This window comes from Pseudophryne corroboree, chromosome 3, assembly GCF_028390025.1.
Source record: "Pseudophryne corroboree isolate aPseCor3 chromosome 3, aPseCor3.hap2, whole genome shotgun sequence".
In the NCBI taxonomy this organism is placed as follows: Eukaryota; Metazoa; Chordata; class Amphibia; order Anura; family Myobatrachidae; genus Pseudophryne; species Pseudophryne corroboree.
The window spans coordinates 808,468,271-808,540,359 of record NC_086446.1 but is presented as its reverse complement, the minus strand read 5'-3'; the positions used below and the strand labels follow the sequence as shown (position 1 = coordinate 808,540,359).

Genomic DNA, 72,089 nt, shown 5'->3' with positions numbered 1-72,089 from the left:
ATTTCAGTGACAGGGTCTGCCACACGACTGTGACTGATATGACGGGTTGGTTTGGACCCCCCCCAAAAAAGAAGCAATTAATCTCTCCTTGCACAAACTGGCTCTACAGAGGCAAGATGTCCACCTCATCTTCACCCTCCGATATATCACCGTGTACATCCCCCTCCTCACAGATTATCAATTCGTCCCCACTGGAATCCACCATCTCAGCTCCCTGTGTACTTTGTGGGGGCAATTGCTGCTGGTCAATGTCTCCGCGGAGGAATTGATTATAATTCATTTTAATGAACATCATCTTCTCCACATTTTCTGGATGTAACCTCGTACGCCGATTGCTGACAAGGTGAGCGGCGGCACTAAACACTCTTTCGGAGTACACACTTGTGGGAGGGCAACTTAGGTAGAATAAAGCCAGTTTGTGCAAGGGCCTCCAAATTGCCTCTTTTTCCTGCCAGTATAAGTACGGACTGTGTGACGTGCCTACTTGGATGCGGTCACTCATATAATCCTCCACCATTCTATCAATGTTGAGAGAATCATATGCAGTGACAGTAGACGACATGTCCGTAATCGTTGTCAGGTCCTTCAGTCTGGACCAGATGTCAGCATCAGCAGTCGCTCCAGACTGCCCTGCATCACCGCCAGCGGGTGGGCTCGGAATTCTGAGCCTTTTCCTCGCACCCCCAGTTGCGGGAGAATGTGAAGGAGGAGATGTTGACAGGTCGCGTTCCGCTTGACTTGACAATTTTGTCACCAGCAGGTCTTTCAACCCCAGCAGACCTGTGTCTGCCGGAAAGAGAGATCCAAGGTAGGCTTTAAATCTAGGATCGAGCACGGTGGCCAAAATGTAGTGCTCTGATTTCAACAGATTGACCACCCGTGAATCCTTGTTAAGCGAATTAAGGGCTGCATCCACAAGTCCCACATGCCTAGCGGAATCGCTCCCTTTTAGCTCCTTCTTCAATGCCTCCAGCTTCTTCTGCAAAAGCCTGATGAGGGGAATGACCTGACTCAGGCTGGCAGTGTCTGAACTGACTTCACGTGTGGCAAGTTCAAAGGGCATCAGAACCTTGCACAACGTTGAAATCATTCTCCACTGCACTTGAGACAGGTGCATTCCACCTACTATATCGTGCTCAATTGTATAGGCTTGAATGGCCTTTTGCTGCTCCTCCAACCTCTGAAGCATATAGAGGGTTGAATTCCACCTCGTTACCACTTCTTGCTTCAGATGATGGCAGGGCAGGTTCAGTAGTTTTTGGTGGGGCTCCAGTCTTCTGTACGTGGTGCCTGTACGCCGAAAGTGTCCCGCAATTTTTCTGGCCACCGACAGCATCTCTTGCACGCCCCTGTCGTTTTTTAAAAAATTCTGCACCACCAAATTCAAGGTATGTGCAAAACATGGGACGTGCTGGAATTTGCCCATATTTAATGCACACACAATATTGCTGGCGTTGTCCGATGCCACAAATCCACAGGAGAGTCCAATTGGGGTAAGCCATTCCGCGATGATCTTCCTCAGTTGCCGTAAGAGGTTTTCAGCTGTGTGCGTATTCTGGAAAGCGGTGATACAAAGCGTAGCCTGCCTAGGAAAGAGTTGGCGTTTTTGCGAGATGCTGCTACTGGTGCCGCCGCTGCTGTTCTTGCGGCGGGAGTCCATACATCTACCCAGTGGGCTGTCACAGTCATATAGTCCTGACCCTGCCCTGCTCCACTTGTCCACATGTCCGTGGTTAAGTGGACATTGGGTACAACTGCATTTTTTAGGACACTGGTGAGTCTTTTTCTGACGTCCGTGTACATTCTCGGTATCGCCTGCCTAGAGAAGTGGAACCTAGATGGTATTTGGTAACGGGGGCACACTGCCTCAATAAATTGTCTAGTTCCCTGTGAACTAACGGCGGATACCGGACGCACGTCTAACACCAACATAGTTGTCAAGGACTCAGTTATCCGCTTTGCAGTAGGATGACTGCTGTGATATTTCATCTTCCTCGCAAAGGACTGTTGAACAGTCAATTGCTTACTGGAAGTAGTACAAGTGGGCTTACGACTTCCCCTCTGGGATGACCATCGACTCCCAGCGGCAACAACAGCAGCGCCAGCAGCAGTAGGCGTTACACGCAAGGATGCATCGGAGGAATCCCAGGCAGGAGAGGACTCGTCAGAATTGCCAGTGACATGGCCTGCAGGACTATTGGCATTCCTGGGGAAGGAGGAAATTGACACTGAGGGAGTTGGTGGGGTGGTTTGCGTGAGCTTGGTTACAAGAGGAAGGGATTTACTGGTCAGTGGACTGCTTCCGCTGTCACCCAAAGTTTTTGAACTTGTCACTGACTTATTATGAATGCGCTGCAGGTGACGTATAAGGGAGGATGTTCCGAGGTGGTTAACGTCCTTACCCCTACTTATTACAGCTTGACAAAGGGAACACACGGCTTGACACCTGTTGTCCGCATTTCTGGTGAAATACCTCCACACCGAAGAGCTGATTTTTTTGGTATTTTCACCTGGCATGTCAACGGCCATATTCCTCCCACGGACAACAGGTGTCTCCCCGGGTGCCTGACTTAAACAAACCACCTCACCATCAGAATCCTCCTGGTCAATTTCCTCCCCAGCGCCAGCAACACCCATATCCTCCACATCCTGGTGTACTTCAACACTGACATCTTCAATCTGACTATCAGGAACTGGACTGCGGGTGCTCCTTCCAGCACTTGCAGGGGGCGTGCAAATGGTGGAAGGCGCATGCTCTTCACGTCCAGTGTTGGGAAGGTCAGGCATCGCAACCGACACAATTGGACTCTCCTTGTGGATTTGGGATTTCAAAGAACGCACAGTTCTTTGCGGTGCTTTTGTCAGCTTGAGTCTTTTCAGTTTTCTAGCGAGAGGCTGAGTGCTTCCATCCTCATGTGAAGCTGAACCACTAGCCATGAACATAGGCCAGGGCCTCAGCCGTTCCTTGCCACTCCGTGTGGTAAATGGCATATTGGCAAGTTTACGCTTCTCCTCCGACAATTTTATTTTAGGTTTTGGAGTCCTTTTTTTACTGATATTTGGTGTTTTGGTTTTGACATGCTCTGTACTATGCCATTGGGCATCGGCCTTGGCAGACGACGTTGCTGGCATTTCATCGTCTCGGCCATGACTAGTGGCAGCAGCTTCAGCACGAGGTGGAAGTGGATCTTGATCTTTCCCTAATTTTGGAACCTCAACATTTTTGTTCTCCATATTTTAATAGGCACAACTAAAAGGCACCTCAGGTAAACAATGGAGATGGATGGATTGGATACTAGTATACAATTATGGACGGGCTGCCGAGTGCCGACACAGAGGTAGCCACAGCCGTGAACTACCGCACTGTACTGTGTCTGCTGCTAATATATAGACTGGTTGATAAAGAGATAGTATACTCGTAACTAGTATGTATGTATAAAGAAAGAAAAAAAAACCACGGTTAGGTGGTATATACAATTATGGACGGGCTGCCGAGTGCCGACACAGAGGTAGCCACAGCCGTGAACTACCGCACTGTACTGTGTCTGCTGCTAATATATAGACTGGTTGATAAAGAGATAGTATACTCGTAACTAGTATGTATGTATAAAGAAAGAAAGAAAAACCACGGTTAGGTGGTATATACAATTATGGACGGGCTGCCGAGTGCCGACACAGAGGTAGCCACAGCCGTGAACTACCGCACTGTACTGTGTCTGCTGCTAATATATAGACTGGTTGATAAAGAGATAGTATACTCGTAACTAGTATGTATGTATAAAGAAAGAAAAAAAAACCACGGTTAGGTGGTATATACAATTATGGACGGGCTGCCGAGTGCCGACACAGAGGTAGCCACAGCCGTGAACTACCGCACTGTACTGTGTCTGCTGCTAATATATAGACTGGTTGATAAAGAGATAGTATACTCGTAACTAGTATGTATGTATAAAGAAAGAAAAAAAAACCACGGTTAGGTGGTATATACAATTATGGACGGGCTGCCGAGTGCCGACACAGAGGTAGCCACAGCCGTGAACTACCGCACTGTACTGTGTCTGCTGCTAATATATAGACTGGTTGATAAAGAGATAGTATACTCGTAACTAGTATGTATGTATAAAGAAAGAAAAAAAAACCACGGTTAGGTGGTATATACAATTATGGACGGGCTGCCGAGTGCCGACACAGAGGTAGCCACAGCCGTGAACTACCGCACTGTACTGTGTCTGCTGCTAATATATAGACTGGTTGATAAAGAGATAGTATACTCGTAACTAGTATGTATGTATAAAGAAAGAAAAAAAAACCACGGTTAGGTGGTATATACAATTATGGACGGGCTGCCGAGTGCCGACACAGAGGTAGCCACAGCCGTGAACTACCGCACTGTACTGTGTCTGCTGCTAATATATAGACTGGTTGATAAAGAGATAGTATACTCGTAACTAGTATGTATGTATAAAGAAAGAAAAAAAAACCACGGTTAGGTGGTATATACAATTATGGACGGGCTGCCGAGTGCCGACACAGAGGTAGCCACAGCCGTGAACTACCGCACTGTACTGTGTCTGCTGCTAATATATAGACTGGTTGATAAAGAGATAGTATACTCGTAACTAGTATGTATGTATAAAGAAAGAAAAAAAAAACCACGGTTAGGTGGTATATACAATTATGGACGGGCTGCCGAGTGCCGACACAGAGGTAGCCACAGCCGTGAACTACCGCACTGTACTGTGTCTGCTGCTAATATATAGACTGGTTGATAAAGAGATAGTATACTCGTAACTAGTATGTATGTATAAAGAAAGAAAAAAAAACCACGGTTAGGTGGTATATACAATTATGGACGGGCTGCCGAGTGCCGACACAGAGGTAGCCACAGCCGTGAACTACCGCACTGTACTGTGTCTGCTGCTAATATATAGACTGGTTGATAAAGAGATAGTATACTCGTAACTAGTATGTATGCATAAAGAAAGAAAAAAAAACCACGGTTAGGTGGTATATACAATTATGGACGGGCTGCCGAGTGCCGACACAGAGGTAGCCACAGCCGTGAACTACCGCACTGTACTGTGTCTGCTGCTAATATAGACTGGTTGATAAAGAGATAGTATACTCGTAACTAGTATGTATGTATAAAGAAAGAAAAAAAAACCACGGTTAGGTGGTATATACAATTATGGACGGGCTGCCGAGTGCCGACACAGAGGTAGCCACAGCCGTGAACTACCGCACTGTACTGTGTCTGCTGCTAATATAGACTGGTTGATAAAGAGATAGTATACTACTAATATTATATATACTGGTGGTCAGGTCACTGGTCACTAGTCACACTGGCAGTGGCACTCCTGCAGCAAAAGTGTGCACTGTTTTAATATAATATTATGTACTCCTGGCTCCTGCTATAACCTATAACTGGCACTGCAGTAGTGCTCCCCAGTCTCCCCCACAATTATAAGCTGTGTGAGCTGAGCAGTCAGACAGATATATAATATATATAGATGATGCAGCACACTGGCCTGAGCCTGAGCAGTGCACACAGATATGGTATGTGACTGACTGAGTCACTGTGTGTATCGCTTTTTTCAGGCAGAGAACGGATATATTAAATAAACTGCACTGTGTGTCTGGTGGTCACTCACTATATAATATATTATGTACTCCTGGCTCCTGCTATAACCTATAACTGGCACTGCAGTAGTGCTCCCCAGTCTCCCCCACAATTATAAGCTGTGTGAGCTGAGCAGTCAGACAGATAATCAGATATATATAATATTATATATAGATAATAGATGATGCAGCACACTGGCCTGAGCCTGAGCAGTGCACACAGATATGGTATGTGACTGAGTCACTGTGTGCTGTGTATCGCTTTTTTCAGGCAGAGAACTGATTATAAATAAAACTGGTGGTCACTATCAGCAAAACTCTGCACTGTACTGAGTACTCCTAATGCTCCCCAAAATTAGTAAATCAAGTGTCTCTCTAATCTATTCTAAACGGAGAGGACGCCAGCCACGTCCTCTCCCTATCAATCTCAATGCACGTGTGAAAATGGCGGCGACGCGCGGCTCCTTATATAGAATCCGAGTCTCGCGATAGAATCCGAGCCTCGCGAGAATCCGACAGCGTCATGATGACGTTCGGGCGCGCTCGGGTTAACCGAGCAAGGCGGGAAGATCCGAGTCGCTCGGACCCGTGAAAAAAAACATGAAGTTCGTGCGGGTTCGGATTCAGAGAAACCGAACCCGCTCATCTCTAGACAGGATGGCACTTCCAAAAAATTGTCCCCAAACAGCACATGATGCAAAGAAAAAAAGAGGCGCACCAAGGTGGCTGTGTGACTAAGCTAAGCGACACAAGTGGCCGACTCAAACACCTGGCCCATCTAGGAGTGGCACTGCAGTGTCAATCAAGACAGGATGGCACTTCCAAAAAATTGTCCCCAAACAGCACATGATGCAAAGAAAAAAAGAGGCGCACCAAGGTGGCTGTGTGACTAAGCTAAGCGACACAAGTGGCCGACACAAACACCTGGCCCATCTAGGAGTGGCACTGCAGTGTCAATCAAGACAGGATGGCACTTCCAAAAAATTGTCCCCAAACAGCACATAATGCAAAGAAAAAAAGAGGCGCACCAAGGTGGCTGTGTGACTAAGCTAAGCGACACAAGTGGCTGACACAAACACCTGGCCCATCTAGGAGTGGCACTGCAGTGTCAATCAAGACAGGATGGCACTTCCAAAAAATTGTCCCCAAACAGCACATGATGCAAAGAAAAAAAGAGGCGCACCAAGGTGGCTGTATGACTAAGCTAAGCGACACAAGTGGCCGACACAAACACCTGGCCCATCTAGGAGTGGCACTGCAGTGTCAATCAAGACAGGATGGCACTTCCAAAAAATTGTCCCCAAACAGCACATGATGCAAAGAAAAATGAAAGAAAAAAGAGGTGCAAGATGGAATTGTCCTTGGGCCCTCCCACCCACCCTTATGTTGTATAAACAGGACATGCACACTTTAACGAACCCATCATTTCAGCGACAGGGTCTGCCACACGACTGTGACTGAAATGACTGGTTGGTTTGTGCCCCCACCAAAAAAGAAGCAATCAATCTCTCCTTGCACAAACTGGCTCTACAGAGGCAAGATGTCCACCTCATCATCATCCTCCGATTCCTCACCCCTTTCACTGTGTACATCCCCCTCCTCACAGATTATTAATTCGTCCCCACTGGAATCCACCATCTCAGGTCCCCGTGTACTTTCCGGAGGCAATTGCTGCTGGTGAATGTCTCCACGGAGGAATTGATTATAATTCATTTTGATGAACATCATCTTCTCCACATTTTCTGGAAGTAACCTCGTACGCCGATTGCTGACAAGGTGAGCGGCTGCACTAAACACTCTTTCGGAGTATACACTGGAGGGAGGGCAACTTAGGTAGAATAAAGCCAGTTTGTGCAAGGGCCTCCAAATTGCCTCTTTTTCCCGCCAATATACGTACGGACTGTCTGACGTGCCTTCTTGGATGCGGTCACTCATATAATCCTCCACCATTCTTTCCATGGTGAGAGAATCATATGCAGTGACAGTAGACGACATGTCAGTAATCATTGGCAGGTCCTTTAGTCCGGACCAGATGTCAGCACTCGCTCCAGACTGCCCTGCATCACCACCAGCGGGTGGGCTAGGAATTCTTAGCCTTTTCCTCGCACCCCCAGTTGCGGGAGAATGTGAAGGAGGAGATGTTGACGGGTCACGTTCCCCTTGACTTGACAATTTTCTCACCAGCAGGTCTTTGAACCTCTGCAGACTTGTGTCTGCCGGAAAGAGAGATACAACGTAGGTTTTAAATCTAGGATCGAGCACGGTGGCCAAAATGTAGTGCTCTGATTTCAACAGATTGACCACCCGTGAATCCTGGTTAAGCGAATTAAGGGCTCCATCCACAAGTCCCACATGCCTAGCGGAATCGCTCTGTTTTAGCTCCTCCTTCAATGTCTCCAGCTTCTTCTGCAAAAGCCTGATGAGGGGAATGACCTGACTCAGGCTGGCAGTGTCTGAACTGACTTCACGTGTGGCAAGTTCAAAGGGTTGCAGAACCTTGCACAACGTTGAAATCATTCTCCACTGCGCTTGAGTCAGGTGCATTCCCCCTCCTTTGCCTATATCGTGGGCAGATGTATAGGCTTGAATGGCCTTTTGCTGCTCCTCCATCCTCTGAAGCATATAGAGGGTTGAATTCCACCTCGTTACCACCTCTTGCTTCAGATGATGGCAGGGCAGGTTCAGGAATGTTTGGTGGTGCTCCAGTCTTCTGTACGCGGTGCCTGAATGCCGAAAAGTGGCCCGCAATTCTTCAGGCCACCGACAGCATCTCTTGCACGCCCCTGTCGTTTTTTAAATAATTCTGCACCACAAAATTCAATGTATGTGCAAAACATGGGACGTGCTGGAATTTGCCCAGATGTAATGCACGCACAATATTGCTGGCGTTGTCCGATGTCACAAATCCACAGGAGAGTCCAATTGGGGTAAGCCATTCTGCGATGATCTTCCTCAGTTGCCGTAAGAGGTTGTCAGCTGTGTGCCTATTCTGGAAAGCGGTGATACAAAGCGTAGCCTGCCTAGGAACGAGTTGGCGTTTGCGAGATGCTGCTACTGGTGCCGCCGCTGCTGTTCTTGCTGCGGGAGGCAATACATCTACCCAGTGGGCTGTCACAGTCATATAGTCCTGAGTCTGCCCTGCTCCACTTGTCCACATGTCCGTGGTTAAGTGGACATTGGGTACAACTGCATTTTTTAGGACACTGGTGAGTCTTTTTCTGAGGTCTGTGTACATTTTCGGTATCGCCTGCCTAGAGAAATGGAACCTAGATGGTATTTGGTACCGGGGACACAGTAGCTCAATCAAGTCTATAGTTGCCTCTGAATTAACGATGGATACCGGAACCACGTTTCTCACCGCCCAGGCTGCCAAGGCCTGAGTTATCTGCTTTGCAGCAGGATGACTGCTGTGATATTTCATCTTCCTCGCAAAGGACTGTTGGACAGTCAATTGCTTACTGGAAGTAGTACAAGTGGTCTTCCGACTTCCCCTATTGGATGACGATCGACTCCCAGCAGCAACAACAGCAGCGCCAGCAGCAGTAGGCGTTACACTCAAGGATGCATCGGAGGAATCCCAGGCAGGAGAGGACTCGTCAGACTTGACAATGACATGGCCTGCAGGACTATTGGCTTTCCTGGGTAAGGAGGAAATTGACACTGAGGGAGTTGGTGGTGTGGTTTGCAGGAGCTTGGTTACAAGAGGAAGGGATTTAGTGGTCAGTGGACTGCTTCCGCTGTCACCCAAAGTTTTTGAACTTGTCACTGACTTATGATGAATGCGCTGCAGGTGACGTATAAGGGAGGATGTTCCGAGGTGGTTAACGTCCTTACCCCTACTTATTACAGCTTGACAAAGGCAACACACGGCTTGACACCTGTTGTCCGCATTTGTGTTGAAATAATTCCACACACCGAAGAGCTGATTTTTTTTTGTATTTTGACCAGGCATGTCAATGGCCATATTCGTCCCATGGACAACAGGTGTCTCCCCGGGTGCCTGACTTAAACAAACCACCTCACCATCAGAATCCTCCTTGTCAATTTCCTCCCCAGCGCCAGCAACACCCATATCCTCATCCTGGTGTACTTCAACAGTGACATCTTCAATTTGACTATCAGGAACTGGACTGCGGGTGCTCCTTCCAGCACTTGCAGGGGGCGTGCAAATGGTGGAAGGCGCAAGCTCTTCCCGTCCAGTGTTGGGAAGGTCAGGCATCGCAACCGACACAATTGGACTCTCCTTGGGGATTTGTGATTTTGAAGAATGCACAGTTCTTTGCTGTGCTTTTGCCAGCTTAAGTTTTTTCTTTTTTTCTAGCGAGAGGATGAGTGCTTCCATCCTCATATGAAGCTGAACCACTAGCCATGAACATAGGCCAGGGCCTTAGCCGTTCCTTGCCACTCCGTGTCGTAAATGGCATATTGGCAAGTTTACGCTTCTCCTCAGACGCTTTTAATTTTGATTTTTGGGTCATTTTACTGAACTTTTGTGTTTTGGATTTTACATGCTCTCTACTATGACATTGGGCATCGGCCTTGGCAGACGACGTTGATGGCATTTCATCGTCTTGGCCATGACTAGTGGCAGCAGCTTCAGCACGAGGTGGAAGTGGATCTTGATCTTTCCCTTTAACCTCCACATTTTTGTTCTCCATTTTTTAATGTGTGGAATTATATGCCAGGATCAATAGCAATGGCCTACTACTATATTTACTGTGCACAACTAAAAGGCACCACAGGTATAGAATGTAGATGGATAGTATACTTAATGGATGACGAGTGACGACACAGAGGTAGGTACAGCAGTGGCCTACCGTACTGCTATAAGTATATATATAGTATACTGGTGGACACTGTCAGCAAACTGCAAAACTAAAATGCACCACAGGTATAGAATGTAGATGGATAGTATACTTAATGGATGACGAGTGACGACACAGAGGTAGGTACAGCAGTGGCCTACCGTACTGCTATATATAGTATACTGGTGGACACTGTCAGCAAACTGCAAAACTAAAATGCACCACAGGTATAGAATGTAGATGGATAGTATACTTAATGGATGACGAGTGACGACACAGAGGTAGGTACAGCAGTGGCCTACCGTACTGCTATATATAGTATACTGGTGGACACTGTCAGCAAACTGCAAAACTAAAATGCACCACAGGTATAGAATGTAGATGGATAGTATACTTAATGGATGACGAGTGAAGACACAGAGGTAGGTACAGCAGTGGCCTACCGTACTGCTATAGTATATATAGTATACTGGTGGACACTGTGTCAGCAAACTGCAAAACTATCTAAAATGCACCACAGGTATAGAATGTAGATGGATAGTATACTTAATGGATGACGAGTCGACGACACAGAGGTAGGTACAGCAGTGCACTCTGCACTGTACTCCTCCTATATAATATTAATTATACTGGTGGTCCCCAGTCCCCACAATAAAGCAGCACACTGAGCACAGATATGGAGTGTTTTTCAGGCAAACAACGTATACTGGTGGTCACTGTCAGCAAAACTCTGCACTGTACTCCTGCTATATGCTGCTCCCCAGTCCCCACAATTAAGCAGTGTGAGCACTCAGCACAGATATATCATGCAGCACACTGAGCACAGATATGGAGCGTTTTTTTCAGGCAGAGAACGGATAAAAACTGGTGGTCACTTATCAGCAAAACTCTGCACTGTGCTCCTAACAGCTGCTCCCCAATCCTCCCCACAAATAAGAAATAAAGTAAACCAATCAACTTCTACAATAAACAGAGAGGACGCCAGACACGTCCTCTCCCTATCATCTCCAATGCACGAGTGAAAATGGCGGTGACGCGCGGCTGCTTATATAGAATCCGAATCTCGCGAGAATCCGACAGCGGGATGATGACGTTCGGGCGCGCTCGGGTTAGCCGAGCAAGGCGGGAAGGTTCTAACCTGCCTCGGACCCGTGTGAAAAAGGTGAAGTTCGGGGGGTTCGGTTTCGGAGAAACCGAACCCGCTCATCACTAGTAACTAGTACTGTGTGTTACCAGTAAATCAGTAGTAAGACACCCGAGTTACTAGCATAATACACCTACTGTAACAAACAGGAAAAAATAATCATTTTGAACATGGTTGTAATTAAATGACCAGCATGGAATGTGTTTCATAAGTAGCTGTTGGTATATTATGGAAAAGGTCCTCCGTAACCAAACATCTGTGTATTAAAAACATAAAGCGTGAGATTAAATAAATATTTAATATATAAAAATAAAGCACAGAAATTTGGGGATTTACAGCAAGGTAGACAAAGGCAGACAGACATACATACATACATACATACATACAAACATACATACATACATACATACATACATACATACATACATACATACATTAATTATACCCAGTCATCACCATATGGTAGAGAGAGGACATCTAGTGGTGATCACTGTAAGATGGAGATATTATACCCAGTAATCACCATATGGTAGAGAGAGGACATCTAGTGATGATCACCGTATGACAGAGATATTATACCCAGTAATCACCGTATGGTAGAGAGAGGACATCTAGTGGTGATCACCGTATGACAGAGATATTATACCCAGTAATCACCATATGGTAGAGAGAGGACATCTAGTGGTGATCACCGTATGACAGAGATATTATACCCAGTAATCACCGTATGGTAGAGAGAGGACATCTAGTGGTGATCACCGTATGACAGAGATATTATACCCAGTAATCACCGTATGGTAGAGAGAGGACATCTAGTGGTGATCACCGTATGACAGAGATATTATACCCAGTAATCACTGTATGGTGGAGAGAGGACATCTAGTGGTGATCACCGTATGACAGAGATATTATACCCAGTAATCACCATATGGTAGAGAGAGGACATCTAGTGGTGATCACCGTATGACAGAGATATTATACCCAGTAATCACCGTATGGTGGAGAGAGGACATCTAGTGATGATCACCGTATGATGGAGATATTATACCCAGTCATCACCATATGGTGGAGAGAGGACATCTAGTGGTGATCACGGTATGACAGAGATATTATACCCAGTAATCACCGTATGGTGGAGAGAGGACATCTAGTGATGATCATCGTATGATGGAGATATTATACCCAGTCATCACCATATGGTGGAGAGAGGACATCTAGTGGTGATCACCGTATGACAGAGATATTAGACCCAGTAATCACCATATGGTGGAGAGAGGACATCTAGTGATGATCATCGCATGATGAAGATATTATACCCAGTCATCACCATATGGTGGAGAGAGGACATCTAGTGGTGATCACCGTATGATGGAGATATTATACCCAGTCATCACCATATGGTGGAGAGAGGACATCTAGTGATGATCATCGTATGATGAAGATATTATACCCAGTCATCACCATATGGTGGAGAGAGGACATCTAGTGGTGATCACCGTATGACGGAGATATTATACCCAGTCATCACCATATGGTGGAGAGAGGACATCTAGTGGTGATCACCGTATGACGGAGATATTATACCCAGTCATCACCATATGGTGGAGAGAGGACATCTAGTGGTGATCACCGTATGACAGAGATATTATACCCAGTCATCACCATATGGTGGAGAGAGGACATCTAGTGGTGATCACCGTATGACGGAGATATTATACCCAGTCATCACCGTATGGTAGAGAGAGGACATCTAGTGGTGATCACCGTATGATGGAGATATTATACCCAGTCATCACCATATGGTAGAGAGAGGACATCTAGTGGTGATCACCGTATGATGGAGATATTATACCCAGTCATCACCATATGGTGGAGAGAGGACATCTAGTGGTGATCACCGTATGACGGAGATATTATACCCAGTCATCACCATATGGTGGAGAGAGGACATCTAGTGGTGATCACCGTATGACAGAGATATTATACCCAGTCATCACCATATGGTGGAGAGAGGACATCTAGTGGTGATCACCGTATGACGGAGATATTATACCCAGTCATCACCGTATGGTAGAGAGAGGACATCTAGTGGTGATCACCGTATGATGGAGATATTATACCCAGTCATCACCATATGGTAGAGAGAGGACATCTAGTGGTGATCACCGTATGATGGAGATATTATACCCAGTCATCACCATATGGTGGAGAGAGGACATCTAGTGGTGATCACCGTATGATGGAGATATTGGGGGTACTTCTGAGTTGATCGCAGCAGGAACTTTGTTAGCAGTTGGGCAAAACCATGTGCACTGCAGGGGAGGCAGATATAACATGTGCAGAGAGAGTTAGATTTGGGTGGGTTATTTTGATTCTGTGCATGGTAAATACTGGCTGCTTTATTTTTACCCCTGAAATTTAGATTGCAGATTGAACACACCCCGCCCAAATCTAACTCTCTCTGCACATGTTACATCTGCCACACGTGCAGTGCACATGGTTTTGCCCAAATACTAACAAAGTTCCTGCTGCGATCAACTCAGTATTACCTCCATTATACGCAGTCATCACCATATATATGGTGGAGAGAGGACATCTAGTGGTGATCACTGTACGATGGAGATATTATACCCAGTAATCACCGTATGGTGGAGAGAGGACATCTAGTGGTGATCACCGTATGACAGAGATATTATACCCAGTAATCACCGTATGGTGGAGAGAGGACATCTAGTGGTGATCACCGTATGACAGAGATATTATACCCAGTCATCACCATATGGTAGAAAGAGGACATCTAGTGATGATCACCGTATGATGGAGATATTATACCCAGTCATCACCATATGGTAGAGAGAGGACATCTAGTGGTGATCACCGTATGACAGAGATATTATACCCAGTAATCACCGTATGGTGGAGAGAGGACATCTAGTGGTGATCACCGTATGACAGAGATATTATACCCAGTAATCACCGTATGGTGGAGAGAGGACATCTAGTGATGATCACCGTATGATGGAGATATTATACCCAGTAATCACCATATGGTAGAGAGAGGACATCTAGTGGTGATCACCGTATGACAGAGATATTATACCCAGTCATCACCATATGGTGGAGAGAGGACATCTAGTGGTGATCACCGTATGATGGAGATATTATACCCAGTCATCACCATATGGTAGAGAGAGGACATCTAGTGGTGATCACCGTATGACAGAGATATTATACCCAGTAATCACCGTATGGTGGAGAGAGGACATCTAGTGGTGATCACCGTATGATGGAGATATTATACCCAGTCATCACCATATGGTGGAGAGAGGACATCTAGTGGTGATCACCGTATGATGGAGATATTATACCCAGTAATCACCATATGGTGGAGAGAGGACATCTAGTGGTGATCACCGTATGATGGAGATATTGGGGGTACTTCTGAGTTGATCGCAGCAGGAACTTTGTTAGCAGTTGGGCAAAACCATGTGCACTGCAGGGGAGGCGGATATAACATGTGCAGAGAGAGTTAGATTTGGGTGGGTTATTTTGATTCTGTGCATGGTAAATACTGGCTGCTTTATTTTTACCCCTGAAATTTAGATTGCAGATTGAACACACCCCGCCCAAATCTAACTCTCTCTGCACATGTTACATCTGCCACACGTGCAGTGCACATGGTTTTGCCCAAATACTAACAAAGTTCCTGCTGCGATCAACTCAGTATTACCTCCATTATACGCAGTCATCACCATATATATGGTGGACAGAGGACATCTAGTGGTGATCACCTTCCACCGTATGATGGAGATATTATACCCAGTATGGTAGAGAGAGGACATCTAGTGGTGATCACCGTTTGATGGAGATATGGGGGGTCATTCCGAGTTGTTCGCTCGGTAAAAATCTTCGCATCGCAGCGATTTTCCGCTTAATGCGCATGCGCAATGTCCGCACTGCGACTGCGCCAAGTAAATTTGCTATGCAGTTAGGATTTTTACTCACGGCTTTTTCTTCGTTCTGGCGATCGTAATGTGATTGACAGGAAATGGGTGTTACTGGGCGGAAACAGGCCGTTTTATGGGCGTGTGGGAAAAAACGCTATCGTTTCCGGAAAAAACGCAGGAGTGGCCGGAGAAACGGGGGAGTGTCTGGGCGAACGCTGGGTGTGTTTGTGATGTCAAACCAGGAACGACAAGCACTGAACTGATCGCAGAAGCCGAGTAAGTCTGGAGCTACTCAGAAACTGCTACGAGGTGTGTAATCGCAATATTGCGAATACATCGTTCGCAATTTTAAGATGCTAAGATTCACTCCCAGTAGGCGGCGGCTTAGCATGAGCAAATCTGCTAAAATCCGCTTGCGAGCGAACAACTCGGAATGACCCCCATTATACCCAGTTATCACAGTTTGGTAGAGAGAGGACATCTAGTGATGATCACCGTATGACGGAGATATTATACCGGATCCTCACCATATGGTGGAGAGAGGACATCTAGTGGTGATCACCGTTTGATGGAGATATTATACCCAGTTATCACAGTTTGGTAGAGAGAGGACATCTAGTGATGTTCACCGTATGACGGAGATATTATACCGGATCCTCACCATATGGTGGAGAGAGGACATCTAGTGGTGATCACCGTATGATGTAGATATTATACCCAGTTATCACCATATGGTAAAGAGAGGACATCTAGTGGTGATCACCTTAGGATGGAGATATTATACCCAGTAATCACCGTATGGAGGAGAGAGGACATCTAGTGGTGATCACCTTAAGATGGAGATATTATACCCAGTTATCACCATATGGTAGAGAGAGGACATCTAGTGGTAATCACCGTATGATGGAGATATTATACCCAGTCATCACCATATGTTAGAGAGGGGATATCTAGTGGTGATCACTGTATGATGGAGATATTATACCGAGTTATCACCATATGGTGATAACTCCTGAGGACACCTAGTGGTGATCACTGTAAGATGGAGATATTATACCCAGTCATCACCATATGGTAGAGAGAGAACATCTAGTGGTGATCACTGTAAGATGAAGATATTATACCCAGTCATCACCATATGGTAGAGAGAGGACATCTAGTGGTGATCACTGTAAGATGGAGATATTATACCCAGTAATCACCGTATGATAGAGAGAGGACATCTAGTGGTGATGATGGATAGACTAATAGGTACTGTATATTAGGAGGGCAGCATATTGCCTGCCTGTCATTCCCTTATCAGATATTAGAGAACCACACTTAGAACACATGGGGCTGTGGGTCCAACCCTCCTTCTCCTCCATAAGAACATCTTCTTCAGTTCCCCCCTGAAGCTGTCATGTAGCCAGGCATAGAGGAATGAGTTGGTGCATGCAGACATCATTGCGAACCAGTGACACAAGAGCTGTACCAAGTTAAAATATTGTTTGTCAATGAGATCAATATCAATATCTTTCATAATATTGAATATATGCAGAGGCAGCCAACACACCCCAAAAGCCCCAACAACTAGCACCAACAAACGGAAGGTCTTCCTTCGCCTGGCTCTATCCCACTCAGCCTGAATATAAGTAATGTTCCCTGGAACCACTCTGTTCTTCAGCTTGACAGATATCCTGAGGTAGGACAGTGAGATGACAATCAGGGGAAGGGCATAAGTGAGAATCAGAGTGCTATATGCATAGGCAAGGCGTTTCTTCTCCATTCCAAACCAGAACTCCTCACAGATGGATAAATCCAAGTCTGGAAACTCAATGTGGTAGGTGTGAACCAAAGCTGGTGTGGCCATCAGACAACTTAGCAACCAAATACCAGACAAAATGTAGGCACAGATGGGAATGGTGAGTCTTCTCCTCAGAGGGTATACTGTGGCATGGTATCTGTCCACAGCTATTACTGTCAAGGTGAAGACTGAAACATACACAGTGACCGGCTGCATCAAGTAGACAAAATAGCACATGAAGTGGCCAAAAACCCATCCCTGTGGTTCAAATGCATAAGCCAAGGTGAGTGGCACACATGTGGCACACATCAACATATCAGAAAATGCCAGGTTTCCTACAAGGAAGTTGGTGACATTGTGCATCTTCTTGGTTTTGCAGATGACGTAGATGAGGAGGTAATTGCCAATAATGCCTATGCATACCACAAGTGAGTAACAGGGGATAATGAGAGGTTTGAAGGAATGGAGAAGCTGTAATCCCATGAACTGACTGCTGCTGTTACTGCCCATTCCAGAGAAGAGGATCTGAGTGCTGAAGTTCTTCATCATCATCTTCTCTCCAGACAAAGGGCATCAGGTAGAAGCTTAGTGGCCCTGCATCAAAGAGATCATCCCATTATCCCAACTGCAAAATGATCAAAGAGACTGGTCTCACAGTGATCCCTCTCTATCCACTGGTCTCACAGTGATCCCTCTCTATCCACTGGTTTTACAGTGATCCCTCTCTATCCACTGGTCTCACAGTGATCCCTCTCTAGCAGCCACTGGTCTCACAGTGATCCCTCTCTATCCACTGGTCTCACAGTGATCCCTCTCTATCCACTGGTTTTACAGTGATCCCTCTCTATCCACTGGTCTCACAGTGATCCCTCTCTATCCACTGGTTTTACAGTGATCCCTCTCTATCCACTGGTATTACAGTGATCCCTCTCTGTCCACTGGTCTCACAGTGATCCCTCTCTAGCAGCAACTGGTCACAGTGATCCCTCTCTATCCAATGGTATCACAGTGATCAGTCTCTATTCACTGGTCTCGCAGTGATTCCTCTCTATCTACTGGTCTCACAGTGATCCCTCTCTATCCACTGGTCTCACAGTGATCCCTCTCTATCCACTGGTCTCACAGTGATCCCTCTCTATCCACTGGTCTCACAGTTATCCCTCTCTATCCACTGGTCTCACAGTGATCCCTCTCTATCCACTGGTCTCACAGTGATCCCTCTCTATCCACTGGTCTCACAGTGATCCCTCTCTATCCATTGGTCTCACAGTGATCCCTCTCTATCCACTGGTCTCACAGTGATCACTCTCTATCCACTGGTCTCACAGTGATCCCTCTCTATCCACTGGTCTCACAGTGATCCCTCTCTAGCAGCCACTGGTCTCACAGTGATCCCTCTCTATCCACTGGTCTCACAGTGATCCCTCTCTATCCACTGGTCTCACAGTGATCCCTCTCTAGCAGCCACTGGTCTCAGAGTGATCCCTCTCTAGCAGTCACTGGTCTCACGGTGATCCCTCTCTAGCAGCCACTGGTCACAGAGTGATCCCTCTCTAGCAGCCACTGGTCTCAGAGTGATCCCTCTCTAGCAGCCACTGGTCTCACAGTGATCCCTCTCTAGCAGCCACTGGTCACAGAGTGATCCCTCTCTAGCAGCCACTGGTCTCAGAGTGATCCCTCTCTAGCAGCCACCGGTCTCACAGTGATCCCTCTCTAGCAGCCACTGGTCTTACAGTGATCCCTCTCTAGCAGCCACCGGTCTTACAGTGATCCCTCTCCAGCAGACACTGGTCTCACGGTGATCCCTCTCTAGCAGCCACTGGTCACAGTGATCCCTCTCTAGCAGCCACTGGTCTCACAGTGATCCCTCTCCAGCAGTCACTGGTCTCACAGTGATCCCTCTCCAGCAGTCACTGGTCACAGTGATCCCTCTCTAGCAGCCACTGGTCTCACAGTGATCCCTCTCCAGCAGTCACTGGTCACAGTGATCCCTCTCTAGCAGCCACTGGTCACAGTGATCCCTCTCTAGCAGCCACTGGTCTCACAGTGATCCCTCTCCAGCAGTCACTGGTCTCACAGTGATCCCTCTCCAGCAGTCACTGGTCTCACAGTGATCCCTCTCTAGCAGTCACTGGTCTCAGAGTGATCCCTCTCTAGCAGACACCGGTCTCACAGTGATCCCTCTCTAGCAGCCACCAGGCTTACAGTGATCCCTCTCTAGCAGTCACTGGTCTCACGGTGATCCCTCTCTAGCAGCCACTGGTCACAGTGATCCCTCTCCAGCAGCCACTGGTCTCAGAGTGATCCCTCTCTAGCAGCCACTGGTCTCAGAGTGATCCCTCTCTAGCAGCCACTGGTCTCACAGTGATCCCTCTCTAGCAGCCACTGGTCACAGTGATCCCTCTCTAGCCACTGGTCTCACAGTGATCCCTCTCTAGCAGACACTGGTCTCACAGTGATCCCTCTCTATCCACTGGTCTCACAGCGATCCCTCTCTATCCACTGGTTTTACAGTGATCCCTCTCTATCCACTGGTCTCACAGTGATCCCTCTCTATCCACTGGTCTCACAGTGATCCCTCTCTATCCACTGGTCTCACAGTGATCCCTCTCTATCCACTGGTATCACAGTGATCACTCTCTATCCACTGGTCTCACAGTGATTCCTCTCTATCTACTGGTCTCACAGTGATCCCTCTCTATCCACTGGTATCACAGTGATCCCTCTCTATCCACTGGTCTCACAGTGATCCCTCTCTATCCACTGGTCTCACAGTGATCCCTCTCTATCCACCGGTCTCACAGTGATCCCTCTCTAGCAGCCACCGGTCTCACAGTGATCCCTCTCTAGCAGCCACTGGTCTCACAGGGATCCCTCTCTAGCAGCCACTGGTCACAGTGATCACTCTCTAGCAGCCACTGGTCACAGTGATCCCTCTCTAGCAGCCACTGCTCACAGGGATCCCTCTCTAGCAGTCACCGGTCTCACAGTGATCCCTCTCTAGCATCCACTGGTCTCACACTGATCCCTCTCTAGCAGCCACTGGTCACAGTGATCCCTCTCTAGCAGCCACTGCTCACAGGGATCCCTCTCTAGCAGTCACCGGTCTCACAGTGATCCCTCTCTAGCAGCCACCGGTCTCACAGTGATCCCTCTCTAGCAGCCACTGGTCTCACAGTGATCCCTCTCTAGCAGCCACTGGTCTCACACTGATCCCTCTCTAGCAGCCTCTGGTCACAGTGATCCCTCTCTAGCAGCCACTGGTCACAGTGATCCCTCTCTAGCAGCCACTGCTCACAGGGATCCCTCTCTAGCAGTCACCGGTCTCACAGTGATCCCTCTCTAGCAGCCACCGGTCTCACAGTGATCCCTCTCTAGCAGCCACCGGTCTCACAGTGATCCCTCTCTAGCAGCCACCGGTCTCACAGTGATCCCTCTCTAGCAGCCACCGGTCTCACAGTGATCCCTCTCTAGCAGCCACTGGTCTCACAGGGATCCCTCTCTAGCAGTCACCGGTCTCACAGTGATCCCTCTCTAGCAGCCACTGGTCTCACAGTGATCCCTCTCTAGCAGCCTCTGGTCTCACAGTGATCCTTCTCTAGCAGCCACTGGTCACAGTGATCCCTCTTAAGCAGCCACTGGTCACAGTGATCCCTCTCTAGCAGCCACTGGTCTCACAGGGATCCCTCTCTAGCAGTCACTGGTCTCACAGTGACCCCTCTCTAGCAGCCACTGGTCACAGTGATCCCTCTCTAGCAGCCACTGGTCACAGTGATCCCTCTCTAGCAGCCACTGGACTCACAGGGATCCCTCTCTAGCAGTCACCGGTCTCACAGTGACCCCTCTCCATCAACCACTGGTCTCACAGTGATCCCTCTCTAGCAGTCACTGGTCACAGAGATCCCTCTCTAGCAGCCACTGGTCACAGTGATCCCTCTCTAGCAGCCACTGGTCTCACAGGGATCCCTCTCTAGCAGTCACCGGTCTCACAGTGACCCCTCTCTAACAGCCACTGGTCTCACAGTGATCCCTCTCTAGCAGCCTCTGGTCTCACAGTGATCCTTCTCTAGCAGCCACTGGTCACAGTGATCCCTCTCTAGCAGCCACTGGTCACAGTGATCACTCTCTAGCAGCCACTGGTCTCACAGTGATCCCTCTCCATCAACCACTGGTCTCACAGTGATCCCTCTCTAGCAGTCACTGGTCACAGAGATCCCTCTCTAGCAGCCACTGGTCACAGTGATCCCTCTCTATCAGTCACTGGTCACAGTGATCCCTCTCTAGCAGCCACTGGTCTCACAGTGATCCCTCTCTAGCAGTCACTGGTCACAGTGATCCCTCTCTAGCAGCAACTGGTCACAGTGATCACTCTCTAGCAGCCACCGGTCTCACGGTGATCCCTCTCTAGCAGCCACTGGTCTCACAGTGATCCCTCTTTAGCAGCCACTGGTCTCACAGTGATCCCTCTCTAGCAGTCACTGGTCACAGTGATCCCTCTCTAGCAGTCACTGGTCACAGTGATCCCTCTCTAGCAGCCACTGGTCTCACAGTGATCCCTCTCTAGCAGTCACTGGTCACAGTGATTATTCTCTAGCAGCCACCGGTCTCACGGTGATCCCTCTCTAGCAGTCACTGGTCACAGTGATCACTCTCTAGCAGTCACTGGTCACAGTGATCACTCTCTAGCAGTCACTGGTCACAGTGATCACTCTCTAGCAGTCACTGGTCACAGTGATCCCTCTCTAGCAGTCACTGGTCACAGTGATCCCTCTCTAGCAGCCACTAGTCACAGTGATCCCTCTCTAGCAGTCACTGGTCACAGTGATCCCTCTCTAGCAGCCACTGGTCACAGTGATCCCTCTCTAGCAGTCACTGGTCACAGTGATCACTCTCTAGCAGCCACTGGTCACAGTGATCCCTCTCTAGCAGCCACTGGTCACAGTGATCCCTCTCTAGCAGTCACTGGTCACAGTGATCCCTCTCTAGCAGCCACCGGTCTTACAGTGATCCCTCTCTAGCAGTCACTGGTCACAGTGATCACTCTCTAGCAGCCACTGGTCACAGTGATCCCTCTCTAGCAGCCACTGGTCACAGTGATCATTCTCTAGCAGTCACCGGTCTCACAGTGATCCCTCTCTAGCAGTCACTGGTCACAGTGATCCATCTCTAGCAGTCACTGGTCACAGTGATCCCTCTCTAGCAGTCACTGGTCACAGTGATCATTATCTAGCAGCCACTGGTCACAGTGATCACTCTCTAGCAGACACTGGTCACAGTGATCCCTCTCTAGCAGTCACTTGTCACAGTGATCCCTTTCTAGCAGTCACTTGTCACAGTAATCCCTCTCTAGCAGCCACCGGTCTCACAGTGATCCCTCTCTAGCAGCCACTGGTCTCATAGGGATCCCTCTCTAGCAGTCACTGGTCACAGAGATCCCTCTCTAGCAGCCACTGGTCACAGTGATCCCTCTCTAGCAGCCACTGGTCTCACAGGGATCCCTCTCTAGCAGTCACCGGTCTCACAGTGACCCCTCTCTAGCAGCCACTGGTCTCACAGTGATCCCTCTCTAGCAGCCTCTGGTCTCACAGTGATCCCTCTCTAGCAGCCCCTGGTCTCACACTGATCCCTCTCTAGCAGCCACTGGTCACAGTGATCCATCTCTAGCAGTCCCTGGTCACAGTGATCCCTCTCTAGCAGCCACTGGTCACGGTAATCCCTCTCTAGCAGCCACTGGTCTCACAGTGATCCTTCTCTAGCAGTCACTGGTCACAGTGATCCCTCTCTAGCAGCAACTGGTCACAGTGATCACTCTCTAGCAGCCACCGGTCTCACGGTGATCCCTCTCTAGCAGCCACTGGTCTCACAGTGATCCCTCTTTAGCAGCCACTGGTCTCACAGTGATCCCTCTCTAGCAGTCACTGGTCACAGTGATCACTCTCTAGCAGTCACTGGTCACAGTGATCCCTCTCTAGCAGTCACTGGTCACAGGGATCCCTCTCTAGCAGTCACCGGTCTCACAGTGACCCCTCTCTAGCAGCCACTGGTCTCACAGTGATCCTTCTCTAGCAGCCACTGGTCACAGTGATCCCTCTCTAGCAGCCACTGGTCACAGTGATCACTCTCTAGCAGCCACTGGTCTCACAGTGATCCCTCTCCATCAACCACTGGTCTCACAGTGATCCCTCTCTAGCAGTCACTGGTCACAGAGATCCCTCTCTAGCAGCCACTGGTCACAGTGATCCCTCTCTAGCAGCCACTGGTCACAGTGATCCCTCTCTAGCAGCCACTGGTCACAGTGATCACTCTCTAGCAGCCACTGGTCACAGTGATCCCTCTCTAGCAGTCACTGGTCACAGTGATCCCTCTCTAGCAGTCACTGGTCACAGTGATCCCTCTCTAGCAGCCACTGGTCACACAGTGATCCCTCTCTAGCAGCCCCTGGTCTCACAGTGATCCTTCTCTAGCAGCCACTGGTCACAGTGATCCCTCTCTAGCAGCCACAGGTCTCACAGTGATCCCTCTCTAGCAGCCCCTGGTCTCACACTGATCCCTCTCTAGCAGCCACTGGTCACAGTGATCCATCTCTAGCAGTCACTGGTCACAGTGATCCCTCTCTAGCAGCCACTGGTCACGGTGATCCCTCTCTAGCAGCCACTGGTCTCACAGTGATCACTCTCTAGCAGCCACTGGTCACAGTGATCCCTCTCTAGCAGCCACTGGTCACACACTGATCCCTCTCTAGCAGCCACTGGTCACAGTGATCACTCTCTAGCAGTCACTGGTCACAGTGATCCCTCTCTAGCAGTCACTGGTCACAGTGATCACTTTCTAGCAGTCACTGGTCACAGTGATCACTCTCTAGCAGCCACTGGTCTCACAGTGATCCCTCTCCATCAACCACTGGTCTCACAGTGATCCCTCTCTAGCAGTCACTGGTCACAGAGATCCCTCTCTAGCAGCCACTGGTCACAGTGATCCCTCTCTAGCAGCCACTGGTCACAGTGATCCCTCTCTAGCAGCCACTGGTCACAGTGATCACTCTCTAGCAGCCACTGGTCTCACAGTGATCCCTCTCCATCAACCACTGGTCTCACAGTGATCCCTCTCTAGCAGTCACTGGTCACAGAGATCCCTCTCTAGCAGCCACTGGTCACAGTGATCCCTCTCTAGCAGTCACTGGTCACAGTGATCCCTCTCTAGCAGCCACTGGTCTCACAGTGATCCCTCTCTAGCAGTCACTGGTCACAGTGATCCCTCTCTAGCAGCAACTGGTCACAGTGATCACTCTCTAGCAGCCACCGGTCTCACGGTGATCCCTCTCTAGCAGCCACCGGTCTCACAGTGATCCCTCTCTAGCAGTCACTGGTCACAGTGATCACTCTCTAGCAGTCACTGGTCACAGTGATCACTCTCTAGCAGTCACTGGTCACAGTGATCACTCTCTAGCAGTCACTGGTCACAGTGATCCCTCTCTAGCAGTCACTGGTCGCAGTGATCCCTCTCCAGCAGCCACTGGTCACAGTGATCCCTCTCTAGCAGTCACTGGTCACAGTGATCCCTCTCTAGCAGCCACTGGTCACAGTGATCCCTCTCTAGCAGTCACTGGTCACAGTGATCACTCTCTAGCAGCCACAGGTCACAGTGATCCCTCTCTAGCAGCCACTGGTCACAGTGATCCCTCTCTAGCAGTCACTGGTCACAGTGATCCCTCTCTAGCAGCCACTGGTCACAGTGATCCCTCTCTAGCAGTCACTGGTCACAGTGATCCCTCTCTAGCAGCCACTGGTCACAGTGATCCCTCTCTAGCAGCCACTGGTCACAGTGATCATTCTAATGCAAGTCACCGGTCTCACAGTGATCCATCTCTAGCAGTCACTGGTCACAGTGATCACTCTCTAGCAGCCACTGGTCACAGTGATCCCTCTCTAGCAGTCACTGGTCACAGTGATGCCTCTCTAGCAGCCACTGGTCTCACAGTGATCCCTCTCTAGCAGTCACTTGTCACAGTGATCCCTCTCTAGCAGTCACTGGTCACAGTGATCACTCTCTAGCAGTCACTGGTCACAGTGATCACTCTCTAGCAGCCACTGGTCCAGTGATCACTCTCTAGCAGTCACTGGTCACAGTGATCACACTCTAGCAGCCACTGGTCACAGTGATCCCTCTCTAGCAGCCACTGGTCACAGTGATCCCTCTCTAGCAGCCACAGGTCTCACAGTGATCCCTCTCTAGCAGCCCCTGGTCTCACACTGATCCCTCTCTAGCAGCCACTGGTCACAGTGATCCATCTCTAGCAGTCACTGGTCACAGTGATCCCTCTCTAGCAGCCACTGGTCACGGTGATCCCTCTCTAGCAGCCACTGGTCTCACAGTGATCACTCTCTAGCAGCCACTGGTCACAGTGATGCCTCTCTAGCAGCCACTGGTCACAGTGATCCCTCTCTAGCAGTCACTTGTCACAGTGATCCCTCTCTAGCAGTCACTGGTCACAGTGATCACTCTCTAGCAGTCACTGGTCACAGTGATCACTCTCTAGCAGCCACTGGTCCAGTGATCACTCTCTAGCAGTCACTGGTCACAGTGATCACACTCTAGCAGCCACTGGTCACAGTGATCCCTCTCTAGCAGTCACTGGTCACAGTGATCCCTCTCTAGCAGCCACTGGTCACACAGTGATCCCTCTCTAGCAGCCCCTGGTCTCACAGTGATCCTTCTCTAGCAGCCACTGGTCACAGTGATCCCTCTCTAGCAGCCACAGGTCTCACAGTGATCCCTCTCTAGCAGCCCCTGGTCTCACACTGATCCCTCTCTAGCAGCCACTGGTCACAGTGATCCATCTCTAGCAGTCACTGGTCACAGTGATCCCTCTCTAGCAGCCACTGGTCACGGTGATCCCTCTCTAGCAGCCACTGGTCTCACAGTGATCACTCTCTAGCAGCCACTGGTCACAGTGATCCCTCTCTAGCAGCCACTGGTCACACACTGATCCCTCTCTAGCAGCCACTGGTCACAGTGATCACTCTCTAGCAGTCACTGGTCACAGTGATCCCTCTCTAGCAGTCACTGGTCACAGTGATCACTTTCTAGCAGTCACTGGTCACAGTGATCACTCTCTAGCAGTCACTGGTCACAGTGATCCCTCTCTAGCAGTCACTGGTCACAGTGATCCCTCTCTAGCAGTCACTGGTCACAGTGATCCCTCTCTAGCAGCCACTGGTCACAGTGATCCCTCTCTAGCAGCCACTGGCCTCACAGCGATCCCTCTCTAGCAGTCACTGGTCACAGTGATCACTCTCTAGCAGCCACTGGTCTCACAGTGATCCCTCTCTAGCAGCCAGTGGTCACAGTGATCACTCTCTAGCAGCCACTGGTCACAGTGATCCCTCTCTAGCAGCCACTGGTCACAGTGATCACTCTCTAGCAGCCACTGTTCTCACAGTGATCCCTCTCTAGCAGCCACTGGTCACAGTGATCACTCTCTAGCAGCCACTGGTCACAGTGATCCCTCTCTAGCAGTCACTGGTCACAGTGATCCCTCTCTAGCAGCAACAGGTCACAGTGATCCCTCTCTAGCAGCCACCGGTCTGACAGTGATCCCTCTCTAGCAGCCACTGGTCACAGTGATCCCTCTCTAGCATTCACTGGTCACAGTGATCACTCTCTAGCAGCCACTGGTCACAGTGATCCCTCTCTAGCAGCCACTGGTCACAGTGATCCCTCTCTAGCAGCCACTGGTCACAATGATCCCTCTCTAGCAGCCACTGGTCACAGTGATCCCTCTCTAGCAGCCACCGGTCTCACAGGGATCCCTCTCTAGTAGTCACCGGTCTCACAGTGATCCCTCTCTAGCAGTCACTGGTCTCACAGTGATCCCTCTCTACCAGTCACCGGTCTCACAGTGATCCCTCTCTAGCAGCCACTGGTCACAGTGATCCCTCTCTAGCAGCCACTGGTCTCACGGTGATCCCTCTCTAGCAGCCACTGGTCACAGTGATCCCTCTCTAGCAGCCACTGGTCACAGTGATCCCTCTCTAGCAGCCACTGGTCACAGTGATCCCTCTCTAGCAGCCACTGGTCTCACAGTGATCACTCTCTAGCAGCCACTGGTCACAGTGATCACTCTCTAGCAGTCACTGGTCACAGTGATCACTCTCTAGCAGCCACTGGTCACAGTGATACCTGTCTAGCAGCCACTGGTCACAGAGATCCCTCTCTAGCAGCCACTGGTCACAGTGATCCCTCTCTAGCAGCCACTGGTCACAGTGATCCCTCTTTCGCAGCCACTGGTCACAGTGATCCCTCTCTAGCAGCCACTGTTCACAGTGATCCCTCTCTAGCAGTCACTGGTCACAGTGATCCCTCTCTAGCAGCCCCTGGTCTCACAGTGATCCCTCTCTAGCAGTCACTGGTCACAGTGATCACTCTCTAGCAGTCACTGGTCACAGTGATCCCTCTCTAGCAGCCACTGGTCACAGTGATCCCTCTCTAGCAGCCACTGGTGTCACAGTGATCCCTCTCTAGCAGCTACTGGTCTCACAGTGATCCCTCTCTAGCAGCTACTGGTCTCACAGTGATCCCTCTCTAGCAGTCACTGGTCACAGTGATCCCTCTCTAGCAGTCACTGGTCACAGTGATCCCTCTCTAGCAGTAACTGGTCACAGCGATCCCTCTCTAGCAGCCACTGGTCGCAGTGATCCCTCTCTAGCAGTCACTGGTCACAGCGATCCCTCTCTAGCAGCCACTGGTCACAGTGATCCCTCTCTAGCAGTCACTGGTCACAGCGATCCCTCTCTAGCAGCCACTGGTCACAGTGATCCCTCTCTAGCAGCCACTGGTCACAGTGATCACTCTCTAGCAGCCACTGGTCACAGTGATCCCTCTCTAGCAGTCACTGGTCACAGTGATCCCTCTCTAGCAGTCACTGGTCACAGTGATCACTCTCTAGCAGCCACTGGTCTCACAGTGATCACTCTCTAGCAGCCACTGGTCTCACAGTGATCCCTCTCTAGCAACCACTGGTCTCACAGTGATCCCTCTCTAGCAGCCACTGGTCTCACAGTGATCCCTCTCTAGCAGCCTCTGGTCTCACAGTGATCCCTCTCTAGCAGCCACTGGTCTCACGTGATCCCTCTCTGGCAGCCACTGGTCTCATGGTGATCCCTCTCTAGCAGCCACTGGTCTCACGGTGATCCCTCTCTAGCAGCCACTGGTCTCACAGTGATCCCTCTCTAGCAGCCACTGGTCTCACAGTGATCCCTCTCTAGCAGCCACTGGTCACAGTGATCCCTCTCTAGCAGCCACTGGTCACAGTGATCCCTCTCTAGCAGCCACTGGTCACAGTGATCCCTCTCTAGCAGCCTCTGGTCTCACAGTGAACCCTCTCTAGCAGCCACTGGTCTCATGGTGATCCCTCTCTAGCAGCCACTGGTCTCACGGTGATCCCTCTCTAGCAGCCACTGGTCTCACGGTGATCCCTCTCTAGCAGCCACTGGTCTCACGGTGATCCCTCTCTAGCAGCCACTGGTCTCACAGCGATCCCTCTCTAGCAGCCACTGGTCTCACAGTGATCCCTCTCTAGCAGCCACTGGTCTCACAGTGATCCCTCTCTAGCAGCCACTGGTCACAGTGATCCCTCTCTAGCAGCCACTGGTCACAGTGATCCCTCTCTAGCAGCCTCTGGTCTCACAGTGAACCCTCTCTAGCAGCCACTGGTCTCATGGTGATCCCTCTCTAGCAGCCACTGGTCTCACGGTGATCCCTCTCTAGCAGCCACTGGTCTCACGGTGATCCCTCTCTAGCAGCCACTGGTCACAGTGATCCCTCTCTAGCAGCCACCGGTCTGACAGTGATCCCTCTCTAGCAGTCACTGGTCACAGTGATCCCTCTCTAGCAGCCACTGGTCACAGTGATCCCTCTCTAGCAGTCACTGGTCACAGTGATCCCTCTCTAGCAGTCACTGGTCACAGTGATCACTCTCTAGCAGCCACTGGTCACAGTGATCCCTCTCTAGCAGCCACTGGTCACAGTGATCCCTCTCTAGCAGCCACTGGTCACAGTGATCCCTCTCTAGCAGCCTCTGGTCTCACAGTGATCCCTCTCTAGCAGCCACTGGTCACAGTGATCCCTCTCTAGCAGCCTCTGGTCTCACAGTGATCCCTCTCTAGCAGCCACTGGTCTCACAGTGATCCCTCTCTAGCAGCCACTGGTCACAGTGATCACTCTCTAGCAGCCACTGGTCACAGTGATCCCTCTCTAGCAGTCACTGGTCACAGTGATCCCTTTCTAGCAGCCACTGGTCTCACAGTGATCCCTCTCTAGCAGCCACCGGTCTCACAGGGATCCCTCTCTAGCAGCCTCTGGTCTCACAGTGAACCCTCTCTAGCAGCCACTGGTCTCATGGTGATCCCTCTCTAGCAGCCACTGGTTTCACGGTGATCCCTCTCTAGCAGCCACTGGTCTCACGGTGATCCCTCTCTAGCAGCCACTGGTCTCACGGTGATCCCTCTCTAGCAGCCACTGGTCACAGTGATCCCTCTCTAGCAGCCACCGGTCTGACAGTGATCCCTCTCTAGCAGCCACTGGTCACAGTGATCCCTCTCTAGCAGCCACTGGTCACAGTGATCCCTCTCTAGCAGTCACTGGTCACAGTGATCCCTCTCTAGCAGTCACTGGTCACAGTGATCACTCTCTAGCAGCCACTGGTCACAGTGATCCCTCTCTAGCAGCCACCGGTCTGACAGTGATCCCTCTCTAGCAGCCACTGGTCACAGTGATCACTCTCTAGCAGCCACTGGTCACAGTGATCCCTCTCTAGCAGTCACTGGTCACAGTGATCCCTCTCTAGCAGCAACAGGTCACAGTGATCCCTCTCTAGCAGCCACCGGTCTGACAGTGATCCCTCTCTAGCAGTCACTGGTCACAGTGATCCCTCTCTAGCATTCACTGGTCACAGTGATCACTCTCTAGCAGCCACTGGTCACAGTGATCCCTCTCTAGCAGCCACTGGTCACAGTGATCCCTCTCTAGCAGCCACTGGTCACAATGATCCCTCTCTAGCAGCCACTGGTCACAGTGATCCCTCTCTAGCAGCCACCGGTCTCACAGGGATCCCTCTCTAGTAGTCACCGGTCTCACAGTGATCCCTCTCTAGCAGTCACTGGTCTCACAGTGATCCCTCTCTACCAGTCACCGGTCTCACAGTGATCCCTCTCTAGCAGCCACTGGTCACAGTGATCCCTCTCTAGCAGCCACTGGTCTCACGGTGATCCCTCTCTAGCAGCCACTGGTCACAGTGATCCCTCTCTAGCAGCCACTGGTCACAGTGATCCCTCTCTAGCAGCCACTGGTCACAGTGATCCCTCTCTAGCAGCCACTGGTCTCACAGTGATCACTCTCTAGCAGCCACTGGTCACAGTGATCACTCTCTAGCGTCACTGGTCACAGTGATCACTCTCTAGCAGCCACTGGTCACAGTGATACCTGTCTAGCAGCCACTGGTCACAGAGATCCCTCTCTAGCAGCCACTGGTCACAGTGATCCCTCTCTAGCAGCCACTGGTCACAGTGATCCCTCTTTCGCAGCCACTGGTCACAGTGATCCCTCTCTAGCAGCCACTGTTCACAGTGATCCCTCTCTAGCAGTCACTGGTCACAGTGATCCCTCTCTAGCAGCCCCTGGTCTCACAGTGATCCCTCTCTAGCAGTCACTGGTCACAGTGATCACTCTCTAGCAGTCACTGGTCACAGTGATCCCTCTCTAGCAGCCACTGGTCACAGTGATCCCTCTCTAGCAGCCACTGGTGTCACAGTGATCCCTCTCTAGCAGCTACTGGTCTCACAGTGATCCCTCTCTAGCAGCTACTGGTCTCACAGTGATCCCTCTCTAGCAGTCACTGGTCACAGTGATCCCTCTCTAGCAGTCACTGGTCACAGTGATCCCTCTCTAGCAGTAACTGGTCACAGCGATCCCTCTCTAGCAGCCACTGGTCACAGTGATCCCTCTCTAGCAGTCACTGGTCACAGCGATCCCTCTCTAGCAGCCACTGGTCACAGTGATCCCTCTCTAGCAGTCACTGGTCACAGCGATCCCTCTCTAGCAGCCACTGGTCACAGTGATCCCTCTCTAGCAGCCACTGGTCACAGTGATCACTCTCTAGCAGCCACTGGTCACAGTGATCCCTCTCTAGCAGTCACTGGTCACAGTGATCCCTCTCTAGCAGTCACTGGTCACAGTGATCACTCTCTAGCAGCCACTGGTCTCACAGTGATCACTCTCTAGCAGCCACTGGTCTCACAGTGATCCCTCTCTAGCAACCACTGGTCTCACAGTGATCCCTCTCTAGCAGCCACTGGTCTCACAGTGATCCCTCTCTAGCAGCCTCTGGTCTCACAGTGATCCCTCTCTAGCAGCCACTGGTCTCACGTGATCCCTCTCTGGCAGCCACTGGTCTCATGGTGATCCCTCTCTAGCAGCCACTGGTCTCACGGTGATCCCTCTCTAGCAGCCACTGGTCTCACAGTGATCCCTCTCTAGCAGCCACTGGTCTCACAGTGATCCCTCTCTAGCAGCCACTGGTCACAGTGATCCCTCTCTAGCAGCCACTGGTCACAGTGATCCCTCTCTAGCAGCCACTGGTCACAGTGATCCCTCTCTAGCAGCCTCTGGTCTCACAGTGAACCCTCTCTAGCAGCCACTGGTCTCATGGTGATCCCTCTCTAGCAGCCACTGGTCTCACGGTGATCCCTCTCTAGCAGCCACTGGTCTCACGGTGATCCTTCTCTAGCAGCCACTGGTCTCACGGTGATCCCTCTCTAGCAGCCACTGGTCTCACAGCGATCCCTCTCTAGCAGCCACTGGTCTCACAGTGATCCCTCTCTAGCAGCCACTGGTCTCACAGTGATCCCTCTCTAGCAGCCACTGGTCACAGTGATCCCTCTCTAGCAGCCACTGGTCACAGTGATCCCTCTCTAGCAGCCTCTGGTCTCACAGTGAACCCTCTCTAGCAGCCACTGGTCTCATGGTGATCCCTCTCTAGCAGCCACTGGTCTCACGGTGATCCCTCTCTAGCAGCCACTGGTCTCACGGTGATCCCTCTCTAGCAGCCACTGGTCACAGTGATCCCTCTCTAGCAGCCACCGGTCTGACAGTGATCCCTCTCTAGCAGTCACTGGTCACAGTGATCCCTCTCTAGCAGCCACTGGTCACAGTGATCCCTCTCTAGCAGTCACTGGTCACAGTGATCCCTCTCTAGCAGTCACTGGTCACAGTGATCACTCTCTAGCAGCCACTGGTCACAGTGATCCCTCTCTAGCAGCCACTGGTCACAGTGATCCCTCTCTAGCAGCCACTGGTCACAGTGATCCCTCTCTAGCAGCCTCTGGTCTCACAGTGATCCCTCTCTAGCAGCCACTGGTCACAGTGATCCCTCTCTAGCAGCCTCTGGTCTCACAGTGATCCCTCTCTAGCAGCCACTGGTCTCACAGTGATCCCTCTCTAGCAGCCACTGGTCACAGTGATCACTCTCTAGCAGCCACTGGTCACAGTGATCCCTCTCTAGCAGTCACTGGTCACAGTGATCCCTTTCTAGCAGCCACTGGTCTCACAGTGATCCCTCTCTAGCAGCCACCGGTCTCACAGGGATCCCTCTCTATCAGCCTCTGGTCTCACAGTGAACCCTCTCTAGCAGCCACTGGTCTCATGGTGATCCCTCTCTAGCAGCCACTGGTTTCACGGTGATCCCTCTCTAGCAGCCACTGGTCTCACGGTGATCCCTCTCTAGCAGCCACTGGTCTCACGGTGATCCCTCTCTAGCAGCCACTGGTCACAGTGATCCCTCTCTAGCAGCCACCGGTCTGACAGTGATCCCTCTCTAGCAGCCACTGGTCACAGTGATCCCTCTCTAGCAGCCACTGGTCACAGTGATCCCTCTCTAGCAGTCACTGGTCACAGTGATCCCTCTCTAGCAGTCACTGGTCACAGTGATCACTCTCTAGCAGCCACTGGTCACAGTGATCCCTCTCTAGCAGCCACTGGTCACAGTGATCACTCTCTAGCAGCCACTGGTCACAGTGATCCCTCTCTAGCAGCCTCTGGTCTCACAGTGATCCCTCTCTAGCAGCCACTGGTCTCACAGTGATCCCTCTCTAGCAGCCACTGGTCACAGTGATCACTCTCTAGCAGCCACTGGTCACAGTGATCCCTCTCTAGCAGTCACTGGTCACAGTGATCCCTTTCTAGCAGCCACTGGTCTCACAGTGCTCCCTCTCTAGCAGCCACTGGTCTCACAGTGATCCCTCTCTAGCAGCCACCGGTCTCACAGGGATCCCTCTCTAGCAGTTACCGGTCTCACAGTGATCCCTCTCCATCAACCACTGGTCTCACGGTGATCCCTCTCTAGCAGCCACTGGTCTCACGGTAATCCCTCTCTAGCACGGTGAGCACAAGGGGGTAAATACATGCATTACTGCATGCAGGGTAAATACTGGCTGCTGTTGCATGCAGCCCACACATGCTGGACAACTTTATTTTAACACCACAATGTAGATCTGAGCTTGGACCCCCCACACCACCCCTGGCGCAGCATGGCTCTACACAAAGTTACTGGATATTTTTCTTTGCTCACAGCTCAGAGTCCACTCCACCTTATACTGTCTAATATAGTGCAGCACTCTATAAAGGCATAACACAAGCAGCACTCTAGAGAGATATCTGTTATAGAACCACCCCTGCAACTAGACAGATACTGTGTAATATAACAGCAGTCTGTGACTGCACTCAGACTGTCTAATACAGAACTCCCCCTGAGTACAAGCTGCCTAAAATAAGGTAACACTCTAGAAAGACATCCCTGAGACTACACACAAACTGTTCAACATAATACAGCATTCTGAAAGAGACATCCCTGTTATTGACACAGACTGTCTAATAAAGGACAGCATGCTACACAGACACACCTGTGACTAGACAGAGACTGTATAATATAATAAAGCAATTGAGAGAGTCAGCATGAATACAAACTGCCTGTTATAACATAGCCCTGTAAAGAGACACCCTGGCTACCACCGGACAGAGCATTCTATAGAGACATCCCTGTGACTGGGTAGAGAGATTGGTACTTACTGTGTGGAGACTTTAGATTCTGCAGAGAGTGACAGACCTCACTGTACTGTAAGAGAGCAGGAAGGAGGAGAGCCGGGATTTATATATATAATTATATGTGTATGTATGAATGTGCTGGGGGTGAGTGCAGGGGAGATAACCTGCTACAGAGGGACAGTCTGCAGGGGACATAACCTGCTACAGAGGGACAGTCTGCAGGGGAGATAACCTGCTACAGAGGGACAGGCTGCAGGGGAGATAACCTGCTACAGAGGGACAGTCTGCAGGGGACATTACCTGCTACAGAGAGACAGTCTGCAGGGGACATAACCTGCTACAGAGGGACAGTCTGCAGAGGAGATAACTTGCTACAGGGAGACAGTCTGCAGGGGAGATAGGCTGCAGGGGACATAACCTGCTACAGGGAGACAGTCTGCAGGGGAGATAACCTGCCACAGAGAGACAGTCTGCAGGGGAGATAACCTGCTACAGAGAGACAGTCTGCAGGGGAGATAACCTGCCACAGAGAGACAGTCTGCAGGGGAGATAACCTGCCACAGAGAGACAGTCTGCAGGGGAGATAACCTGCTACAGGGAGACAGTCTGCAGGGGACATAACCTGCCACAGAGAGACAGTCTGCAGGGGAGATAACCTGCTACAGAGAGACAGTCTGCAGGGGACATAACCTGCTACAGAGGGACAGTCTGCAGGGGACATAACCTGCTACAGGGAGACTGTCTGCAGGGGAGATAACCTGCTACAGAGAGACAGTCTGCAGGGGACATAACCTGCTACAGAGGGACAGTCTGCAGGGGAGATAACCTGCTACAGAGAGACAGTCTGCAGGGGAGATAACCTGCTACAGAGGGATAGTCTGCAGGGGAGATAACCTGCTACAGGGAGACAGTCTGCAGGGGAGATAACCTGCTACAGAGAGACAGTCTGCAGGGGAGATAACCTGCTACAGAGAGACAGTCTGCAGGGGAGATAACCTGCTACAGAGGGATAGTCTGCAGGGGAGATAACCTGCTACAGGGAGACAGTCTGCAGGGGAGATAACCTGCTACAGAGAGACAGTCTGCAGGGGAGATAACCTGCTACAGAGAGACAGTCTGCAGGGGAGATAACCTGCTACAGGGAGACAGTCTGCAGGGGAGATAACCTGCTACAGAGAGACAGTCTGCAGGGTACATAACCTGCTACAGAGGGACAGTCTGCAGGGGACATAACCTGCTACAGGGAGACAGTCTGCAGGGGAGATAACCTGCTACAGAGAGACAGTCTGCAGGGGTCATAACCTGCTACAGAGGGACAGTCTGCAGGGGACATAACCTGCTACAGGGAGACAGTCTGCAGGGGACATAACCTGCTACAGAGAGACAGTCTGCAGGGAGATAACCTGCTACAGAGGGACAGTCTGCAGGGGACATAACCTGCTACAGAGAGACAGTCTGCAGGGGAGATATCCTGCTACAGAGAGACAGTCTGCAGGGGAGATAACCTACTACAGAGGGACAGTCTGCAGGGGACATAACCTGCTACAGGGAGACAGTCTGCAGGGGAGATAACCTGCTACAGAGAGACAGTCTGCAGGGGACATAACCTGCCACAGAGAGACAGTCTGCAGGGGAGATAACCTGCTACAGAGAGACAGTCTGCAGGGGACATAACCTGCTACAGAGGGACAGTCTGCAGGGGAGATAACCTGCTACAGAGAGACAATCTGCAGGGGAGATAACCTGCTACAGAGGGATAGTCTGCAGGGGAGATAACCTGCTACAGGGAGACAGTCTGCAGGGGAGATAACCTGCTACAGAGAGACAGTCTGTAGGGGAGATAACCTGCTACAGAGAGACAGTCTGCAGGGGAGATAACCTGCTACAGAGGGATAGTCTGCAGGGGAGATAACCTGCTACAGGGAGACAGTCTGCAGGGGAGATAACCTGCTACTGAGAGACAGTCTGCAGGGGAGATAACCTGCTACAGAGAGACAGTCTGCAGGGGAGATAACCTGCTACAGAGAGACAGTCTGCAGGGGAGATAACCTGCTACAGGGAGACAGTCTGCAGGGGAGATAACCTGCTACAGAGAGACAGTCTGCAGGGGACATAACCTGCTACAGAGGGACAGTCTGCAGGGGACATAACCTGCTACAGAGAGACAGTCTGCAGGGAGATAACCTGCCACAGAGAGACAGTCTGCAGGGGAGATAACCTGCTACAGAGAGACAGTCTGCAGGGGAGATAACCTGCTACAGAGGGATAGTCTGCAGGGGAGATAACCTGCTACAGGGAGACAGTCTGCAGGGGAGATAACCTGCTACAGAGGGACAGTCTGCAGGGGACATAACCTGCTACAGAGAGACAGTCTGCAGGGAGATAACCTGCCACAGAGAGACAGTCTGCAGGGGAGATAACCTGCTACAGAGAGACAGTCTGCAGGGAGATAACCTGCTACAGAGGGACAGTCTGCAGGGGACATAACCTGCTACAGAGAGACAGTCTGCAGGGGAGATAACCTGCTACAGAGAGACAGTCTGCAGGGGAGATAACCTACTACAGAGGGACAGTCTGCAGGGGACATAACCTGCTACAGGGAGACAGTCTGCAGGGGAGATAACCTGCTACAGAGAGACAGTCTGCAGGGGACATAACCTGCTAAAGGGAGACAGTCTGCAGGGGAGATAACCTGCTACAGAGAGACAGGCAGCAGGGGACATAACCTGCTACAGGGAGACAGTCTGCAGGGGACATAACCTGCTACAGGGAGACAGGCTGCAGGGGACATAACCTGCTACAGAGAGACAGTCTGCAGAGGAGATAACCTGCTACAGAGAGACAGTCTGCAGGGGAGATAACCTGCTACAGAGAGACAGTCTGCAGGGGAGATAACCTGCTACAGAGGGACAGTCTGCAGAGGACATAACCTGCTACAGAGAGACAGTCGGCAGGGGAGATAACCTGCTACAGAGGGACAGTCTGCATTGGAGATAACCTGCTACAGAGGGACAGGCTGCAGGGGAGATAACCTGCTACAGGGAGACAGGCTGCAGGGGACATAACCTGCCACAGAGAGACAGTCTGCAGGGGACATAACCTGCTACAGGGAGACAGTCTGCAGGGGAGATAACCTGCTACAGAGAGACAGTCTGCAGGGGACATAACCTGCTACAGGGAGACAGTCTGCAGGGGACATAACCTGCTATAGAGAGACAGTCTGCAGGGGACATAACCTGCTACAGGGAGACAGGCTGCAGGGGACATAACCTGCTACAGAGAGACAGTCTGCAGGGGAGATAACCTGCTAGAGAGAGAGAGAGAGTCTGGAGGGGAGATAACCTGCTACAGAGAGACAGTCTGGAGGGGAGATAACCTGCTACAGAGAGACAGTCTGGAGGGGAGATAACCTGCTACAGAGAGACAGTCTGGAGGGGAGATAACCTGCTACAGAGAGACAGTCTGCAGGGGAGATGACCTGCTACAGAGAGACAGTCTGCAGGGGAGATAACCTGCTACAGAGAGACAGTCTGGAGCATAGTCGGGGGGGAGGGGGTGGGGGGGGGTGCACTAACAACATTAGCCCAGGCTTACCTACTTTGCTGCCTCCTCCTGCGGGAGAAGGCAGCGTTGTAGGTGAATGGGGGCGTGGCCGGCAGCAGTACGGGTGGTTTGGGGGCGTGGCCGGCAGCAGGATGGGAGGTCCGGGGGCGTTGCATCAGGGTCGCGTCATCGTGACTCCACCCCCCGCTGTGCTGTGCTGAGAAATGAGGCGTTGCATAGCGGGAGGCGGAGCTACGATGACGCGATTCAGCGCGAATCGCGTCATCGGCCCCCCTCGGCCCGCCTACTTGTTCACTGCTGCGGGCGGCCGAGGGGGAAAGCGGGAGGCTTGCCCACCTTTCAGGGGGGCCGGGAGGGTCACCCGATTTTCACTAGCCCTCTCTTTTGTGCAGCAGCGGAACCAGGCATTCAGAATGTGAGCAGGACAGTATGCAGTACATGCAGAGATTCATGTGGTAATGGCAGAGGAGAGATAAGATGGGGAGGGGGGGGGGATGGGGTGGTAAGTGACCAGGGGATGCCAGCTTCATCATCTCCTCCTCTCTACCTGGGTGTCAGGGTCCTGTGTAACCTCTAATGAGAGAGAGGCACATTGCCCATAGCAACCTATCAGATTCCAGGTATTATCTTCTAGAAGGTGTTAGATAAATCAGAAGTAGAATGTGATTGGTTGCTATGGGCAACATCCCATCTTAAATACAGCTCCCTTAGTAAACTTACCCCAGAGAGTCCTCCTGAGTCCTGTCCCAGGGTGTAAGTAGTACATAGGCTGCAGCTATTGTTTTCTTGCAAGATATACTGTATTGTAGATGTATTTGTCTATGTGTGATTTGTCTTTGTTTCACTACAGAATACGTTATAAAGTATTTTTTCTCTCAGGTGGAGCTATAAACAGTACCCAGACATTATTACACAATTAGTTTACATCTAGTATACACTATTGGTTTAAATTTAATGTACACAATCCATACCTCCCAACATGACCCATTCCAGGGGGGTCATAATGCTCTCTACCTGGACTTCCTTCTTAATTTATGTTCCCAATCAGGTCCATTTATTTTTCATCCCATCATCAAGCGTACCAGATGAGGCAGCCATGTTGGGCGCACTACGGAGGTTACAATGTGGGAGGTGAGCCATACAAGGGCACAATACATATACACATGTGTAGTATGATATACCCTGCACAGAAAGATCCACATGAAGATCCTGTCTGCGGAGGAACCATCCAAGGCCACCATGTGGGTCGCACTGTGTAGGTCACCGCTGGAAGAGGAGGTACACATGACAGGAATAGCACACCGTGGGGCGGAAGTACACTAGAAGAAAACAACATGGTAAAGGCTCATTCTCAGGTAACCAACAGAAGAAGGAAATTGAGACAGCGTATTATTATGATTATAGTATATATGAATGTCCTGGTCTCAGGGGAGCAGTGCGGGTGGGTGTGAGAATGTGGGGGAGCAGTGCGGGTGGCTGTGAGAATGTGGGGGAGCAGTGCGGGTGGGTGTGAGAATGTGGGGGAGCAGTGCGGGTGGGTGTGAGAATGTGGGGGAGCAGTGCGGTGGGTGTGAGAATGTGGGGAGCAGTGCGGGTGGGTGTGAGAATGTGGGGGAGCACACTAATGTCCAATACAAATGACCAGTGTTGTGGGGGGGGGGGTGACAGTAGTCATGCACACAGTCAGGGTGGGGGGCGGTGGGGGTGACAGTAGTCATGCACACAGTCAGGGAGGGGGGGGGGGGTGACAGTAGTCATGCAGACAGTCAGGGCGGGGGGGGGACACAGTAGTCATGCACACAGTCAGGGCGGGTGGGGTGACAGTAGTGATGCACACAGTCTGGGCGGGGGGGTGGTGACAGTAGTCATGCACACAGTCAGGACGGGGGGGTGTGACAGTTGTCATGCACACAGTCAGGGCGGGGAGGGGGGGTGACAGTAGTCATGCACACAGTCAGGACGGGGGGGTGTGACAGTTGTCATGCACACAGTCAGGGCGGGGGGGGGGGGGTGTGACAGTAGTCATGCACACAGTCAGGGCGGGGGGACACACAGTAGTCATGCACACAGTCGGGGGGGGGGGGTGACAGTAGTCATGCACACAGTCAGGGCGGGGGGGGGGGGGGTGACAGTAGTCATGCACACAGTCAGGGCAGGGGGGTGGTGACAGTAGTCATGCACACAGTCAGGGCGGGGGGGGGTGACAGTAGTCATGCACACAGTCAGGGCGGGGAGGGGGGGTGACCGTAGTCATGCACACAGTCAGGGTGGGGGGGGGGTGACAGTAGTCATGCACACAGTCAGGGCGGGGGGGTGGTGACAGTAGTCATGCACACAGTCAGGGCGGGGAGTTGGTGACAGTAGTCATGCACACAGTCAGGGTGGGGGGGACACAGTAGTCATGCACACAGTCAGGGCGGGGGGTGGTGACAGTAGTCATGCACACAGTCAGGGCGGGGGTGGTGGTGACAGTAGTCATGCACACAGTCAGGGTGGGGGGGGGGGACACAGTAGTCATGCACACAGTCAGGGCGGGGAGTTGGTGACAGTAGTCAATGCACACAGTCAGGGTGGGGGGGACACAGTAGTCATGCACACAGTCAGGGCGGGGAGAGGGGGTGACAGTAGTCATGCACACAGTCAGGGCGGGGGGTGACAGTAGTCATGCACACTGTCAGGGCGGGGGGGTGGATGGTGACAGTAGTCATGCACACAGTCAGGGCGGGGGGGGGGGGTGACAGTAGTCATGCACACAGTCAGGGTGGGGGGGTGACAGTAGTCATGCACACAGTCAGGGCGGGGGGGGGTGACAGTAGTCATGCACACAGTCAGGGCGGGGGGGGGGGGTGACAGTAGTCATGCACACAGTCAGGGCGGGGGTGGTGACAGTAGTCATGCACCCAGTCAGGGCGGGGGGGGGGGGGGTGACAGTAGTCATGCACACAGTCACACACAGTCAGGGCGGGGGTGGTGACAGTAGTCATGCACACAGTCAGGGCGGGGGAGGGGGGCAGTGTTCATGCACACAGTCAGGGCGGGGGGGGGGGGGTGACAGTAGTCATGCACACAGTCACACACAGTCAGGGCGGGGGTGGCAGTAGTCATGCACACAGTCAGGGCGGGGGAGGGGGGGCAGTGTTCATGCACACAGTCAGGGCGGGGGGGGGAGGGTGACACTAGTCATGCACACAGTCAGGGCGGGGGGGGTGACAGTAGTCATGCACACAGTTAGGGCGGGGTGGTGGTGACAGTAGTCATGCACACAGTCCGGGCGGGGGGGGGGGGGGGTGGCAGTAGTCATGCACACAGTCAGGGCGGGGGGAGGGGGGGCAGTGTTCATGCACACAGTCAGGGCGGGGGGGGTGGTGACAGTAGTCATGCACACAGTCAGGGTGGGGTGGTGGTGACAGTAGTCATGCACACAGTCAGGGCGGGGGGGGGGGTGACAGTTGTCATGCACACAGTCAGGGCGGGGAGGGGGGGTGACATTAGTCATGCACACAGTCAGGGCGGGGGGGTGGCAGTAGTCATGCACACAGTCAGGGCGGGGGAGGGGGGGCAGTGTTCATGCACACAGTCAGGGCGGGGGGGGGGGGTGACAGTAGTCATGCACACAGTTAGGGCGGGGGGGTGGTGACAGTAGTCATGCACACAGTCAGGGTGGGGGGGGGACACAGTAGTCATGCACACAGTCAGGGCGGGGGGGGGGGGTGACAGTAGTCATGCACACAGTCAGGGCGGGGGGGGGGTGACAGTTGTCATGCACACAATCAGGGCGGGGGGGGGGGGTGACAGTTGTCATGCACACAGTCAGGGCGGGGGGGGGTTACAGTTGTCATGCACACAATCAGGGCGGGGGGGGGGTGACAGTTGTCATGCACACAGTCAGAGCGGGGAGGGGGGGTGACAGTAGTCATGCACACAGTCAGGGCGGGGGGGTGGCAGTAGTCATGCACACAGTCAGGGCGGGGGGGTGGCAGTGGTCATGCACACAGTCGGGGCGGGGGAGGGGGGGCGGTGTTCATGCACACAGTCAGGGCGGGGGGGGGGGGTGACAGTAGTCATGCACACAGTCAGGGCGGGGGGGTGACAGTAGTCATGCACACAGGGCGGGGTGGTGGTGACAGTAGTCATGCACACAGTAAGGGCGGGGGAGCAGAGGCAGAACTCTGGGAGGCAACGGAGTCAGCTGCCGCCGGGCTCCTGCTTTGAAGGGGGGCACCTCTCCTCCTGTTCTGTGTGTTCAGCAACATTAATCAATTAAGTTAATTGACAACAGCCGGTAACTCTTCTGTAGCCAACTTCCCCACTAGCCACTACACCTTACAAATCACACCCTCTTTATTATAGATATACTGGAACCAGACACCTTACTGATGAAGCTATTTGCTCCTATAAAGGAAGCATGAGAATTCTAACTATTTGAGGTTATTTCTCTGACGATTACAAGTAACTTCATATAGTTAGAATTCTCATACTTCCTATGAAACAGCAGATATCTCCATCAGTAAGGTGCATGCTTCCAGTGTAATGGGTTGTGGGTTCTAATCCTGGATATGACACTTGCAAATTAATTGTCAGAGAAATAATCAGCATTGGGAGGGACTGAGCAGATCTATGTAGTGTGTGGCTGGACCCCTACATAGATATGCCTAGTTGCAATGGTTTTGTAGTAGCTTCATATAGTTAGACTCTGCAGGCTTACTATGCAGGAGCAAATTATATACATGGGAGGGGGGGGGGGGGGGGCACCAATATTTTTCTTGCCTCCGGGCAACTGAGACAAACTTACGCCACTGCGGGGGAGGGTGGGGAAGTGTTCATCCACACAGTCAGGGCGGGGTAGTGGTGACAGTAGTCATGCACATAGTCAGGGCGGGGGGGGGGGGGGATGGGTGACAGTAGTCATGCACACAGTCAGGGCGGGGAGGACAGTAGTCATGCACACAGTCAGGGCGGGGAGGGGGGTGACAGTAGTCATGCACACAGTCAGGGCGGGGGGGGTGACGGTCATGCACACAGTCAGGGCGGGGGGGTGACAGTAGTCATGCACACAGTCAGGGCGGGGGGGTGACGGTCATGCACACAGTCAGGGCGGGGGGGTGACAGTAGTCATGCACACAGTCAGGGCGGGGGGGGTGACAGTAGTCATGCACATAGTCAGGGCGGGGGGGGGGGATGGGTGACAGTAGTCATGCACACAGTCCGGGTGGAGGGGACGGAAGGACACAGTTGTTTATTATTCCCATGAATGGGTGGGTAGGGGCCCCAGTGCTGTGCTTTGCCCAGGGGCCTTCTATGCTGGTTGCATGCAGGATAAATACTGGCATGTATATAGTATATAGCCCACACATGCTGGCCGGCTTTATTCCAAAGCTAGTGTGTGGGCATTCTCAATAGTCTGTCCTCATTTCCCATTGGTTTATCCTGATTACCTCATCCTCCTTGTGGGCAGGCATATGCAAATTCAGCGTGGTGCGGCAGAAAGAAGCGTAGTGTGTAGAGCGGATATCGGAACCTTGTGGTGGCAGAAAATCGCCCGCTTCTCAGTTTGACCAGTAATGTTGCAAAGTGCCGGCAGCCATGAGTCGGCAGTATTGTGAGGTGTGACGTAATGGCGGTGTGTCAATCACTCAGACTCACAGAGTGTCTTCTGCTGGCCGAGCGCCATTCAACAACCAGTGACCTTGTGGTGTTGATCACGGCGAGTACTCACGGTGCTGGACGCAGGTCACAGAGGAATTCACAGAACAGTCTAACATAGAGACTCAATAATAGGGATCACTATCGCTGGGTTATCCATTGATGGTCACCATCGATGGTACTATTGATGGATAACCTCGATGGTGTGAAACCATGTGCAAGGCAAACCAGTGATCGTTTCACACAATGGTCACGCCTGCTTTAGTGTGCAATGAGCTGCGACCCAATCAGAGCCCAGGGGCGGGGCTTCATAGGTGTCAGGGGGCCGATCTAGGCTCTGTGACACGACACCTGGAAGGAAGGATAAAAAAGAAAAGTCGGTAGCTCTGTAACATCGATGATGGGACACAATCGGGTTCTCCCCCATCGATGGTAAAAGCAGTTACCATTGGTCATAGAACATCAATGATTTGAAATCATCGATGGCCATCACTACCCAGTAATGCTGTATCTCTCTCCCCCCATGCCGACAGTGCGGGGATTATATAACCTATAGGACGACATACTGCTGCGTCTATCTATGTCCTTCCTTTAATAAGCACACAATGACATGAGCTTGTGCTGTAATACTAAGAATGAGAGTAGATACAGGGCCTGCGTATTGTCTGCCGCTCACAGAACACTCACGTGGTACATTCTGTACAAGGTCATACTGCTGTATAGCTCAGTCGTGTCTTCTATGCTAGTATTTATTATTATTTATTCCATAACATTCAATCATTTAACCCCTCACAGCAAAGCCGGATTAAGGGGGGGGGGGGGAGGGGGGCTCCGGGGTTAAGTACCCCGGGCCCCCCTGTCTGACAGGGCCCCCCGTCACGCGCCACAGATCGGATCTGTAATCCGATCCACGGCACCCCACTGCGCTCCCCTCCCCACTATGAGCCCAGCAGCAGCCGCCGCTCACACAGCCGCCGGCGCCGCTGAGCGCTTCCTGGGCTGCTTGCCAAGCGACGGCTCAGCTGCCCAATAATGTGTCACGCTGCAGCCTGCTTCTTAGCGACTGGCTGAGCACGCAGGCTGGAGGAAAGAAGGAAGCTCCCTGCCAGCGCGTGTGTACTGGCCGGGTGAAGAGACAGGCTTCAGTCCTGTCTGCAAGGTCAAGATGGGCTGTTCAGTTCTTTACTTTTTTAATTATGTAGTAAATTTAAACGTAGGCTCTGGGTTGTGGGTGTGTGTATATGTGTATGTATGTGTGTATATATATATATATATATATATATATATATATAAATATATATAATATACACACACCCACACACCAGACTCTCCCGGCACTCCCGGACTCAGCACTTGGTGAAAGATAAAGTGCTTTATTTCGACGTTTCGGGATACTTCCCCCCATCATCAGGACAAGTGGGTCCTGATGACAGTTGGGGGGATTACCTCAAAACGTTGCAGTACAGTAAACAAAAACTGTATTGAACAAGTCACATACAACCGACGTTTCGAGGCTCGCAGACCTTTTTTTCCCCTTATTCACACCTTGAAAAATGGTCTGCGAGCCTGGAAACGTCGGTTGTATGTGACTTGTTCAATACAGTTGCCGCTGTTTATTCTGTAATATATATATATGAGCAGGGAGGGGATCCCAGCATTCGAAATACAAGACACCGGAACTACGACACTGCTCGGATCCCTGACCGCTGGAATCCCCAAACGAGTGTTTGCCAGGCCCACGGTAAGGTAACATGCGGGGGGAAGATTAGGTTTAGGCTGAAGTGGGAGTATTAGGATTAAACTGCGGTGTGTATATATATATATGTAAAATAGCTAATTTATCCAAACTACCCGATACTCCCCTAGTTCAAACAATACATTGTGTGTGTATATATATATATATATATATATATATATATATATATGTATGTGTAACCCTACCCTCAATACCCTGAACTAGAGCTGTCTATGTATTCTATTAAGGGATGGTTACCTAATATCAGTGCCTCCACCCAAGCTAATTATTTTAGGCTTGCCCGGGTAAGCCCTTTCCGCTTTTAGTAATGAATTTGCAAATCAATATGTCTATAAATGTATATGCGTGCACATTCTATACAGTATTATACCTGTTCTTCTGTTTGTTTTCCAGGATCTCCGGATGGAAATTTCAAGTACATTACATATGGTAAGTATAAGTAAAAGTATTTATTCTTTCTCATAAAGGTTTAGAAGAAATTTAAAAAACAAAACACATTTCACCAACATAGTAAAATACATCACTTTTCCAATCCTGTCTCACTAATACCCTCCCTTTTCTTTAACCTATACAGGTTATTTGCATGCAATACAAAAAATCTCCTTTGTTAAACAACACCGTTAGGTGTTTGAGTGACCCGGGTACTCTTTATAAGATAGTGCACTATCAACCCGATAAAACTCATAGAAGAAACAATAAATGATTCTAAATACTTAACATCACACTTTAGTAATAATATTCCTCTTTCCTTTCTGTTATTTTTCAGTCTGTGGGAGAAAAGGTATGTATCTATACAGAAGGCTACTGTAACACTTGCTGTCCAATAAGTTGTAATATATTGCCACTTATGTTTCTCTTTTATCAGTTAGGTGAAAAGTATCCTTTCCTCAGATGTAACTTACATCAGCTTTTCCTTTCTTTGCACAATAAAAGTATTGGAATTTCTTTTACTTAGATGTTGTGTTCCTTTAATACACTACATTCTGTATAGCCTTATTGTTGTTATATGGAAATGCCATAGTCCTTAGTGCAGGCTAATTTAGTTGATTCCTCTATAGTGATAACTAAATTTATATTGCTGTTAGTATATGTTGTAACCAGTCGGTTAAATGCACCTACACTTTTGCTTCATGCTGTTGCAGTAACAAATCACCTTCTCTCCTCCCCTTATTAGCTGACAGTTCTTTCAGATTTCTTCCAGAATATATATATATATAGAGTATAATATATATATATATATAGGGCACCATTAGATTAGAATGCTATAAGTTAATGCTTGGTCCCAAACAATATGCTAGGAAAAGTGTCGGTTATACACTTGATGTTCCCAAGCTATAGTATATGATGTTATTTCTTTGGGTCATGCTGACCTCTCTGCCCTTTGAGGTAATATTAACAACTGCAGGAGGTTACTTAATTTCTTTCCACACCTTTAGTAATAAAATGTCTCTCACTGTTAGTAATGCAAAATATAGTTCATTCCAGGCACATTATGCATATAAATTTTATCCGCTTAAGGTGGTGCTAAGACTGTCTATGGCTGGCATTCCTGTGCTAAGTTTAACTGTGAAGGATATGCTTTGGCTTAAGTGTAAAGTAGGTGCAAAAGGATTTGTGGGTCACTCACGCTTCAGTTGTGCTTTGGCCGTGCTGAGCGCTCCCCCGACTCCTCCTCCTTTTCAATGGAACAGCATACGGTGGGCGGAGCTCACTCTATTCATTACACAGACACTGACGCTGCTCACTCCCCAGCAACCAGAGTAGCTTCACTGGTTGCTATGAGCCGTCATGTCCGTCAGTGCCAGCCCTCCTCTTCCTTCATCAGCCGCAGGGACACTGATACACTTGCCGCCTCCCGGGTCCCGCCGGCGTCGCTGCAGCGATCCTCCGCACTCCTCCGCTGGCACCAGCGCCCGACCCTCTCCGCTAGTCAGCCCCGGCCTCACAGCACACGGAAACCCGCCGGCGTCCTCAGCAACTCCGGCAATACAGTGAGTACTTTTAGATAGCACTCACGCTGCCGCCCATCAGCGCCTCTCCATCTGCCCTGCTCCGGTCACATCACCTGGACTCCGCTGGCAGCTGTAACAATCTACAGCTCTGTCAGCCTGCACAGGAGATCCAGGTGTGTACTCTCGCAAGGGGAACCGCAGTCTGCCTCACCGCCGGCGGGGAGCTCTATTTATTCCCCCCAGACCTCTGGCTCGTGCGGCCTCCTTCCCGCCGGAGCCGCGCGCTGTCCCCTAGCCGCCGCCAATCAATATCTATTTCTCCCCCAGCTCGCGATCCACCTTGTATCCCCGCTCGTGGGCCTGCTTTTCCCGCCCTGCAGGGTATTACTCCCGCAGCGCGCGGACCATATAAGGACTCCATCTGCCACTCTTTGCTGCCCTGCAGGCTATTGCTGGCCCACAATGTCCCTCACTATCCCACAAAACACACAGTAACTACTAGGTCAAGTATCATTATATGACAGGCTATAATGTTAAACTCATACACTATATAATTTAAATAAATATATATATATATCACAAATATTCAACCTTCTTCTTCTTTTTTTTTGTAAAAGTTCATCTATATACACATTTACACACGCATAAATGAATATATATATATATATATATATATATACACACATCAGACATATACATTTCTTATATTTACAGCATAATATTCATATTACACTCTCCCCCTGGTGATCCATTTTAAATCATTTAAAGCAATTGGATCACCATTTCTAATTTGACTAACTCCAGGTTTGTATGGGTAAGTACCCATAGTAAGGCCACACATCTACCATATTGGGATGTATTATTCTGGGTATAATGCTAGGTTTTCCTAATTCATCATAGGTAAGCATCGATGGGGGCCGGCATACCCTTCTTGATCTATCCCATACCTGCTCCTCCTCTATTTCACTATAAGGATATGAAAACCTATCAGAGTCATCTGATACCCTTGGACTTTCAATATTACAATAGTCCAGATTTCCTTCCCAGGGATAGTTATCATTAGACTTTTGGATATTACCTTCCACATGTTCTAGGGGACCCTCTGTAACATGGTCATCAGTAAATTTGCCAACACCCAAACATTCATCCTTATAATAATACCCTTGTATCTCTGTTTCATCATCTAGGTCATTTATCATACTCAATTCATTATGTTTTGCATCTCTACTTTTTGTTCTTTCAGTAGTTGTGCTGGTAGTATCGTTTACTTCAAGCCCTTCTAACCGAACTTCTTTCCCTATAGGTAATAGATGTTGCCTATGATATGTCAGTATCCTGTTTTCTCCTGACTCAGGCTTGATCTTATATACAGGTAAGTTTGAAAATTTCTCAACTATCACAAAAGGATCTTCCCTCCACCTATTTGAAATTTTAAACTTTCTAGGTGTCCCTAGGTATCTCAGTAAAACTCGATCCCCTGGAACTAACTCATGGTCACGTATTCTCCTGTCATATCTGGTCTTATTTTTTAATCCCAATTTCCTTGCTGCACATTCAGCAATATCATAAGCCTCCTGTAATTCCTCCCGCAATTTCTTTATGTATTTTAAGTGGGAGATAGCAGGTTTGTCACTAGTGGATATCCCCATACATACATCTATGGGAAGCCTGGCTTCACGACCAAACATTAAATAGTAGGGGGAATACCCTGTGGCTTCATTCTGCGTACAATTATATGCATGTACTAAACGGTCAGTATGTCTTTTCCAGTACCTTTTATCAAGGGGATTTAATGTTCCCAACATATCCAATAAGGTTCTGTTGAACCTCTCAGGTTGAGGGTCACCTTGAGGATGATAGGGAGTTGTCCTAGATTTAGTTATTCCACAGGTTACACAAAGCTCCTTTATTAGTTTACTTTCAAATTCTCTGCCTTGGTCAGAGTGAAGTCTGTTTGGAAAACCATAGTGGATAAAAAATTTGGTCCATAATGTGTTTGCCACTGTTGATGCCTTTTGATTTGGTGTAACATACGCCTGGGCGTATCTGGTGAAATGATCAGTTATCACCAATATGTGACATTTCTTTCCTGGTTCTACTTCTAGTGTCAAAAAATCCATGCATATCAAATCCATAGGCCCACTACTTTTAAAATTTACCAAAGGGGCAATTTGTTTAATTACAGTTTTCCGAACTATACAATTTCCACAGTTCCTACAATAGGCCTCTACTTCTTCCCTCATTCCAGGCCAATAAAACTATTGATATTAGCTTAAAGGTTTTGTCATACCCTAAATGGCCATGGTCATTGTGCAAAGCTTTCATTACTGTACTCCTATGCTTTTTAGGCAGTACTAACTGTTTCCTTTCACCTCCTTCAGATTTCATAGTTACACGATATAATAACCCATCTGTTAGGAATAACTTGTTCCTCTGTCGCTCCAATAACTTAGCTTCTTTGGTAACTAGTGGGGGCCTAGAACTCCAACTCTGTTTCATTTTGTTTATTACATCTCTTATGTCTGGATCTTGATTTTGATCATCCTGTATCTGGCCTCTCCGGAGTCTAGGCAACCCTTCTAACTCTAAATTACTCAGCCAACAATATGATAATGGGATAGCTTCAGAAGTGGCTCCTAGAGGACTCAACATTTCTCCTGGCATCATTTCCCCAATTTGTATTTGATGACATATCCCTTTTACATCTCCCATAGGCACTTCAATCCATTCTTCTTCAACGTCACTACTACCCTGGTTGGGGATCCTAGACAACGAGTCAGCATCAATATTATTTATTCCAGGTCTATATTTTAGAGAGAAGTTATACAAGGCCAATGCTGCAAGCCACCTGTGTCCAGTAGCATCGAGTTTTGCTGTTGTTTGTATATAAGTTAAGGGGTTATTGTCGGTGTGTACCTCAAAAGGTACACCATACAAATAGTCATGGAATTTTTCTACCACACACCACTTTAAAGCCAAAAATTCCAACTTATGGGTAGGATAGTTCTTTTCACTAATGGATAAGCCCCGGCTAGTAAAAGACACAGGTTTCAGTTCACCTTGGTGCTTCTGATATAATACCCCTCCTATTCCTTCTAGTGAAGCATCTGTGTGGAGAACATATGGAAGGGTTGGATCAGCATATGCCAGGACTGGAGCACCCGTCAGTTTTTCTTTTAGAGCTTGAAAAGCCATTTCACATTTAGGATCCCATCTGTTTCCAAATGGTTCACTTGGTTTGAACCATTGGTTGGATATTGTTTTAGTAGTTTTCTTTTTATTATTTGGGGGATACCCTTTAGTCAAATCAGTAAGAGGCTTTGAAATTTTAGAATAGTTCGGGACAAAACGGCGGTAATAACCACAGAACCCTAAAAAAGATCTAAGTTCTTTCAATTTAGTTGGACGGGGCCAATTCCTCACTGCATCAACTTTGGCAGGGTCAGTTGACACTCCTTCCCTACTTACAATGTGTCCCAAATATTTCACAGAGGACCTACATAGCTGGCATTTATCGATGGATAGCTTCAATCCTCCCTCTATTAATCTATCCAACACTTTTAATAGACGGGAGTTATGTTCGGCTAGGGAATTTCCGAAAACAATAATATCATCTAGATAGACAATAACTTCTCTGTAATTCATGTCCCCTATAACTTTCTCCATAGTCCTTTGAAAAGTAGCAGGAGCTCCCTTTATACCTTGCGGCATTTTTAAGAATTCGAAGAATCCCAATGGGCAGATAAAGGCTGTTTTTTCTCTGTCTTCTGGGCACATAGGAATCTGATAAAACCCATTTCTTAGATCAAGTACTGAAAACCACCTGCTCCCTTGTAAACAATCTAATGCCTCGTCAATCTTAGGAACTGTGTACTGGTCTGGTACAGTTCGAGAATTTAGTGTCCTATAATCTACACACATACGTATTTTTCCATTTTTTTTTTTTGCTATCACAATTGGAGAGGCATATGGGCTGCGGGACTCAATAATGATTTGGTTCTCCAGTAATCCCTTCAGGTGTAACCGAACGTCCTCAAAATCCGCAGGTGCTATCCTACGAGAACGTTCTCTAAAAGGACTTATATCATTTAACTTTATGCCATGCTCTACTCCTTTTGCTTCTCCTAAGTCCCATTCTCCTGTTGAGAACGCTTGTTTTCTATATTCTAATTCCTTAATTAGAGAAACCTTGTCTTCTTTTACCATGTCACTTTCCTGAAAACAAACATCAAATTCATTCCCACTTTCACTGAGATTGGTTCCTGGTTGTACCAGCAAGGTATGTCCTACACCCATAACTCGTCTATCTTCATCCCGGCACCAATTTGATAGTACATGGTATAACTGAGTGTTAGTCCCCACAATCACAGGGGGCCCATTTCTTTCTCCCTGAATTTTAGGACATATGAGAGCAATAAAGGGTACTTCTAAAGGCTCTTCAGGTGTTTTCCCATCAAATTCAAGGGTTACTTGTACATAACCCAAATAGGGGTACTTTTCAACACTTAATCCCCAGATGACTAGCCCACTAAGTGGTTGTATGGGTACATTTGATATATGATCATTATACCATGTTTCAAAAATTATAGATACTTGGGACCCACTGTCTAAAAGTACTTTACAGTTAACTCCATTAATAGATGCAGAAACTATGGGGGCAGGCCCCAATAGACCCTCTGGCACCGTCCCGTTCCACCATGAATTCCCCATTGCACAGTTGCTGACTTCTAGGGGGACTGTGAGGGGTTCACAGCCCTCCCCTGTTCGTTTCCCTGCCCCGTAGAATTTCCTCTATGTGCGTTATAATTTGTTACCGAAGTTCTTGAAGATGATCCATCATTATTTGCATTACATTCAAACGCTCTGTGTCCCATTCTACCACATCTAAAACATCCTCTTCCTCTATTATTGTAAGAGTTTCCTCTTCCCATGCCTCGATCAGATGAATTGTTATTACTCTTCTGAGAAGAGTTTCCTGAGTTTCTACTACTTTGAGAGGCTATAAATTGCTCTATTTTCTTATTTTGCTCTTCTATCGTTTTAACTACCTTATCTTCAAAAGGATTTACTTCTATAGAGGGTTGAACGACCTTAACCTTTTTTATTGTTTTTTCTCTCATTTCGATTAATACTTCTTCCTGCTTTACTTCTTTTAACAATTCGTTAAAAGTAGGAGTAGGTTCCCTTGTTCCCGAACATCTAATTTTCTGGGCCACAGAATCAGTGGTCATTGCTCCCCTCAATAACTGCTTCATTCTACTTCTATCTACTTCATCCCGGGTAATTCCACCCTTTTCTACTATCTTGTATAAAAGTTTGTCCAATCTTATTAAGTAAGCACTTAACTTTTCTCCAGGTTCCTGGAACGTATGATGCAACCTAGATGTTAAATCCCCTACATCTTCTAAGGTACCATAGGCATAATCTAACGCCTCAAAATATGTCTCAAGAGTAGCTTGCGGATTACTTCGTCTAGCTGCCTGTATTATTCCCATGGCAGGCCCCCTTAAGCTTTCAACCACTCTTTGCCTTTTTATTTGATCAGGGCATTGCCATTCCTCAGCTTGCTGAACAGCAGCTTCTTTCCAGGACTCGTACATTTCTTCACCTAGTGGTACAGGTACTATCCCCGAAAATATTCGTAATCTTCTATAGCTCCCTTCATAGTGCCAGCGTTCTAACTGGGTAACCACTCTATCTACCATTGTCTCAAACTGTGACCCATCTACATTTGCACCATTCCCTTGTGTATTACTATTTGCATTTTCCCTTTCAGGGGTGTCCACAGAAGTGGATATGTGTGCATTACTGGCTTCCTCATCTTTTCTCTTAGGCCAGATAATATACCACCGCCTCCCAACTTCCTCATTTGCCATTATCATCATTGGGATCATACATGGATCTAACTCCTTTTCAGCTTCTATTAATATAGCTATTTCTTCTCTCCATTTATCCACAATCTTAGGTCTCTTAACCCCATATAATTTGTCTATAATTGTTCTAATGACTTCTTCATCTGAAAATTCAGAGAAATTTCCTCCTATTGCTATACATTTTTTAGGATTTTTCTCTTTTTGCATACACCAAGTGTATATATCCTCTTCTGTTAAATTCTCCATTCTTACTGAACTCATATCTCAGCAGTGCCTCCAAATGTAACCCTACCCTCAATACCCTGAACTAGAGCTGTCTATGTATTCTATTAAGGGATGGTTACCTAATATCAGTGCCTCCACCCAAGCTAATTATTTTAGGCTTGCCCGGGTAAGCCCTTTCCGCTTTTAGTAATGAATTTGCAAATCAATATGTCTATAAATGTATATGCGTGCACATTCTATACAGTATTATACCTGTTCTTCTGTTTGTTTTCCAGGATCTCCGGATGGAAATTTCAAGTACATTACATATGGTAAGTATAAGTAAAAGTATTTATTCTTTCTCATAAAGGTTTAGAAGAAATTTAAAAAACAAAACACATTTCACCAACATAGTAAAATACATCACTTTTCCAATCCTGTCTCACTAATACCCTCCCTTTTCTTTAACCTATACAGGTTATTTGCATGCAATACAAAAAATCTCCTTTGTTAAACAACACCGTTAGGTGTTTGAGTGACCCGGGTACTCTTTATAAGATAGTGCACTATCAACCCGATAAAACTCATAGAAGAAACAATAAATGATTCTAAATACTTAACATCACACTTTAGTAATAATATTCCTCTTTCCTTTCTGTTATTTTTCAGTCTGTGGGAGAAAAGGTATGTATCTATACAGAAGGCTACTGTAACACTTGCTGTCCAATAAGTTGTAATATATTGCCACTTATGTTTCTCTTTTATCAGTTAGGTGAAAAGTATCCTTTCCTCAGATGTAACTTACATCAGCTTTTCCTTTCTTTGCACAATAAAAGTATTGGAATTTCTTTTACTTAGATGTTGTGTTCCTTTAATACACTACATTCTGTATAGCCTTATTGTTGTTATATGGAAATGCCATAGTCCTTAGTGCAGGCTAATTTAGTTGATTCCTCTATAGTGATAACTAAATTTATATTGCTGTTAGTATATGTTGTAACCAGTCGGTTAAATGCACCTACACTTTTGCTTCATGCTGTTGCAGTAACAAATCACCTTCTCTCCTCCCCTTATTAGCTGACAGTTCTTTCAGATTTCTTCCAGAATATATATATATAGAGTATAATATATATATATATAGGGCACCATTAGATTAGAATGCTATAAGTTAATGCTTGGTCCCAAACAATATGCTAGGAAAAGTGTCGGTTATACACTTGATGTTCCCAAGCTATAGTATATGATGTTATTTCTTTGGGTCATGCTGACCTCTCTGCCCTTTGAGGTAATATTAACAACTGCAGGAGGTTACTTAATTTCTTTCCACACCTTTAGTAATAAAATGTCTCTCACTGTTAGTAATGCAAAATATAGTTCATTCCAGGCACATTATGCATATAAATTTTATCCGCTTAAGGTGGTGCTAAGACTGTCTATGGCTGGCATTCCTGTGCTAAGTTTAACTGTGAAGGATATGCTTTGGCTTAAGTGTAAAGTAGGTGCAAAAGGATTTGTGGGTCACTCACGCTTCAGTTGTGCTTTGGCCGTGCTGAGCGCTCCCCCGACTCCTCCTCCTTTTCAATGGAACAGCATACGGTGGGCGGAGCTCACTCTATTCATTACACAGACACTGACGCTGCTCACTCCCCAGCAACCAGAGTAGCTTCACTGGTTGCTATGAGCCGTCATGTCCGTCAGTGCCAGCCCTCCTCTTCCTTCATCAGCCGCAGGGACACTGATACACTTGCCGCCTCCCGGGTCCCGCCGGCGTCGCTGCAGCGATCCTCCGCACTCCTCCGCTGGCACCAGCGCCCGACCCTCTCCGCTAGTCAGCCCCGGCCTCACAGCACACGGAAACCCGCCGGCGTCCTCAGCAACTCCGGCAATACAGTGAGTACTTTTAGATAGCACTCACGCTGCCGCCCATCAGCGCCTCTCCATCTGCCCTGCTCCGGTCACATCACCTGGACTCCGCTGGCAGCTGTGACAATCTACAGCTCTGTCAGCCTGCACAGGAGATCCAGGTGTGTACTCTCGCAAGGGGAACCGCAGTCTGCCTCACCGCCGGCGGGGAGCTCTATTTATTCCCCCCAGACCTCTGGCTCGTGCGGCCTCCTTCCCGCCGGAGCCGCGCGCTGTCCCCTAGCCGCCGCCAATCAATATCTATTTCTCCCCCAGCTCGCGATCCACCTTGTATCCCCGCTCGTGGGCCTGCTTTTCCCGCCCTGCAGGGTATTACTCCCGCAGCGCGCGGACCATATAAGGACTCCATCTGCCACTCTTTGCTGCCCTGCAGGCTATTGCTGGCCCACAATGTCCCTCACTATCCCACAAAACACACAGTAACTACTAGGTCAAGTATCATTATATGACAGGCTATAATGTTAAACTCATACACTATATAATTTAAATAAATATATATATATATCACAAATATTCAACCTTCTTCTTCTTTTTTTTTGTAAAAGTTCATCTATATACACATTTACACACGCATAAATGAATATATATATATATATATATATATATATACACACATCAGACATATACATTTCTTATATTTACAGCATAATATTCATATTACATATGTATAATTTTTGACCTTAGGGCCCCCCTGTCTTAAGAACCCTGGGCCCCCCAATGCCTTAATCCAGCTCTGTCCCACAGACCCTCATATACATGTTGCAGCAAACATGCCATTATCCGGTCTGTTCAGTTATACCCCGCTCCATCCTACATACATGCACACCCCTGCAGACTGCGCTCCCCTCTGTAGCTAGAATGGGGGAAGGAAAGAGGGTTCCAGTTATACCCCGCTCCATCCTACATACATGCACACCCCTGCAGACTGCGCTCCCCTCTGTAGCTGGATTGGGGGAAGGAAAGAGGGTTCCAGTTATACCCTGCTCCATTCTACATACATGCACACCCCTGCAGACTGCGCTCCCCTCTGTAGCTGGAATGGGGGAAGGAAAGAGGGTTCCAGTTATACCCCGCTCCATCCTACAAACATGCACACCCCTGCAGACTGCGCACCCCTCTGTAGCTGGAATGGGGGAAGGAAAGAGGGTTCCAGTTATACCCCGCTCCATCCTACAAACATGCACACCCCTACAGACTGCGCTCCCCTCTGTAGCTGGAATGGGGGAAGGAAAGAGGGTTCTAGTTATACCCCGCTCCATCCTACATACATGCACACCCCTGCAGACTGCACACCCCTCTGTAGCTGGAATGGGGGAAGGAAAGAGGGTGCCAGTTATACTCCGCTCCATCCTACATACATGCACACCCCTGCAGACCCCTCTGTAGCTGGAATGGGGGAAGGAAAGAGGGTTCCAGTTATACCCCGCTCCATCCTACATACATGCACACCCCTGCAGACTGCGCACCCCTCTGTAGCTGAAACGAGGGAAGGAAAGAGGGTTCCAGTTATACTCCGCTCCATCCTACATACATGCACACCCCTGCAGACTGCACACCCCTCTGTAGCTGGAATGGGGGAAGGAAAGAGGGTTCCAGTTATACCCCGCTCCATCCTACATACATGCACACCCCTGCAGACTGCGCTCCCCTCTGTAGCTGGAATGGGGGAAGAAGAAAAGAGGGTTCCAGTTATACCCCGCACCATCCTACATACATGCACACCCCTGCAGACTGCACACCCCTCTGTAGCTGGAATGGGGGAAGGAAAGAGGGTTCCAGTTATACCCCGCTCCATCCTACATACATGCACACCCCTGCAGACTGCGCTCCCCTCTGTAGCTGGAATGGGGGAAGGAAAGAGGGTTCCAGTTATACCCCGCTCCATCCTACATACATGCACACCCCTGCAGACTGCGCTCCCCTCTGTAGCTGGAATGGGGGAAGGAAAGAGGGTTCCAGTTATACCCCGCTCCATCCTACATACATGCAAACCCCTGCAGACTGCGCTCCCCTCTGTAGCTGGAATGGGGGAAGGAAAGAGGGTTCCAGTTATACCCCGCTCCATCCTACATACATGCACACCCCTGCAGACTGCGCTCCCCTCTGTAGCTGGAATGGGGGAAGGAAAGAGGGTTCCAGTTATACCCCGCTCCATCTTACATACATGCACACCCCTGCAGACTGCGCTCCCCTCTGTAGCTGGAATCGGGAAAGGAAAGAGGGTTCCAGTTATACCCCGCTCCATCCTACATACATGCACACCCCTGCAGACTGCGCTCCCCTCTGTAGCTGGAATGGGGGAAGGAAAGAGGGTTCCAGTTATACCCCGCTCCATTCTACATACATGCACACCCCTGCAGACTGCACACCCCTCTGTAGCTGGAAAGAGGGAAGGAAAGAGGGCTCCAGTTATACCCCACTCCATTCTACATACATGCATGCACACCCCTGCAGACTGCGCTCCCCTCTGTAGTTGGAATGGGGGAAGGAAAGAGGGTTCCAGTTATACCCCACTCCATCCTACATACATGCACACCCCTGCAGACTGCGCTCCCCTCTGTAGCTGGAATGGGGGAAGGAAACAGGGTTCCAGTTATACCCCACTCCATCCTACATACATACAAATCCCTGCAGACTGCGCACCCCTCTGTAGCTGGAATGGGAAAAGGAAAGAGGGTTCCAGTTTACCCTGCTCCATCCTACATACATGCACACCCCTGGAGACTGCGCTCCCCTCTGTAGCTGGAATGGGGGAAGGAAAGAGGGTTCCAGCTATACCCCACTTCATTCTACATACATGCACACCCCTGCAGACTGCACACCCCTCTGTAGCTGGAATGAGGGAAGGAAAGAGGGTTCCAGTTATACCCCGCTCCATCCTACATACATGCATGCACACCCCTGCAGACTGCGTTCCCCTCTGTAGCTGGAATGGGGGAAGGAAAGAGGGTTCCAGTTATACCCCGTTCCATCCTACATACATGCACACCCCTGCAGACTGCGCTCCCCTCCGTAGCTGGAATGGGGGAAGGAAAGAGGGTTCCAGTTACACCCTGCTCTATCCTACATACATGCACACCCCTGCAGACTGCGCACCCCTCTGTAGCTGGAATGGGGGAAGGAAAGAGGGTTCCAGTTATACCCCACTCCATTCTACATACATGCACACCCCTGCAGACTGCACATCCCTCTGTAGCTGGAATGAGGGAAGGAAAGAGGGTTCCAGTTATACCCCGCTCCATCCTACATACATGTATGCACACCCCTGCAGACTGCGCTCCCCTCTGTAGCTGGAATGGGGGAAGGAAAGAGGGTTTCAGTTATAACCCGCTCCATCCTACATACATGCACACCCCTGCAGACTGCGCTCCCCTCTGTAGCTGGAATGGGGGAAGGAAAGAGGGTTCCAGTTATACCCTGCTCCATCCTACACATGCACACCCCTGCAGACTGCGCACCCCTCTGTAGCTGGAATGGGGGAAGGAAAGAGGGTTCCAGTTATACCCCGCTCCATTCTACATACATGCACACCCCTGCAGACTGCACACCCCTCTGTAGCTGGAATGAGGGAAGGAAAGAGGGTTCCAGTTATACCCCGCTCCATCCTACATACATGCACACCCCTGCAGACTGCGCTCCCCTCTGTAGCTGGAATGAGGGAAGGAAAGAGGGTTCCAGTTATACCCCGCTCCATTCTACATACATGCACACCCCTGCAGACTTCGCACCCCTCTGTAGCTGGAATGGGTGAAGGAAAGAGGGTTCCAGTTATACCCCGCTCCATCCTACATACATGCACACTCCTGCAGACTGCACATCCCTCTGTAGCTGGAATGAGGGAAGGAAAGACGGTTCCAGTTATACCCCGCTCCATCCTACATACATGCACACCCCTGCAGACTGCACATCCCTCTGTAGCTGGAATGAGGGAAGGAAAGACGGTTCCAGTTATACCCCGCTCCATCCTATATACATGCACACCCCTGCAGACTGCGCACCCCTCTGTAGCTGGAATGGGGGAAGGAAAGAGGGTTCCAGTTATACCCCACTCCATTCTACATACATGCACACCCCTGCAGACTGCGCACCCCTCTGTAGCTGGAATGGGGGAAGGAAAGAGGGTTCCAGTTATACCCCACTCCATTCTACATACATGCATACCCCTGCAGACTGCGCTCCCCTCTGTAGCTGGAATGGGGGAAGGAAAGAGGGTTCCAGTTATACCCCGCTCCATCCTACATACATGCACACCCCTGCAGACTGCGCACCCCTCTGTAGCTGAAACGAGGGAAGGAAAGAGGGTTCCAGTTATACTCCGCTCCATCCTACATACATGCACACCCCTGCAGACTGCACACCCCTCTGTAGCTGGAATGGGGGAAGGAAAGAGGGTTCCAGTTATACCCCGCTCCATCCTACATACATGCACACCCCTGCAGACTGCGCTCCCCTCTGTAGCTGGAATGGGGGAAGAAGAAAAGAGGGTTCCAGTTATACCCCGCACCATCCTACATACATGCACACCCCTGCAGACTGCACACCCCTCTGTAGCTGGAATGGGGGAAGGAAAGAGGGTTCCAGTTATACCCCGCTCCATCCTACATACATGCACACCCCTGCAGACTGCGCTCCCCTCTGTAGCTGGAATGGGGGAAGGAAAGAGGGTTCCAGTTATACCCCGCTCCATCCTACATACATGCAAACCCCTGCAGACTGCGCTCCCCTCTGTAGCTGGAATGGGGGAAGGAAAGAGGGTTCCAGTTATACCCCGCTCCATCCTACATACATGCACACCCCTGCAGACTGCGCTCCCCTCTGTAGCTGGAATGGGGGAAGGAAAGAGGGTTCCAGTTATACCCCGCTCCATCCTACATACATGCAAACCCCTGCAGACTGCGCTCCCCTCTGTAGCTGGAATGGGGGAAGGAAAGAGGGTTCCAGTTATACCCCGCTCCATCCTACATACATGCACACCCCTGCAGACTGCGCTCCCCTCTGTAGCTGGAATGGGGGAAGGAAAGAGGGTTCCAGTTATACCCCGCTCCATCTTACATACATGCACACCCCTGCAGACTGCGCTCCCCTCTGTAGCTGGAATCGGGAAAGGAAAGAGGGTTCCAGTTATACCCCGCTCCATCCTACATACATGCACACCCCTGCAGACTGCGCTCCCCTCTGTAGCTGGAATGGGGGAAGGAAAGAGGGTTCCAGTTATACCCCGCTCCATCCTACATACATGCAAACCCCTGCAGACTGCGCTCCCCTCTGTAGCTGGAATGGGGGAAGGAAAGAGGGTTCCAGTTATACCCCGCTCCATCCTACATACATGCACACCCCTGCAGACTGCGCTCCCCTCTGTAGCTGGAATGGGGGAAGGAAAGAGGGTTCCAGTTATACCCCGCTCCATCTTACATACATGCACACCCCTGCAGACTGCGCTCCCCTCTGTAGCTGGAATCGGGAAAGGAAAGAGGGTTCCAGTTATACCCCGCTCCATCCTACATACATGCACACCCCTGCAGACTGCGCTCCCCTCTGTAGCTGGAATGGGGGAAGGAAAGAGGGTTCCAGTTATACCCCGCTCCATTCTACATACATGCACACCCCTGCAGACTGCACACCCCTCTGTAGCTGGAAAGAGGGAAGGAAAGAGGGCTCCAGTTATACCCCACTCCATTCTACATACATGCATGCACACCCCTGCAGACTGCGCTCCCCTCTGTAGTTGGAATGGGGGAAGGAAAGAGGGTTCCAGTTATACCCCACTCCATCCTACATACATGCACACCCCTGCAGACTGCGCTCCCCTCTGTAGCTGGAATGGGGGAAGGAAACAGGGTTCCAGTTATACCCCACTCCATCCTACATACATACAAATCCCTGCAGACTGCGCACCCCTCTGTAGCTGGAATGGGAAAAGGAAAGAGGGTTCCAGTTTACCCTGCTCCATCCTACATACATGCACACCCCTGGAGACTGCGCTCCCCTCTGTAGCTGGAATGGGGGAAGGAAAGAGGGTTCCAGCTATACCCCACTTCATTCTACATACATGCACACCCCTGCAGACTGCACACCCCTCTGTAGCTGGAATGAGGGAAGGAAAGAGGGTTCCAGTTATACCCCGCTCCATCCTACATACATGCATGCACACCCCTGCAGACTGCGTTCCCCTCTGTAGCTGGAATGGGGGAAGGAAAGAGGGTTCCAGTTATACCCCGTTCCATCCTACATACATGCACACCCCTGCAGACTGCGCTCCCCTCCGTAGCTGGAATGGGGGAAGGAAAGAGGGTTCCAGTTACACCCTGCTCTATCCTACATACATGCACACCCCTGCAGACTGCGCACCCCTCTGTAGCTGGAATGGGGGAAGGAAAGAGGGTTCCAGTTATACCCCACTCCATTCTACATACATGCACACCCCTGCAGACTGCACATCCCTCTGTAGCTGGAATGAGGGAAGGAAAGAGGGTTCCAGTTATACCCCGCTCCATCCTACATACATGTATGCACACCCCTGCAGACTGCGCTCCCCTCTGTAGCTGGAATGGGGGAAGGAAAGAGGGTTTCAGTTATAACCCGCTCCATCCTACATACATGCACACCCCTGCAGACTGCGCTCCCCTCTGTAGCTGGAATGGGGGAAGGAAAGAGGGTTCCAGTTATACCCTGCTCCATCCTACACATGCACACCCCTGCAGACTGCGCACCCCTCTGTAGCTGGAATGGGGGAAGGAAAGAGGGTTCCAGTTATACCCCGCTCCATTCTACATACATGCACACCCCTGCAGACTGCACACCCCTCTGTAGCTGGAATGAGGGAAGGAAAGAGGGTTCCAGTTATACCCCGCTCCATCCTACATACATGCACACCCCTGCAGACTGCGCTCCCCTCTGTAGCTGGAATGAGGGAAGGAAAGAGGGTTCCAGTTATACCCCGCTCCATTCTACATACATGCACACCCCTGCAGACTTCGCACCCCTCTGTAGCTGGAATGGGTGAAGGAAAGAGGGTTCCAGTTATACCCCGCTCCATCCTACATACATGCACACTCCTGCAGACTGCACATCCCTCTGTAGCTGGAATGAGGGAAGGAAAGACGGTTCCAGTTATACCCCGCTCCATCCTACATACATGCACACCCCTGCAGACTGCACATCCCTCTGTAGCTGGAATGAGGGAAGGAAAGACGGTTCCAGTTATACCCCGCTCCATCCTATATACATGCACACCCCTGCAGACTGCGCACCCCTCTGTAGCTGGAATGGGGGAAGGAAAGAGGGTTCCAGTTATACCCCACTCCATTCTACATACATGCACACCCCTGCAGACTGCGCACCCCTCTGTAGCTGGAATGGGGGAAGGAAAGAGGGTTCCAGTTATACCCCACTCCATTCTACATACATGCATACCCCTGCAGACTGCGCTCCCCTCTGTAGCTGGAATGGGGGAAGGAAAGAGGGTTCCAGTTATACCTCGCTCCATTTTACATACATGCACACCCCTGCAGACTGCGCTCCCCTCTGTAGCTGGAATGGGGGAAGGAAACTGGGTTCCAGTTATACCCTGATCCATCCTACATACATGCACACCCCTGCAGACTGCGCTCCCCTCTGTAGCTGGAATGGGGGAAGGAAAGAGGGTTCCAGTTATACCCTGCTCCATCCTACATACATGCACACCCCTGCAGACTGCGCACCCCTCTGTAGCTGGAATGGGGGAAGGAAAGAGGGTTCCAGTTATACCCCACTCCATTCTACATACATGCACACCCCTGCAGACTGCACACCCCTCTGCAGCTGGAATGAGGGAAGGAAAGAGGGTTCCAGTTATACCCCGCTCCATCCTACATACATGCACACCCCTGCAGACTGCGCTCACCTCTGTAGCTGGAATGGGGTAAGAAAAGAGTGTTCCAGTTATACCCCACTCCATTCTACATACATGCATACCCCTGCAGACTGCGCTCCCCTCTGTAGCTGGAATGGGGGAAGGAAAGAGGGTTCCAGTTATACCTCGCTCCATCCTACATACATGGACACCCCTGCAGACTGCGCTCCCCTCTGTAGCTGGAATGGGGGAAGGAAACTGGGTTCCAGTTATACCCTGCTCCATCCTACATACATGCACACCCCTGCAGACTGCGCACCCCTCTGTAGCTGGAATGGGGGAAGGAAAGAGGGTTCCAGTTATACCCCGCTCCATTCTACATACATGCACACCCCTGCAGACTGCACATCCCTCTGTAGCTGGAATGAGGGAAGGAAAGAGGGTTCCAGTTATACCCCGCTCCATCCTACATACATGCACTCCCCTGCAGACTGCGCACCCCTCTGTAGCTGGAATGAGGGAAGGAAAGAGGGTTTCAGTTATACCCCGCTCCATCCTACATACATGCATGCACACCCCTGCAGACTGCGCTCCTCTCTGTAGCTGGAATGGGGGAAGGAAACAGGGTTCCAGTTATACCCTGCTCCATCCTACATACATGCACACCCCTGCAGACTGCGCTCCCCTCTGTAGCTGGAATGGGGGAAGGAAACAGGGTTCCAGTTATACCCTGCTCCATCCTACATACATGCACACCCCTGCAGACTGCGCACCCCTCTGTAGCTGGAATGAGGGAAGAAAAGAGGGTTCCAGTTATACCCCACTCCATTCTACATACATGCACACCCCTGCAGACTGCACACCCCTCTGTAGCTGGAATGAGGGAAGGAAAGAGGGTTCCAGTTATACCCCGCTCCATCCTACATACATGCATGCACACCCCTGCAGACTGCGCTCCCCTCTGTAGCTGGAATGGGGGTAGGAAAGAGGGTTCCAGTTATACCCCGCTCCATCCTACATACATGCACACCCCTGCAGACTGCGCTCCCCTCTGTAGCTGGAATGGGGGAAGGAAAGAGGGTTCCAGTTATACCCTGCTCCATCCTACATACATGCACACCCCTGCAGACTGCGCACCCCTCTGTAGCTGGAATGGGGGAAGGAAAGAGGGTTCCAGTTATACCCCACTCCATTCTACATACATGCACACCCCTGCAGACTGCACACCCCTCTGTAGCTGGAATGAGGGAAGGAAAGAGGGTTCCAGTTATACCCCGCTCCAACCTACATAGATGCACACCCCTGCAGACTGCGCACCCCTCTGTAGCTGGAATGAGGGAAGGAAAGAGGGTTCCAGTTATACCCCGCTCCATCCTACATACATGCATGCACACCCCTGCAGACTGCGCTCCTCTCTGTAGCTGGAATGGGGGAAGGAAACAGGGTTCCAGTTATACCCTGCTCCATCCTACATACATGCACACCCCTGCAGACTGCGCTCCCCTCTGTAGCTGGAATGGGGGAAGGAAACAGGGTTCCAGTTATACCCTGCTCCATCCTACATACATGCACACCCCTGCAGACTGCGCACCCCTCTGTAGCTGGAATGAGGGTTCCAGTTATACCCCACTCCATTCTACATACATGCACACCCCTGCAGACTGCACACCCCTCTGTAGCTGGAATGAGGGAAGGAAAGAGGGTTCCAGTTATACCCCGCTCCATCCTACATACATGCATGCACACCCCTGCAGACTGCGCTCCCCTCTGTAGCTGGAATGGGGGTAGGAAAGAGGGTTCCAGTTATACCCCGCTCCATCCTACATACATGCACACCCCTGCAGACTGCGCTCCCCTCTGTAGCTGGAATGGGGGAAGGAAAGAGGGTTCCAGTTATACCCTGCTCCATCCTACATACATGCACACCCCTGCAGACTGCGCACCCCTCTGTAGCTGGAATGGGGGAAGGAAAGAGGGTTCCAGTTATACCCCACTCCATTCTACATACATGCACACCCCTGCAGACTGCACACCCCTCTGTAGCTGGAATGAGGGAAGGAAAGAGGGTTCCAGTTATACCCCGCTCCATCCTACATAGATGCACACCCCTGCAGACTGCGCTCCCCTCTGTAGCTGGAATGAGGGAAGGAAAGAGGGTTCCAGTTATACCCCGCTCCCTCCTACATACATGCACACCCCTGCAGACTGCACACCCCTCTGTAGCTGGAATGAGGGAAGGAAAGAGGGTTCCAGTTATACCCCGCTCCATCCTACATACATGCACACCCCTGCAGACTGCGCACCCCTCTGTAGCTGGAATGGGGGAAGGAAAGAGGGTTCCAGTTATACCCCGCTCCATCCTACATACATGCACACCCCTGCAGACTGCGCTCCCCTCTGTAGCTGGAATGGGGGAAGGAAAGAGGGTTCCAGTTATACCCCGCTCCATTCTACATACATGCACACCCCTGCAGACTGCACATCCCTCTGTAGCTGGAATGAGGGAAGGAAAGAGGGTTCCAGTTATACTCCGCTCCATCCTACATACATGCACACCCCTGCAGACTGCGCACCCCTCTGTAGCTGGAATGGGGGAAGGAAAGAGGGTTCCAGTTATACCCCGCTCCATCCTACATACATGCACACCCCTGCAGACTGCGCTCCCCTCTGTAGCTGGAATGGGGGAAGGAAAGAGGGTTCCAGTTATACCCTGCTCCATCCTACATACATGCACACCCCTGCAGACTGCGCACCCCTCTGTAGCTGGAATGGGGGAAGGAAAGAGGGTTCCAGTTATACCCCACTCCATTCTACATACATGCACACCCCTGCAGACTGCGCTTTCCTCTGTAGCTGGAATGGGGGAAGGAAAGAGGGTTCCAGTTATACCCCACTCCATTCTACATACATGCACACCCCTGCAGACTGCGCTTTCCTCTGTAGCTGGAATGGGGGAAGGAAAGAGGGTTCCAGTTATACCCCGCTCCATCCTACATACATGCACACCCCTGCAGACTGCGCTCCCCTCTGTAGCTGGAATGGGGGGGAAGGAAAGAGGGTTCCAGTTATACCCCGCTCCCTCCTACATACATGCACACCCCTGCAGACTGCGCTCCCCTCTGTAGCTGGAATGGGGGAAGGAAAGAGGGTTCCAGTTATACCCCGCTCCATCCTACATACATGCACACCCCTGCAGACTGCGCTCCCCTCTGTAGCTGGAATGGGGGAAGGAAAGAGGGTTCCAGTTATACCCCGCTCCATCCTACATACATGCACACCCCTGCAGACTGCGCTCCCCTCTGTAGCTGGAATGGGGGAAGGAAAGAGGGTTCCAGTTATACCCCGCTCCATCCTACATACATGCACACCCCTGCAGACTGCGCTCCCCTCTGTAGCTGGAATGGGGGAAGGAAAGAGGGTTCCAGTTATACCCCGCTCCATCCTACATACATGCACACCCCTGCAGACTGCGCTCCCCTCTGTAGCTGGAATGGGGGGGAAGAAAAGAGGGTTCCAGTTATACCCCCCTACATACATGCACATCCCTGCAGACTGAGCTCCCCTCTGTAGCTGGAATGGGGGAAGGAAAGAGGGTTCCAGTTATAATTACACAATGTGTCTGCAGCAGCACACAATAGTACCCCCAATTCTAATAATGCAACACAGTAGCACAATCTAATCACATTACACCACACACAGGGCCTCATCCCGACGTACAGGATAGCAGCAGTCAAGGGGCCGACGCCAGAATCCTGGACGTAAGTATACTGGGCGGTTAGGGCTAGGCTGCGGGGAAGGAGGGATAGGGTTAGGCTCTGGGGAGAGGAGGGTCTGGGCTAGGCTGCGGGGAGTGGAGGGTTAGGGCTGGGGTGCAGGGGGAGGGGGGTTAATGCTAGGCTGCAGGGGGAGGGGGTTTAGGGCTTGGCTGCGAGGAGAGGAGGGTTAGGGCTAAGGTGCAGGGGGAGGGGGGATAGGGCTAGGCTGCAGGAAGATGAGGGTTAAGGCTAGGCTGCGAGGAGAGGAGGGTTAGGGCAAGGGTGCAGGGGGAAGGGGGTTAGGGCTAGGCTGCAGGGGGAGGGGGGTTAGGGCTAGGCTGCAGGAGGAGGAGGGTTAGGGCAAGGCTGCAGAGGGAGGGTGGTTAGGGCTAGGCTGCAGGGGAGGAGGGTTAGGGCTAGGGTGCAGGGGGTTAGGGCTAGACTGCAGGGGGAGGGGGGTTAGGGCTAAGCTGCGGGGAAGGAGGGTTAGGCTGCAGGGTGAGGAGGGTTAGGGCTAGGCTGCGAGGAGAGGAGGGTTAGGGCTAGGCTGCATGGGGAGGAGGGTTAGGGTTAGGCTGCAGGGGGAGGGGGGTTAGGGCTAGGCTGCAGGGGAGGAGGGTTAGGGTTAGGCTGCAGGGGGAGGGGGGTTAGGGCTAGGCTGCAGGGGAGGAGGGTTAGGGCTAGGTTGCAGGGAGGGAGGCTTAGGCTGCAGGGTAAGGAGGGTTAGGGCTAGGCTGTGGGGAGGAGGGTTAGGGCTAGGCTGCAGGGAGGGAGGGATAGGGTTAGGCTGCAGGGAGGGTTAGGGTTAGGCTGTGGGGAGGGTTAGGGCTAGGCTGCGGGGAGGGAAGGTTAGGCTGCAGGGGGAGGGGGGTTAGGGCTAGGATGCTGAGAGGGAGGGTTAGGGCTAGGCTGCGGGGAGGGAGGGTTAGGCTGCAGGGGGAGGAGGGTTAGGGCTAGGCTGTGGGGAGGAGGGTTATTGCTAGGCTGCAGGGAGGAGGAGGGTCAGGGCTAGGCTGCAGGGGGAGGGGGGTTAGGGCTAGGCTGTGGGGAAAGGAAGGTTAGGGCTAGGCTGCAGGGGGAGGAGGGTTAGGGCTAGGCTGCGGGGAGGAGGAGGGTCAGGGCTAGGCTGTGGGGAGGAGGGTTATTGCTAGGCTGCAGGGGGAGGAGGGTTAGGGCTAGGCTGTGGGGAGGAGGGTCAGGGCTAGGCTGCAGGGGGAGGGGGGTTAGGGCTAGGCTGTGGGGAGGAGGGTTATTGCTAGGCTGCAGGGGGAGGAGGGTTAGGGCTAGGCTGTGGGGAGGAGGGTCAGGGCTAGGCTGCAGGGGGAGGAGGGTTAGGGCTAGGCTGTGGGGAGGAGGGTTATTGCTAGGCTGCAGGGGGAGGAGGGTTAGGGCTAGGCTGTGGGGAGGAGGGTCAGGGCTAGGCTGCAGGGGGAGGGGGGTTAGGGCTAGGCTGTGGGGAAAGGAAGGTTAGGGCTAGGCTGCAGGGGGAGGAGGGTTAGGGCTAGGCTGCGGGGAGGAGGAGGGTCAGGGCTAGGCTGCAGGGGGAATGGGGTTAGGGCTAGGCTGCCTTGGAGGGAGGGTTAGGCTGTGGGGAGGGAGGGATAGGGTTAGGCTGTGGGGAGGGAGGGTTAGGGCTAGGCTGCGGGGAGGGAGGGCTAGGCTGCAGGGGGAGGAGGGTTAGTGCTAGGCTGCGGGGAGGAGGGTTAGGGCTAGGCTGTGGGGAGGAGGAGGGTCAGGGCTAGGCTGCAGAGGGAATGAGGTTAGGGCTAGGCTGTGGGGAGGGAGGGTTAGGGCTAGGCTGCGGGGAGGAGGGTTAGGGCTAGGCTGCGGGGAGGAGGAGGGTCAGGGCTAGGCTGCAGGGGGAATGGGGTTAGGGCTAGGCTGCCTTGGAGGGAGGGTTAGGCTGTGGGGAGGGAGGGATAGGGTTAGGCTGTGGGGAGGGAGGGTTAGGGCTAGGCTGCGGGGAGGGAGGGCTAGGCTGCAGGGGGAGGAGGGTTAGTGCTAGGCTGCGGGGAGGAGGGTTAGGGCTAGGCTGTGGGGAGGAGGAGGGTCAGGGCTAGGCTGCAGAGGGAATGAGGTTAGGGCTAGGCTGTGGGGAGGGAGGGTTAGGGCTAGGCTGCGGGGAGGAGGGTTAGGGCTAGGCTGCGGGGAGGAGGAGGGTTAGGGCTAGGCTGCGGGGAGGAGGAGGGTTAGGGCTAGGCTGTGGGGAGGAGGGTTAGGGCTAGGCTGCAGGGAGGAGGGTCAGGGCTAGGCTGCAGGGGGAGGGGGGTTAGGGCTAGGCTGCGGGGAGGGAGGGTTAGACTGCAGGGAGAGGAAGGTTAGGGTTAGGCTGTGGAGGGAGGAGGGTTAAGGTTAGGCTGCAGGGGGGAGGAGGGTTAAGGTTAGGCTGCAGGAAGGAGGAGGGTTAGGCTGTGGAGGGAGGAGGGTTAAGGTTAGGCTGTGGAGGGAGGAGGGTTAAGGTTAGGCTGCAGGGGGGAGGAGGGTAAGGCTGTGGAGGGAGGAGGGTTAAGGTTAGGCTGTGGAGGGAGGAGGGTAAAGCTTAGGCTGCAGGGGGAGGAGGGTTAGGCTGTGGAGGGAGGAGGGTTAAGGTTAGGCTGCAGGGGGGAGGAGGGTTAAGGTTAGGCTGCAGGAAGGAGGAGGGTTAGGCTGTGGAGGGAGGAGGGTTAAGGTTAGGCTGTGGAGGGCGGAGGGTTAAGGTTAGGCTGCAGGGGGGAGGAGGGTAAGGCTGTGGAGGGAGGAGGGTTAAGGTTAGGCTGTGGAGGGAGGAGGGTAAAGCTTAGGCTGCAGGGGGAGGAGGGTTAGGCTGTGGAGGGAGGAGGGTTAAGGTTAGGCTGTGGAGGGAGGAGGGTTAAGGTTAGGCTGTGGAGGGAGGAGGGTTAAGGTTAGGATGTGGAGGGAGGAGGGTTAAGGTTAGGCTGTGGAGGGAGGAGGGTTAAGGTTAGGCTGTGGAGGGAGGAGGGTTAAGGTTAGGATGTGGAGGGAGGAGGGTAAAGCTTAGGCTGCAGGGGGAGGAGGGTTAGGCTGTGGAGGGAGGAGGGTTAAGGTTAGGCTGTGGAGGAAGGAGGGTTAAGGTTAGGATGTGGAGGGAGGAGGGTAAAGCTTAGGCTGCAGGGGGAGGAGGGTTAGGCTGTGGAGGGAGGAGGGTTAAGGTTAGGCTGTGGAGGGAGGAGGGTTAGGGTTAGGCTGTGGAGGGAGGAGGGTTAAGCTTAGGGTGTGTACACACGGTGAGATCCCTGCTATGTTAGATTTTGACTATGCGATTTCCCTTGAACTCCCCCAGAGCCCAGATAGCACAGATTGTACAGATTTTGACTATCTGTGCTTGAGATTTTGTCTATGTACGATTTTGACTAAGTGCCAATTCTGACTATACTTTGTACTAGATTGTACACTAGATAGTCAAGATTGACTTGCCTGCACAGTCTATCTAGCCTTACGATTCCGACCCCACGGGAGCGCGCATCAAGATCGAATCTGTATCGCAAGCTGCCTAGCACCATGAGATATGCACTAACTTTTCATAAGATTTTGACTAGATAGTCAAAATCTCACAGATTTATCTCACCGTGTGTACACAACCTATGTCTGCAGGTGGGGAGGAGGGTTAGGCTGTGGAGGGAGGAGGGTTAAGGTTAGGCTGTGTATAGTGGATACACTTAAATTATGCGGAAATGTGCTTCCTGGATAGAGTCCTTTATCCCAACAGCGGTAAGAAAGGGATGTAGATGGCATGCCGACGTACAGGATGGCAGCGGTTAAGAAACACCTGCCAGAATCCTGGACGTAAATATACTGGGCGGTTAGGGTTAGGCTGCGGTGACGGAGGGATAGGGTTAGGCTGCGGGGGGAGGAGGGTTAGGGCGAGGCTGCTGGAAGAGGAGGGTTAGGCTGCGGGGAGAGGAGGGTTAGGTTTAGGCTGTGGGGGGAGGAGGGTTAGGCTGCGGGGGGAGGAAGGTTAGGGCTAGGCTGTGGGGAGGAGGAGGGTCAGGGCTAGGCTGCAGGGGGAGGGGGGGTTAGGGCTAGGCTGTGGGAAGAGGAGTGTTAGGGCTAGGCTGCAGGGGGAGGAGGGTTAGGGCTTGGCTGCGGGGAGGAGGGTTAGGGCTAGGCTGCGGGGAAGAGGAGGGTCAGCGCTGGGCTGCAGGGGGAAGGGGGTTAGGGCTAGGCTGCGGGGAGGGAGGTTTAGGGTTAGGCTGCAGGGGGGAGGAAAGTTAGGGCTAGGCTGTGGGGAGGAGGAGGGTCAGGGTTAGGCTGCAGCGGGAGGAGGGTTAGGGCTAGGCTGCGGGGAGGAGGGTTAGGGCTAGGCTGCGGGGAGGAGGAGGGTTAGGCTGCAGGGGGAGGAGGGTTAGGGCTAGGCTATGGGGAGGAGGGTTAGGGCTAGGCTGCAGGGAGGAGGAGGGTCAGGGCTAGGCTGCAGGGAGGGGGTTAGGGCTAGGCTGCGGGGAGGGAGGGTTAGGCTGCAGGGGGAGAAAGGTTAGGGTTAGGCTGTTGAGGGTGAAAGGGGGAAAAGGTTAGGCTGCAGGGGGGAGGAGGGTTAGGCTGTGGAGGGAGCAGGGTTAAGGTTAGGCTGCAGGAAGGGAGGGTTAGGGGAAGGGTTAGGAATAGGAATAGGATTAGTTTACTTGAGCGCCTATATACACTGCTCAAAAAAATAAAGGGAACACTTAAACAACACAATGTAACTCCAAGTCAATCACACTTCTGTGAAATCAAACTGTCCACTTAGGAAGCAACACTGATTGACAATAAATTTCACATGCTGTTGTGCAAATGGAATAGACAACATGTGGAAATTATAGGCAATTAGCAAGACACCCCCACTAAAGGAGTTGTTCTGCAGGTGGTGACCACAGACCACTTCTCAGCTCCTATGCTTTCTGGCTGATGTTTTGGTCACTTTTGAAAGCTGGCGGTGCTTTCACTCTAGTGGTAGCATGAGACGGAGTCTACAACCCACACAAGTGGCTCAGGTAGTGCAGCTCATCCAGGATGGCACATTAATGTAAGCTGTGGCAAGAAGGTTTGCTGTGTCTGTCAGCGTAGTGTCCAGAGCATGGAGGCGCTACCAGGAGACAGGCCAGTACATCAGGAGACGTGGAGGAGGCCGTAGGAGGGCAACAACCCAGCAGCAGAACCGCTACCTCCGCCTTTGAGCAAGGAGGAACAGGAGGAGCACTGCCAGATCCCTGAAAAATGACC

General features: G+C 50.8%; 1 protein-coding gene and 1 long non-coding RNA gene across 2 annotated transcripts; one reads left to right on the top strand and one right to left on the bottom strand.

The window, feature by feature from the left end:
• Positions 1 to 16,821: 16,821 nt before the first annotated feature.
• Positions 16,822 to 17,850, bottom strand: PRLHR (prolactin releasing hormone receptor). Its single transcript, XM_063963823.1, has one exon. It carries the CDS (start codon positions 17,848 to 17,850, stop codon positions 16,822 to 16,824), a length of 1,029 nt encoding a protein of 342 aa, XP_063819893.1.
• Positions 17,851 to 45,746: 27,896 nt separating this feature from the next.
• LOC135058298 (uncharacterized) lies at positions 45,747 to 54,105 on the top strand. The gene is made up of 5 exons (XR_010244730.1): positions 45,747 to 45,784; positions 46,122 to 46,136; positions 48,611 to 48,679; positions 53,681 to 53,716; positions 54,054 to 54,105. It is a non-coding gene; the product is annotated as an uncharacterized LOC135058298 (long non-coding RNA).
• Positions 54,106 to 72,089: the final 17,984 nt, after the last annotated feature.

Coding starts and splice junctions, on each gene's coding strand:
- PRLHR (XM_063963823.1), bottom strand. CDS start 17,850: ATGATGATGAAGAACTTCAGCACTCAGATCCTCTTCTCTGGAATGGGC.